Genomic DNA, 52549 nt, shown 5'->3' on the forward strand with positions numbered 1-52549 from the left:
GGTCACACTGGCTTTCTGCTTGGCTCCGCAGAACGGCTGAGGGGATGGTGGAGGGGAAAAGATGGGGGTAGGTGCCTCATGGGGAGAGGGGATGCCCTTTCAAGCCCCTCCCACCAAAGGAGGCTTCCTGTCTGGGCAGAATCCTTGTCCTCATGGCATCACCCTGATTCCCCTCTTTCCCCATTCAGGGGCTGCCCCCAAAGCCCTGCAGAAAGGCTTCGTGTGGCGTGTGCCTTCTTTTTCATGCACAGGTGCACAGAAAGCACTGGCTGGACCAGGAGTTCGGGGCTTTGGCCCCGGCTCTGCCTCCCGATCTCTCTCCTAATCGCAAACCCCCTCCGTCCCCCACCCCCTTTCCCCTCCCCATCTGTTCACACAAGAAGACTGGTATTTCCCCAGCCACCAGCGGAAACGAGCCTGGCACCAGGAGTTAGGAATGCTGTCCCCAGGGCTTCCCACGGTAGCTGTGTGACGCGATGGCCACATGCTCCTCTCTGGACTCAGCTCCCTCAATTTGAAGATGAAATTAATAGTGTACCTGTGTCTTCCCACGTGATCTCAGGAGGCCCCTTCAGACTCGAGGCTCGTGATAGCACCGCTGTCCCTGCTCAGGGCACACGTCAAAGCAGCCACACCCAGGCCCAGGCGGTGGCCAGGGGGTGGCTGGGACATGGCATCCCTGAGACCCCTCCTCCCGAGCACCCTCACAACTGGGCTTGCCCGAGGCTGTCCTCGAAGCCGGGCTTTAATCCTTTGGAGCCGAGTGCAAGGCTGCTGGAAGGCGCCCTGTTTTTGTCCTTCTACTGCAGCTGTAACAAATTACAGCGGATGTAGTAGTTTAAAATGCAACTATGTTGCCTTCGAGTTCTGGAGGTCACAAGGCTGACACCGATGTCACCCGGGCTACAATCTGTGTCAACGGGTCTGTGCTTCTTCTGGAGGCTCTAGAAGAGAAACCGTTTCCTCACCTTTTCCAGCTCCTAGAGGCCACCCACGTTCCATGGCTGTTGGCCTCTTCTTCCGTCAGCCAACCCAGCAGTGGTGGGTGGAATCCTTACATCACACAGCCTTGACTTCCTGAGTCACCTCTCCCTCTATCCCAGACCCTCTCCTCCCTCCCTCCTCCACTTTTGAGGCGCTCTTGTGATTAGACCAGGCCCTCCTGATAACCTGTGATAATGTCCCCATCTCGAGGTCACTAACTTAATCACAAATGTCAAAGTCTCATAGGGTAACGTGTTCACAGGCTCCAGGGATTAGGACGTGGCCATCTTTGGGAGGCATTAGTCTACCTACCAAAGGCCCTTTGGACCATATAGCCTACTGCCCTCATTTTCCAAATGAACAGACCCAACAGAGGAGGGGAGGGACTTGCCTAGCATCACACAGTAGGTTAAGGGCCTTGCCAAATCTACATGCCCAAGCTCCCAGGCTCATAATTCCATCTCTAGACCCAACAAAATGCACAAAGCAAGATGCACTGAAAGTGATCATTTTTTCCAGACTTTCCCAGGGCGCAGAAGTCCCTCTCCTTAAACAAACACACGCATCACTGCATCAGGCTGAAAAATGTCTTTCTAGTGCCCAGACTGTCAGACGCAGAGGAACAGTGAGTGTCCTCAGACCGCTCCCATCGGGGACAGGAACAAATGAAATGTCTATTCAGTGAGTTGGGAATCTATGGGAGGCTTCTGTCTTGTTCCAGTTTAACAGTTTCATAAATGTTTTGAAAATGTATGTCTTAAGATACAATGTGAACTGCTTCATTGCATTTTGGGCTTCCTTTTCAAAAAAAAAAAGAAAGAAAGAGACTTCAGATCAATTTGTGATGGAGCACAGATTATTCTAGAAGGCTGGAATTGCTTCGGGCCTCACATATGTACACGCCCTTTCCGATTTGGAGATTCTGGTTTTGTTCATCTTGGAGCAGGTCTACAGACTTAACCTGTTCAAAGGGGAAAAGATAGGAGATTCAAGAGAGCCAATTAAGAGCCTACTAACCAGTTGTTAGTAATAGCCTACTAACAAGTCGTTAGTGATAGCCTACTAACCAGTTACTAATACTAGCCTACTAACCAGTTGTTAGTAATAGCCTACTAACAAGTCATTAGTAATAGCCTACTAACCACTTATTAGATCCCACTAACAGATTGCTATTAACCAGTTGTTAGCCAAAGACAGAGTTGTATGCCTGAATGCTTGGGAGTGTTGCGGTGTTTTTTCTTCTCATTTCAAACAAGTAGCCATGGGTGTAATCATTTCCTTAGTGAAGACGTGGAGACGTTTGGTAGATAGAAGATACTTGGGGACGTGTCATGTTTTCTAGAGGGACGCCCCCACCAAAGATGTCAGGAAGAACAGGAATGTGGAGCAGTCACAGGCCCAAACCACAGGTCAAATTATCAGTCATCTCAAAGAACCAGCTCAATCGATCAATTGGATAATGGCACATAACCTCAGAAAAAGAATCCGTGGGGCTTGCCGCCGTGAGGGGCAGCAAAAGGAAGAAATATTTCCGTGAGCAGCCACGCCAAGGACGGGGCTGGCTCTTTGCACACTGTTGCTTTGCTGTTTTTGGCGGAGAGAAACCGGAGTGATTTTCTTTTCCTCTTTCCAGCTCAAACTATTTTTGTAAGAGTCTTTATCACAAACACGCTTAGCCAGAAAGGTTCACAGAGGAGCTCTGGAGAGAGGTTCTCGGGGAGCTGGGAAGGAGGAAGTTCAGGGGCAGACACCATCCAGGGGTGTGATCTGGGCGGCTACTGTGTTTGCTCAGGGGACACTCAGCTCAGCCTGCCTGAGCCTAGAGGCCCAAGGAGAAACCTGAGACCTCTTCCTCCACAAACTCGGAGATTTTAATTTGATTCTGCGAATTAACCTCGGAGCAGAGGTGAGGACCTCCAGAAAACACCAGTGAAGGAGCTGTCCGTTATAGCATAGAGGCGGCGGCTCCTGGAGGCCACAGAAGCTACCAGCCCTGATCCACTCACAGCCAGGGCAACCCAGCACTGCCTAACAAGCTTCCCGGCCTCGCAGGGAAGGGGAGACACAGGAAACGCAGGATCACTGTTTATTTCAACTCCCATTGATTGACTGTCCATTATGTGCTGGGCACTTGCCCCCAAGGAGTTTATTATCTGAGCAGGGATGCTGACAAGCAAACAGGTGACTACAAAGACGAACCCAAGCAAGGGAACGAGAGCGCAGCAGAGGCCAGGCCTGTGGGGGTGGGGAGTGCTAGGGAAGGACGCCACCATGTAGGTCTAGGGAACCCGAGCAAAGAAGGGAAAGGAGAAAACGTCCAAAATGACCACTTAAGCACAGGCAGGTGCAAAGGATGAGGAGCGGGTCAAAGCGGAAGCCCTCAGCTCCTTCCCCTGCTCTCCAAGTGTCTGTGCAGATACTTCCCAGCTGAGGGTTGATTGATTGAGCAAATGATTCTCTCCCCATTCATTTGAGACTCCTGGCACATGGAATCATTTTGTGCATGCATTTGAATAATCCGAGGGCTGATAGGTTGGGCACATTTGGGGCCAGAAAGTCCCTGGGGACCAAGAAAACAGGTCAGTGGGAACCAACCCAGCCTGAGGACAGATGGGAGGAGGAGAGACTCTTACTAATGCAATTTAACGTTTGTGGAAATCTGTGCTCACTGACTTTGCAAGAGCGAAGCAACAGTGAAAAAGGCTTTGGACAAAGAGTCAAAGGATTGGCTTTACAATCCATTTCTGCCATAAATGGACCATGTAACACTGGGCAATGTACTTCCCTTCTCTGGGCCTCAGTTTCCCCCTCTTTAGAAGAAGAGGGGGTGGAAAACAAACAGGTAAGCCTTCAGTGGGGGTCAGGCATCCCAGCAAGTATTTAATGATGCTGGGCTTGGGGGGTAATTATGAGGATTAAATGAGCTAGAGTAAATACCTTCTCCCTTTTCTTCTTTTCTTTTTTTTTCCCCATGAAACACTGATTCTTCATCTTGTTTGGATTCAAAATAAGGTGAAAGCTATGAGCTCTCTCCCCGGGGCGTGGGGGGAAGTGCACATGGTCACAGAGATATACGTGCATTTTTGCTTTTTATTTCAGGAGGGTTGTGGACCCCCTGGAGCCCATCTGTGATCCCCCAGGGGTGCCCTGAGGCAAGGCAAAGGCTCCCTGCTCCAGAAAGTGCTAACCTCTCCTCCATAAAAGGGCCACCACGCCACAAAGAGCAACCAACATTTCTTCTCCTAAAATGACATAATGGCTGTCATTTTTCAATTTACAGGAGGGAAAAAAGAAAGCTAGATAGGATTTGATCAATTTCAAGTTTTTCCTCCCATAATTTTTTTTAAACCTTCGGCACCTGCTGCAGCTTGTGTGCTAATGAGCTCCCACAGATGGCAAAATGAATGAGCGAGCAGAAAATGAATATGAACAGAGAACCTTGAGATGTGATTTCATAAAAATCATTTTATGCATGCGATGATTTCTAGGGCCGAGGAGACCTGCATACATAGAAAGCAACGGCGGCATCGCTTGGCAAACCTCCCCGTGGCCTGGTTCTTGAAACGTGGCCGCCGATCCGACTGTGTACATGCAGGAAATGCATGCCCTGTGGTCCCCGGCTGCTGTTGAGCCCCGGACACACACACACACCACTGTTGACATCTCATTTATTTCTGAGCAGGAAGGTAAAGGTGCTTCTTTAAAACACAGAACACCGCCTCCACCACCACCACCAAAACAGCCCTTGAAAATGGATGTGAGTGATGCTTTGGGATGGGGAATTTGGCTGCCTTGTGTCCTTGAAGCTGCTCTCCACGCCATGCCTCTGAAGGAAGTGGTTCTCGTGGCCCACTTCTCACTGTCACAGGTCATTTGTCTTTCGTGGCATTCGGACTTCATGGTTTCCTTTCCAAAGGAATTATAAGAGAGGCCCAAGACAAAGTGAGTGGTGGGCACCAAGGCATACCCAACTGAACCAGCCTTAGAGGGAGGAGGTCAAGGAACAGCTGTAAGGAGATATTCCAGCACCAGGAAGGGTCTTTGCCCAGAATCCCTCACTCCGTGGGCATTTTCTGCGTGCCCACGACGTGCCAGGCACTGAGGAAGGCACAATCTCGGGAGCTCAGAGCCCAGGTGGGCGGAGGTGGGCAACAGTTGTACATGGGAGAACCTGAAGAGCAAGAGAACTACAGTGAAGGTGCACAAGGCACAGGACGCTGGGTCTGTCGGCCAGGCTGAGGCCGGGCAGCTGTTGGCCAAAGCCTTGAGACCAGCTAAGTGTCAGGCTTTGCCTTACAGCAAATACTTGAGCCGAAGTTTGGTGGCAAACTTGGAAGGTCTGGGGAAGGACAGATCCCTCCCTCCACTGTGCCTTCCCACCCCCGCCCCGGGGTCCAGCCAGCTAGAGTCCACAGGCTAGTTCAGCTATGAAGAGTGGGATACGCCGAGGACAGCACAGCCTTTGGAATCTAATGGCTCTGTCGGAATCCCAGCTCCTCCAACTCCAGCACCTTGGGCAAACTCTAGACCTTCTCTGGAACTCAGTTGCCTCCTAAAGATGGGGGCGACCTGCCTCCTTGGGTGCTGTGGGGGCAGTGAGATTAACTATGGAAAGTGCCAGCATGGTGCCTGACACGTGGTAGGCTGGAGATGAGGAAATGCCATGCTGCCTGCCAGCTCCATGGACAGTGGCTACCACCGAAGCATCAGGAGGGATCCCGGGCACTTGGAGGAAGACACTTGTGCTCAGTTGGTGATATTGGCCACAGGCAGGAAGTGGGGGCCATCCGACACCCCGGAGAAGGTGTCCACTAAACGCTGGACCCCATCTGACCAGGCCAACCCCCCACTCCAGAAGCTTCAGGCCAATGCCTGGAGTAGGAAAAAAACAGCCATCTCCAGCTGAAAGGATGAGTCTTACCAGCAGAGCACAGGGACCCACCCAAGGGCATCCCCTGCCTGCCTCACCTGTGCTTACGCGTAGAGAAATGACAGCACCCAGGTAGCTCATTAACTGCTGGAGTTAGTGTGGAGTCCACCCCACTCTGCAACAAAAGATACAGACAAGCCCCTTTCCCACTAGTCTCCTAGAGTCAAACTAGCCAAGAATGAGGTGGCGGCTTGGACTAAAAAGAAGGACAATAATGCATTTCATTCTCCCTGCTTTCTGGAGAAATCTCAGCCACTTTGTCCAAACCAGCCCCCTTCTCCTTCTGCTTCTATTTCCCACTGTCTCCCCTCTCCTTCTCCTCCTCATTCTTGGCAAAATTTTTTGAGGACATGGCGCAGACCTCCCAAGTACACTCCGGTCACCAGGACAGGCAGGACATGTGTCAACCATTCCTCCCCAGGGGGGAACCCCAGAGCACAGGGAAACCAGACAAAGGACCAGTATTTCTTTTCTTTTTTTTTTTTTTTAAGATTATTTATTTATTTACTTGACACAGAGAGAGAGATCACAAGTAGGCAGAGGCAGGCAGAGAGAGGGGTAATCAGGCTCCCTGCTGAGCAGAGAGCCCAATGCAGGCTCGATCCCAGGACCCTGAGACCATGACCTGAACCAAGGGCAGAGGCTTAACCCACTGAGCCATCCAGGTGCCCCAAGGCCAGTATTTCTTAAGCTCTCGCACTGTGCCAGGCCATGTACTCAGTGTCTCACTGCTCTGTGTTTTGTGATCAATGCAATATTGTGAGGTGGTCTTTACCAGCTTCCCTTGTCCCTGAGGACCACTGAGACTCAGAGAGGCAGGGTGACTTTCCCAAGGTCAGGCAGTCAGGATAAGAGGGAAAAAAACAAACAAAACCAAACATTGTGCCAGCTTTTCCCAATTCATGCTGAACTTCTTCTGTAGGCGAGGGCCAAGGGGAAAGGAAGCGGGACTTGGATGAAAAGCAGCCAGGTTTGTCCCCCTGATAGGTAGGGAGCCTCCCCAAGAGGGCTCAGGAGGAGCAATGGGTCTGTCTGGAGGGATGCCTAAAGCCTGACACTTAGCTGGTACTTAATACCGTTGCATGAACCGCTGCTCTATTGAAAGAAGGTATCAGGGCTCATTCATTCACCCATTGTGCAAACATTAGCTGACTGCCCACCATTCCTTCCTTCATGCGTCAGTCATGTACTCAACAGGCTCATTGATTCACTGAGAACCCACTACGTGCCAGCCACTATTCCAAGTGCTGGAAACAGAAGGAACACACCCATTTCCTGCCCTCACGGTGCTTCCCATCTAGTATAAGGAGAAGGAAAATGGGATGTACGTAAATTTACCCATGCATAAAATCATCTCCCAAAGCAACTTATGCTACGGTGGTAAGATCATGACAAGAGGGGAGAGGAGCTTCCTTCAGCTATGGTGGTCAGAGAAGGAAATCTGAGGATGTGAAATTGAGACAAGAGCTGGCTGGAGACAAACAGATAGCTGCTCAAGGATCTAAGGAAGTAGTGTTCCAGGAAGACCCAAGCGCAGGTGTGAAAGCCGCGTTTTGGAAACAAGCGTGTTGATTGGTTGGAATGCGCGCATTGGGAGGCATGGCAGGGGATGGCGACAGGTAGGAAGCAGCCAGGGATAAAATCCACCAGGGGAAAATCTTCTGAACAGTTGAGAAGGTGTCTGAGGAGCCTGGCTTGGGAAACATCTTGTGTACCAAGCCAAGGAACTTGGACTATAACCAAAAGCCACCGTGGTCAGGTTGCAAGGGAATAACGAGGTGGAAAGCTCAAGGAAGGGAGGAGGTGGGATGGCAAGGGACACCCTCACGAGGCTGCTGCCCCAGGAAAGAAGTGACGGGGCTTGAGTTGAAGCAGTGGTATCTGGGATGGACAGGAGGGAGAGTTCCCAGAGATATTAGAGAGGGGAAAGAGACAAGACATAGTGAGCAATGGAATGTGGGGTGAGAGTGTGGCATGGAAGCAAGGAGGCACGAGGAGGTAGCCTGGTTACTCTACTCAGTCTGAGAACATCACTTAGAAACTGAGATTTGCAGGTGGACCTATGGACCATTTAACCCTCACGAACAGGTGAGGGCTCTTCCCTAGCTTCCTCTCTTCCATCTCCACCTGCTCCTGGTCCACCCCCTAGCCCAGCTCTCCAGGATCTCATATCCAGACCTGCCCCTGCCCAGCCCTATTTTGGGGGGCCCTGAGGCCATCATGCCAGTCTCCATGTCCTTTTAACAACTAGTTCTTCGATTCCGAGGACCACCTACTCCTGAATGACCGGGACCCAGTGGAGCAATCAACTGGTTGTAGGCAACACAAACCTAAAATGAGGCTGAAATAGGGTAGGCATCACCTAGAGACAATGGGCCGGGGGTCACGGGCCAAGTGAAGGAGAGCACAGACTACAGGGGACTCTGACTCTCTCCTCCCAGGGAAGCAAAGAACAGCGACCTAAGAGCACATGGAATCATATTGACCTGAGTGCAAATTTATCTCTTCTGAGCCTCCGTCTCCTTACCTGCAGAATGGGGATAACAAGGGCAACTCCATTATATTAACAGTTCCAGGGTCTAGATTCGATGATGCATGGCACACAATAGGCACACATTGTTGCTTTCATATTAAAAAGAGAGCAGTATCTCCCTATGACTTAATGAGAATGGATCCATTTGTCATTGACCCCCTGACACCCAGCTCCCAGCAAGGAGCCGCTCCTTCACCACCGTCCACGTGTATGAGCAGCCCTCGCATTCTGGTGTCACCTCGACGTGGAGACAAGAGCTCCATGGGGAGCCGAAGCAAAAGCCAAAGTGGGACACAAGGCAGGGACAGTCATGCCCTGGCAATGTGAGTGGCCCAACCCCAGACCAGCAGCGGCAGGAAACTGGCCTGCCTTCCAGTTACAGACCCTTAGCCACCCCTCTGCTTTTGCTGAGTGGATTTGGTGGATTTGGAGATGGCTGCTCGGTGGGGAGGGGCGGTCGACATCACAGTCATCTCTCCTCCTGGGGAAGCACCAGCCATGCCTCAATCAGAGAACTGCGAGGTTCTCTGAGCCCTTTCTAGAAGAACCTACCATCTCAACTCAGGGCTCAGCCTCTCAGTCATCCCCTTGGTTGCTTCTCTTGCTACCACATCCACAGGAACCCTGAGACTGCCCACCTTCCTCCTTCACACCCAGTCCCCCCGTCCCAAGGGACCTGAGACACTGAGGGCGAGATTAATGGAAAACAGTGCTGCCTCCTTCTGAGCTCCCCACATATTGAGGAAGGCAGAGAAGTGCAGTGCGCTGCTGCCGCTGCCGGAAGCCATCCCTACTCTCCACCCAATCCTCCAGCCTCCCAGCAATGGTCCGCAGCACCAGGGGTAAAATCCTTATCAAGCTGGGACGGCCACCAGCACTTGAATTTCCTGGCACTAGAGGGCACTGGAGAGCAGGGTAAGAGTCCAGCTGAAGCCCAAGACTGAGTCTCCACTCAAGATGAACCACCCCTTGGGTTCTGCTAGTGTGTTAGCAATCTCCACTGTGGTCACCCTCTGTGACCAGAGCCACAGAAAACAAACGTCCCCAGGACCACCCCCAAACAAGCCTGGGGTACACCACAACAGACCCAGATAAGGTTGCAGGATAAAATATAGGATGCCTTAAAAATGTATATATATATAGGATGCCTAGCTAAATTTGAGTTTCAGGTACACAACACATCATTGTTTTTGTTTTTGTTTTTTGGAGAGAAGGAGAGAGAGAGAATGCACACACAAGTGGTGGCGGCGGGGGGTTTTTTGACCGACGGAAAAGGAGGGAGAGAATCCCATGCAGGCTCCACTCTCAGAGTAGAGCCCAATGCAGGGCTCACTCTCATAACCCTGAACTGAAATCAAGAATCTGACTCTTGGAGCTCCTGGGTGGCTCCGTCAACTGAGCGTCCAACTCTTGATTTCAGCTCAGTTTATGATCTCTGGGTCATGCTAGCCAGCTTCATTCGCTCAGAATATCCCTCCCACATCGCCTGCACTTTTTTCATTCCCGTCTTACACTGCCCCCCAATTCTCCCAACTGGCGATTGAGTTAAGTTGATAAGAATTCTCTTACATTGGTGTCAATTTGCTCAATCCTTCTCCCTCATACCTAGATGAGATCAGTTAGAAGGAGGGGACGGAGAACTTCATTTCGTTTCTGAGAAATAATTTTGCAGCACGAAACTCTTCGTGGATAAGGCAGACCTGGGATAGAGAACTGAACTTGGGGGAGGGGGAGGGCAGGAAGGGGCAGGATATAGAGTGAGCTCAGTTCATTCTCAGGAGGCAGGCTCCGATAGCCAGGGGGATGTCCAAGAAAAACTTTGCTCAATTAAATTTATCTGTGGGGATGCCTGGGTGACTCAGTCAGTTAAGCATCTAACTCTTGATTTCGGGTCAGGTTATAATCGTGGGGTTGTGGGATCAAGCTTCTGGTCAGCACAGAATCTACTTGAGATTCTCTCTCTCCCTCTTCCTCTGTCCCTCCCCACCACCCCAAATAAATAAATAAATCTAAAAGGAAAAAAAAGAGAGACACTTAACCAACTCAGCCACCCATGCTCCCCAAACAACACATCTTTTTTTAATTCAAGTGTGACCCATGCAATATTTGGGACATATGTATAGTAAAATTTATTTGTGGTCTATCCAAATTTCAAATTTAACTCGGGCATTCTGTTTTGGTTATCATTGTTTGCTTTTTGTTTTGCTACATTGGGGAAACCTAGATCCAGGTAAAGGGTCTAAGAAACTCAACCAGGTGTGGACAAGGGAGGCACTGAGACCCCCCACCCCACCCACCACCACCAGGTTTCCAGGAATGGAGGCAAGCCTTCTGTGGTAGGCTTTTTGGAGCCCATCTGGAGCCCAGCCCAGGTGGACTGGCGAAGAAACTGTGACATGCCACCTGGAAACACAGTGACAGCTGAGAGACACACTTATATTAGATTATATTTTATTGATCGGTTTGTCTTCCCAAGCCTGGGTCAGAAAACAAACCACATCTCCCAGCCTGCTGTGCGTGGTCTGGTCCATCCACAGAGGGTCCTACAAGTCACAGCCATCCACCCAGTCGCTGAGATCCTTGCCCTGGCAGTGACGCCTCCAGGCCTCCCTGAGGATGGAGGATGGGGAAGAGGAGAGACCAAATCAGCTGCAGCCTTCAGTCCCTGCTCAGAGAAGAACAGGAAGGAGGCGTGGGCTCTAAACCACAGTAAGGAGAGGGACTAGCAAGGGAAAGAGGGGCTAGTGAGCCCTGTTAACGAGCAAAGAACCCCCTAGAAGAAATAAAAAAGGAAGAGCGTGGCCCTTAAAATGTCATCTATCTAGCCTCCTTATTTTACCAATGGAGAGACAGGGTAATTTGTTCAAGTTCACCCAGAAGTCAGAGGCAAAGGTCCAGAACCCCAGTCCAAAGCTCTTTTCCTTCTGCGGACAGCCACCCTACAAGCCTACAGCCCTTTACAGTCTACATAACTGTCCCATCCATCACTCATCATCACTCGTTTGTCTGCACCTGCTCCACCCTGCGGCAGCCCTGTAGTGTGGATAAGGCAGATAGTGTGTTCCCTATATTCCAAATGAAACACTGAGACTCAGATGCAAAATACCTCACGCAAGATCCACAGCCAGTAAACAATAGAACTGCAGTCACACCACTTCCCCTTGGCCACCAATCCAGGTCTTTCCATTGTCGGTAACTATGGTTTAGAGGCTCTTTCAGGACCATTACCTTTCTCCATCGTCACACGAGCATCTTGAGGAAGATAGGTAAGATCCTGGGGTCCCGGGGCCCCCAGTTCTGGGGGGGTCCAAACTAAGGTGAGTCCATGATGTCAATGTCAAAGAGCCCGGTGACCAAGAGTACCCCTAGAGGACCTCTATAGATCCATCAACGAGGTGTGGTCAGCGGGCTTGTTGGCCTCTCCCGTTAGACCGTAAGAGCCTTAAGGGCAGAGACTCAGATCTCAGGCTCTCTGCAGCCAGTACCCAGCACAGAGCCTGGTGAAGGCAAGCTCCCGCGTGTGCAGGTGGAGGGAATAAACAGTGCCCTTTCTAGTTTCTGGGGCCACTGCCTGTTACTAGCCTCAGCCACCTCACAAGGGTTATACCTGCCACAAATTTTCTCGTAGCGTACAAAAGAGAGCTGTTCTTTGATGGAACCCAACAGGACAATGGTACTACCATCCCGGGGTAGTCCCCTCATGATCTCAAGCCCTTAGAGCCCTGCCAAGCCTGTACTCACCCATCCTGATCTTATAGTTACGCCCTGCTGAGCCTGCCTCACTCCAGACTCAGTTCCTAGGGCATCAGCTCTTCTCGGACCAACACATCTGCAAAGCTGCGGCCACGGTCAAGGCTCATGTCAGACGTTCTCTAGATTCCCAGTTATTTCTGCCTCCTCCTCTCCCTCCCTGCCACATATCACCTGTTCCCATGCCTCCATACAGCCCCTCCTAGCCAACCTCCCTCCTGTCCATCCGTTGAGCCACTGTCCTAGTGCAGACCCCGGATCTCTCACCAGGACTCCTGTAAAGGCTTCCCTACATGCCCCTGCCTTTTGTCTCCCCCCTCCCGCTTCCCTCTGCTCCTGGGCTGATACCCACTGCCTCCCAAATTCCTTTACCTGCCTTCTGACCGTCACATCTGCCTGTAGCTCCAGGAGCCACCCGGAGTATCTCACCCTCCCCACATCCTGCCCCTGCTGCTCTCTCATCGGAAATGTGAGGAAAGGGAGGTTGGAGACTCAGCAGCAAGACCCCCTTCAGAGAAGTCTGCGGGCCATTGCCTCAGAGTGCCGTCTGAGAACCAATGATCTAGTCCAGGACCCTGCGGGATGCTCACCCAACCCCTCGCCTGTGGGTATGGCTGCTCCAAAGCCATCTTGTGGGAAAGAGACAGGAAAAGAGAAGGTTGACACGGTGAGGCTCCAAAGTGCCCCCCCTCAACTCCCACCATGCTTCAAGCCCCGAATCACTTCTTTGATCTGTTGTACATCTTGGGCTTCTCTACCAAAGTTAGTTTCGGTGATGATGCCACCGTTAAACAAACAAGGCTGACCAGATCCAGGCCATGTGGACCTGCAGGCAGGCATCCTAACAGAAGCATAAGTGGCAGAGCCAGGCTTGGCTCCAGGAGCCCCAGGGAATTGCTTACCCTCCCCGACACCCAGTGTGTTGTCTGTAACTGACGTCAGGGACAGCAACCCCTGCGGCTGAAAGTTGGGTGCACATCAGACTGTGAGGCCACGGAATGGTGGCCGGGACAACGTGAGCACTCAGGAAAGAGTTACTGCCTGCTGCTGTCCACAGTCCCAGCCACGTCAGCCGGGGGGTGGGGGGGCTAGCCCCGGTTACCTACCAGCTGGCCAGACCCTGGGGCTGTTGCGTGATCTTCATGGCACAGATAACGGTATTCTTAAGGTTAGGATTCAACAACTCTGGGGTAGGAGGCAAAGACACAAGGTGAAGGAACAGCGGACAGAGCTGGACATCCAAAGTCTGTCTGTCTGTCTGTCTGTCTCTCTCTCTCTCTCTCTCTCTCTCTCACACACACACACACACACAAACACACACACGCGCACGCCCTTCTCCATCCTAAACCCAACCCTGTCTCTTGTTCCCTCCGGAAACCCAGGTCTCACTCTCCCACTCCCCTCCCGCCCTCGGACAGCGCTCCGAACAGTGTCCCATCAGATTCACTGTGGACCCGCCCTCATCCCTTGCCCCGCCCCTCTCTCCTTGGTAGGCCCGGGGTGGGGATTCCCCACTCAGAGACACAGGCGAGGATCACAAACACCAGCAGGAAAGAGACGCAGCCCGGCGCAGAGGCGCGGCTCCCCCCGGCCCTGCGGCTCCCCAACTCGGGCCCAGCCTACCGGAGCAATAGGTCTGGCACAGGTTAGGGACCTCGGGGTCGAGGTTTTTGCACCACTTCCGGCTGTTGATCTGGAAGATGCCGTTGTTGGTGCTCCCGTCAGCTTCGTGGTCCACAGCAGCTGTGTTGAAGCCACTCGTGAAGTAAGCAAGACAGACCCCTGGGTAGGGTGGAGATGCAGGCCCTGGGGTCGGGTGACCGAAGCCAGCGTATACACCGGGACACTCAGGTGTGGGTGCGGGGGCCACACGCGAACTCCCCTGAGCCTCAGCTCCTGCTCCAAGCTGGGCAGGGCGGCTGTCCTCCCGCCTACGTTCCCAGAGCCTCCAGACAGACAGGCTCAGGGGGGCAAGGGACTCGTTTGGGGGTTACCACAGCTACCAAACAGCCAGAGTCACGTCTGTCCCTCGGACCTCCTTCCTTCCTGCCATCTCACCGCTCGGTGCACAGTGGGGCCCAAGACATCTTTGTGGGGTGAACAGACAAGAGCTGGATCTTTAGAGGCAAACCGAGGAAGACCTAGGAGAGTGCTGGCAACCGGGCAGGAACGAGAGAGAAATGAGCCAGATGTGGCTGGACCTCAAGCTACCAGCAGCTTGAAGAGTCTGCTCTTCCTGGTCTGCTCGGTTTAACCTAAACCTGCATGGGAACATCCTATCCTCTTGGCTGCCATTACGATTAGGGAACTAAGCCTTTCTGTTTCTTTGGCTGTTGACTTCAGAGACAGCGGCAGAGGTGGGCGGGAGCAGGCTGATGGGCCTGCCTGTGGCCAATTAGAGATTCAACTTGTGCTAAATGTTGTCCACCTGTCGGGTCCTAGCACTCTGGATGGACAAAGGAGAGCTGAGGCTGAGAAAGCTACTGAGACCACAGCCCAGGAGGGAGAGCAGGAAGGGAGGGAGAGCGGGGAGGGAGAGAGGGTGGGGAGGGAGGGGAGCAGGGAGGGGCAGGCTAGGCTGGGGGGGGGGGGCGGTCCTCACAGTCAGCCAGGGTGGATCCCCGGTAGCCCTCCAGGCCGAACTCCTGGAGCACTTTGGCCAGCTCACAGCGACTGTAGACCTTGGCCTGGCTGGAGGTGAGCAGGCAGCCGAGCAGAGAGGCGAAGGCCAGCAACATGCTCCCCAGCGGGTACTGCTGCTTGCTGGGAGCCCGGCTCCTGGCTTCCATGCGGGTGGCGGAAGCACAGCCCCCGCCACGCTGGCTCACGGCTGGGTTTTGAGAGGGCAGGCAGTTCAACAGCCCTGCTCCAGCACTCACAGAAGGTTACCCTTGGAAGAAGAAGAAAAACGGGCTCTGAGCGTACCTAGGTCAAGGGGAAAAGGTGCCAATACTGCACACCAGCTCCCTTGCAGCCCCGAGGAAGCATCAGCCATGCGCCTGAGATCCAAGATCCCGGAGAGGGTTCCCTGAGGCCAGCTCCCCTCCATCCCACTTTACACTTGCCCCAGAGCTGAGAGAGGAGGAGAGGAAAGAAAACGAGCATATTTGGAGTGCTGTACTACTTGCCAGGCATCGTCTCATCCTGAAGCCCTATGTCGCACAACTAGGAAGGAGCAAAGTGTGGAACAAGACCAACGTTTATGTGACTCCAAACCCCGCGAGGTATGGCCGCGAGCAGATGTTCCAGGAGGGCAAGGGCCTAGCACTGTCATCAGAGTGTAAGTCAGTCCCCACCCCGCCCCTGTTGTCAAGGGAACGATCTTGGGTTTGCCTCTTGCGCTGGCTCTGCGGCCAGCCCCCATATCATGACGGACGTTTGCACCTGGTTATGACCTTCACCTTCACTCGGTCTCAGCCACCCACTCCCGCGGCCTGGCCATCCACGCGTCTTGCTACCGCTGCCCTCTGCCATCTTCCATTCCCGTCTCTCTGGCACACCTTCTCGTGTCTCCCATGACCCTACCCCACCGTACCTGCTGTCTGCCTTCACTGAGTCAAAAAACAGAACAGTCATAAGACCTCATGAATGGCGTCCCTAAAAACACATGGCCTCGAAACCCACTGGACCTTCAAGCCATGGAGGATGACAAGGTGGGTTAAGGGTGTGGCTCTGCAGTGAGCCTTGAGTCTGAAGCCCACTTCCAACCTGCACAACGTCTCTGACTTTGGACACTTCCGGAGCCTCATCGTCTCCAGCTGGCCAAGGAGGAAATGAGTAACCTCTGCCTCAGAAGATTGTTGAAGGAATGAATGAGAGGAGGAGAAAAGCCCAGAGAGAACCTAGCTCTTTGTACTATAAATAGGTTCTTATTATTTCTACGATGAAATTCTCTGGCACCAGCTCAGTGGACACTGAGCGCTTGTCTTGGGCCAGCTCTCTCTCCCCCGTTTCCCTCAAAGAACATTCTAGATGCTCATGACTGCCCTCGGCCCCGTCCCACCCAAGCTGCTAGAAGACCTCACCTCCTGCTTCACGGAGGTGCCAGTAGCCTCATCCCACTTGTCTTCACCCCTCTAGTGTGGGGGTGCGGGACCTCGATGCTAGTCAAGGCCCGTCATGCCTGCGAGCTCCCTGTCCCGCCTCTCAGCCTTCCTCCCCGGGCCATCGCTCCTCTCCCAGCGTCCTCAGCCAGTGTCCTCCGCACCTCTTCCTGCCCCTTCTCCTGATGCATGGACACACACTGGCCTCACCACCATCTATACTGATCAGTCTCTCTCCCTCTTTCCTCATGGAAACTTCTACAGGAAAAATGACTGTTTTCTCATCTCCCAATGAGTGTTCAGCCCAGTGGAATTTAGCTTGACCAACATCACTACACACCTGGCGCTATTCTGCCCTGTCCAGTGGGCCTCCTGTGTCCTTGACCCCCGGGGGAGCTCAGCAGCCTTTCGAACCATTGCCCAATCCACCTGTTGAATCTCTTGCCTCTCTTGACTTCCGTGATGCCCCCTCTTCTGGGTTCCCTGCTTCTTCTTGGGCTATTTCTTCTGATTGCCTACGCCATCTCAAAAGTTGGTATGCTTTCCTGGCATTTCTACCCTGAGCCCTCTTCTCTCTCTCTCTCTCCAGAATACTCTCTGGGTGGCCCCACAGTTAACTGCCACCTGCAGGCTGATGACGTGGGAGCCTGTCTTCCCCAGAGCAGGGACCTCATCTGCAGCTGCCTCCTGGACTTCTCCACTTGGATATCCCACATCATGTCCAAAACAGAACTCATGTTCCCACTAAAATCAGCTGCCTTAAGCCTTTCCTTTCTGGATTTAAAACATTCTTGGTTTTAAGCTCATAACAGGGGTGCCTGGGTGGCTCAGTCAGTTAAGAATCTGCCTTTGACTCAGGTCATGATCCCAGAGTCCTGGCATGAGGCCCCGCAAGGGGCTCTCCACTCAGCACAGAGCTCTGAAGCTCTGTTCTCCCTCTGTGATGTCCCTCACTCTCTCTCAAATAAATAAGTAAAATCTTTAAAAAAAAATAACTCCTAACATTTTTGGTTTAAACACATTTATCTGAGTTAGAAATACGGATGGCCTTCTTCACTCCTTCTGTCTCTACATCCTTCACCCATCCCCAGCTGGTCGGCGCCCAAGTGCTGTGGATTCTGCCCTCCCTCCCAGCGCACCACCTTGCCCTCTGTTCTGACCACTCTCCCAGCACACTGATGGGCTCCTTGCATCCAGTCCTGACCCGCTTTCCAAACTATTCTAGACACATTTACCACCATGAGTTTTTTAAATGAAAAGCCCGACCACCTGCCACCCAGGGGTGGCTCCCTTCATCCTTGCTTCTAGGCGTGTGGACCTGTCCCTCCCTCACGCCGGGAGTTCCAGCACTGCCATATTCGCTCCTGACAATCCGCTGTCTGGAGCCCTAACCTGCTCCCTCCTCTACATGGCGAACTCTTACTCATACTTCATGGGTCACATCACAGGTGAGGCTGCCAGCTCTCCAACATGCCCTGAGCACCCTGTGACTTCTGCCGTCCCCGTCCCACAAGACTTAACATATGGTAGTTGTTCCCACCAGAAGAGGACTTCCAAGGAGCAATGGCTGCCCTGTATAGCTTCATACCCTCAGAACTAAGCCGACTTGAGGGTACGGAGTGGCTGTTCAGTGGTGCTGCTTATCCTAAAGCATCCTAAGGTCCTGACCCCAAGAGCACAAACCTTCTCCATCAAAGTGGGGGACGGGGAGGCAATGGACGGGGGACCTCACTAAGCTCTTCAAACCCAGCAGACACTGTGCTGGGCCTTTGCTGGATGTTTTCTAATTTAATCTCATCTCATCCTCTCAACAACTCAAGGGGCATAGGAGTAATAATAGCCCCCATTTCCACATGAGGAAACCAAGTTCATTTCCCTACAGAGACTGTTTTTTGACGTTTTGTAGCAAAGCGACTTGAAATTAATTTCATCCTGAGCATGTCATGGCAGGTCAAGGGGTGTAAGGAGTGAGGGCTGGTGAATCCGAGGCCAGACACCATCAACAAGATCTCCCCTCTCTCTCTCTCAACGCGGCGCACTCCCAGCCCAGGACTCCCCCTCTCCCATTTCTGACCACCCCCTTTCTTTTTCCATGCCCCTCTCCGACCAGGCCAGCCAGGGCCCTGGCCAACAGCTGCAGGAAGAGGGGAAGGGGGCTCACTGATCAGGTGTCGTCCCCACCAGAGCTGACACGGCAGTGACAGGCGGCGGCAGCAGGGACCCGACACCCTGCTTCAGCTCAAGACACCCCCATGATACTGCTAGGGCCTGAGGCACCCAGCTTTCAGAGAATGATGGGGGAGAGCAGACTCCAGACTGACATAAGGCCTTCTGGAACTCCCCAGTTCTGTGAGCTCATCTTCTAGAACCGTCTTCACACACTGAGCTTTGAGTGGTCTCCTGAGCCCCGCAGTTTTGGGGCTGGGGACCTGTTAGGCTTGTCTAAGCCCTCCTCGGCCACTTCCACGCACACTCACACACACAATACGTTGAAGGTTGGCTCTTCTGCAGGTGGTTGCCCATCGATGATGACGGCAGGGGCCCACGGCCTCCCCAGGCAGCCCACCTCACCATCAAACTCCTCTGACTGGCAAAAAGTCCTTCCTTAGTGCCGAACCACAAAAGGCCCACTTTCTGCACCTGCGTGATGACAGGTCAGTGTGGACAAGCCTGGGACAAAGGTGATGCTGTTGACCCTAAAGCTTGAAGGACAAGGCAGGGACCTGGAAAGACACATGATGCCCATGTCTGTGTCTCCCAGGGGCCCCTGCTTGGAGGTCACATGGATCTGGGAAGGAAGGCAGGCTCTAGTGACTACCAGCTGGGTGACGGAGAAAAAGTGACTTCACCTCTTAGTTTCCTCAGCTCTCACGTGGGAATAACAACACCAGGAGTAGTCAGTGGTTGGTACATGGGGGGTTCAACACATGGGAGCAACGACTGCTAAGAACAGAGGACAGCCGGAAACGTGTGGAGTGGTACCTGCCCACCCTCTCTGCCTGGGCTCCACCCCAAACCCACCAGTTTAGAATCAAGGGTTAGCCCGGATCCAGATCATCTTGGGATTTCTTTCTTTCTTTCTTTCTTTCTTTCTTTCTTTCTTTCTTTCTTTCTTTCTTTCTTTCCTTCTTTCCTTCTTTCCTTCCTTCCTTTCTTCTTTCTTTCTTTCTTTTTTTTAAATTGTGGTGTGGACACTTAATGTGAGATTAACCGTCAAGACGTCTGTAAGTGACCAGCAGAGCCCTATTGACCTATTGTACAGAAGACCTCTAGAGCTTACTCATCTTGCTTAACTGAAAACTTTATGCCTATTGATTAATGACTCCCTGTTTCTCCCTCCCCAGCATCTGGCAGCCACCGTTTCTCTCTGTGTCTACGAACTTGACTACTGTAGTTGCCTCATATGAGAAGAATCATGGCGTCTTAATCTTTCTGTGACCAGTTCATTTCACTCAGCATAATGGCCTCCAGGTTCATCCATGTTGTCGCATATTACAGAATTTCCTTCTTGCTTAAGGCGAATAGTACACCATTGTGGGAATGTACCACACCTGCCATAACCATTCATCTATTCACGAGCAATGCAGGTGGTTCCCACGTCTCAGCTATCGTGAAGAAGGCTGCAGGGAACACGGGAGTGCTTACATCTCGTTGCGATCCTGACTGCAATTATTTCAGATAAATACCCAAAAGTGAGATTTCTAAATTGTGCGGTAGTTTTATTTTTAATGTTTTCCACAGTGACTGCCCCGTTTTGTATTCCCACCGACAGTGCACGAAATTTCCGACGTCTCCAAGTCCTCGCCAACGCTTGGGGTCTTTTGGTTTTTGATAATACCATCTTGACGAGATGAGGTGATAGGTCTTGTGGTTTTGATTTGCATTTCTTTGATGACTAGTGCCATTATGCATTCTTCTTTTCGTATACCTGTTGATAATTTGCATGTCCTCTTTGGAGAAACGTCTCCTCCACATCAGTATTTCTTAAGAGCTCCCCAGATGACTCCCAACGGGCAGCCAGGCTTGAGCCTTCAGGGCCCTGGACTTGAGTTAGATACACCCAAGTTCAACATCTCGCTCTGCCCGTGACCGGCTATTTACCCTGCCCTGCCCACTGGAACCACAGTCCTTAATCTCCCCCGAGCCTCGTTTTGCTCCTCTGTAAAATGGAAATAATCCTCCTTCATTTTCCCAATGCATGAAGACGCCCGCCACTTCATTCAGTACATTTTAGCTCTTGTTTTTATTGTCTGGCCCTGGGTGGTGATTCCGTGTGGTTGAGTTTGGGGGTTTTTACGACATCGGCCTGCTTTTACTATTTTATCGCTTCTTTTTATTGAGTAATCTTTCAGCTTATTTTATTTTATTGTATGTTTTGTTATTTCCCACTTGACTTATACTTTTAAATGGTGAATAAGAAACAGCAGCTCAACAGGAGCAGTTATGAGGGCAAGATAAGGTCCCTTTTGGGGATCGACTGGTCTTTATACCTCTGAGGACCTCTGCATGCGTCTTTTCTGTTTCCCCAAACGCAGCTCTGATTCTTGACCTCATCCTAGCAGAGACGCTCCCCGGCTCCCTGCAGGTTTCAATTCCCCAGCACAGTTTCTCAGTCCCAGTGGCACATTAGAGAAATACTGATGCCCACACACACACCCACCGCCGGCTAATCACATCAAAATCTGGGGATGGGCCCGGGCATCAGTATCTTTTTTTAGTGCTTCCGGATGATCCCAAAATGCTACCTGTGCTAAGAACCACCCACCGTTCTAACCGAACTGTTTATAGATCCCTCGATGTGTGACAATGCTTTGTGCCCCTGTCATATATGCTATGGGCTGCGTTATTCCCTCTGTCAAACACGCCCTTTCTATCCAACTCCCTGGCTGGCTCCTAGCCCTCCTGAGAGCATCACTGAAGCTGGTCTTCCTCCCCCCGGGCCCCCTGGGCTGAGTTCGGAGGCCCCCACATCCTTGCACAGCATCTGAAGCTAATCTGTCGTCTCAGCCTCCCATCCCACGACACCAGTACCTTCTAGGGAGCTGCCTGACGAGTCCCTCTTGTCTCTGTTCCCCTGGCCAAGAACAAGAGTCTTCAAATGTTAGGCAAAGTAATGATGAAATGAATAAAAATGACCCAGTTGATCCAGAAGAACTGTAGCCCAGGGGACTCCATCAAGGAAAGCATTGAAGCTAATCTCAAAGAAGGTACCAGGGACGGCTTGGACCATGGAAAACAAGTCCGCCTCTGGCTGCAGGTAGGAAGAGCCTGGAACCGCTTGAGAGAGAGACCTGCTCACCTGGTCCACGCCAAACTTCCTGCATCGAAAACAAAATTCCCTTCCTCTCGATAAGTTATGTCTCTGTTATTTCCACCATTGATTGCAGCACGGAGCTGTCACTGCAAGACACAGTTATTGGGAGGTCTGAGGCACGTAAAGTCCCTAGCCTACACTAAGTAGTCTCACAGCAGCATATTCTTTTAGTTTGGTGTCTCCTCTATTCTGTCTTCCTTCTTATGATGGTTAATCTTATGTGTCTACTTGACCTGCCACCGGGTGCCCAGATATTTGGTCAAACATTATCTATGTCTCTATGAGGGTGTTTCTGGATGAGATTAATGTGTTTTTTTTTCATTGAAATATCTTAGACATGTAATATATAAATTTAAGGGTAAAATATGTTAATTTTGTACATTTACGTATTGTAATGTGATTGCCATTGTGGCGCTAATTAGCACCTCTACCATGACACGTAATTATTTATTGCTAGTGGTTGGAATAATTGAGTTCTAGTCTCCTAACAAGTTTGAGTATTATAATATTATATTTTGTCTGTATTCACGATCCTGTAAGTTAGATGAGATTAGCATTTAAATCAGATAGACTGGGCACCTGGGTGGCTCAGTTGTTTAAGCCGCTGCCTTTGGCTCAGGTCATGATCTCAGGGTCCTGGGATCGAGTCCCGCATTGGGCTCTCTGCTCGGCAGGGAGCCTGCTTCCCTCTCACTCTCTCTGCCTGCCTCTCTGCCTACTTGTGATCTCTCTCTGTCAAATAAATAAATAAAATCTTTTTAAAAAAAATAAATCAGATAGACTGAGTAAAGTAGATTGTCCTCCTTAATGTGGGTGGGCCTCATCCAATCAGTGAAAGACCTGACTAGAACAAGAGGGCTGATCCTCCCTGAATAAGAGGGAATTCCCCCTGCCTGTGTTCAAGTGCAGACCTCAGCTTTTTTCTGCATGTGGAGTCAAACAGAAACATCAGCTTTTCCTGCCAGCCTTTAGACTGGAACTCCATCACTGCTTCTCTGGGGTCTTCAGCTTACCCACTCACCCCACAGATCTTGGGACTTGCCTGCCTCCATAACTGCATGAGCTTTATCATTAATCTCCCAAGGGGTGTGTGTGTGTGTGTGTGTGTGTGTGTGTGTGTGTGTATGGTGTCACTGTTGCCACCAAACTTTGTTAAAGATGTACAGATACAGACATACTGTTCTGCTCCTACTAGTTCTGCTCTTCTAAAGAGACCTGACTGATCCCTCCTCATGGGAAGTGGCTAGAAACCCACTGAATGGTTGTGAGGTTCCTCAGTCCACGGCATTCCCTCCCTGACCCTGGTGCCACCACTGGCTGACATTCTCGCCACCCCTTCTATGATTTCTAGCTTCTATAGCACAGGGCAGCTGGCTGAGAGCAGCCAGACCTAGGCTAGCATTCTAAGATTACAAAACTTACTAGCTCTGTGACCTTGACAGGTCACCTAGCCTTGTTGCCCCTCAGTACATGCATGCAAAGCATCTCACACAGAACCTGGCACCAAGCAGACACCATAAAAAGGTAGTTCCTAGTTATTATTATGTTGGGAAGAGGAAACCAAGTAACCATTCTTTTGAGAAGTGCACTTGAATTTTAAAAAACAGCTCTGCGTGAAAAGGGCTGAAGGATATTACAAAGTAAAAGCTCGATCTTGTTTTAACGGGTCAGAGGATTTTTCCTCATCCAAGTTTGTGCTATGTTGGCCCCTCACTGAAGTCACAAGATCTCTGGATGAGCAAGGAATTATTCTACTAGCATTCATCTTCTTGGACTTATATCCCAGGGATTTGCTCCCAGGGAAACCAAGATAGCCCAAAGGAAAAGGGAAAACATTCGTCTTCAAGAAAGTGTCTGTTCATTCCTGTCACAATCTCCCTGCCCATCCTGCTGTGCTTCAAGAGGTCAAAAATGGGTCTCTATCTCTGTGCCCCGCCCCTCGGCCTATCCGACCTGGGACTGCAGGGATTTCCTAACTGGGCCCTCTCCATGTGTAAACCTCATGGGACTCAGAGAAGCAACCAGATGGTCCTCGACCACCTGACCTCTCCCCCACGTCTGCAGCCACAGCTCCCTGCACACGCCCCCTGGAAACACCACCTGGGGGCTTCCACAGTCCCAAACCACCAACTCTTCCCCAAATTTCTCTACCCCAGATCTCTCCCCATCAAGCACCAGAGAGCTCCATTTCATCCTTCAAAATCAGCCCAACATTGCAACCTTTGCAGGGAGCATTAATACGACACACACTGCCTCCTGACCCCTCCGATCCGCTTTCTTGTCCCAGCACCTTTTCCCTCTATCATAGAACTACCGCCATACACTATAATTTACAGTGTACATGACTGGAGCCCCGTCTGCAAGCTCTTCCTGAACAAGGAGTGGGTTATATTTATCTCTGTATTTCCTTAACTCTTAATGGGTGAGGCACACAGAAGGCATGAGGGAGTACATTTGAAAACACACTGGTTGGGGAGGAAGAAAGATGAATCTCACTATAAAGACTACATAAGGGGGATTCTGTGATGGGACCAGTTCTCTCTCTCTCTAGACTGCAGTGGTGGGTACACAAATTTACACATTGTAAAGCAACAGAGGACCATGCAGGCACATTGTAGCAAGGCTGATGTTCTGATTTTAATAGTACACTATAGTTATATAAGATGTAACCATCGGGGGAAAGGGAATAATGGGTACAAGGGATCTCTCTCTACTCGTTTTGCAACTTTCAGTGAGTCTGTAATTATTTTTTTTTAGATTTTATTTATTTATTTGTCAGAGAGAGACAGAGAGTGAAAGATCACAAGTAGGCAGAGAGGTAGGCAGAGGCAGAGGGAGAAGCAGGCTCCCTGCCGAGCAAGGAGCCCCATATGGGACTCGATCCCAGGATGCTGGGATCATGACCTGAGCCGAAGGCAGCTGCTCAACCCACTGAGCCACCCAGGTGTCCCAAGTCTGTAATTATTTGATAATAAAAAGATTTTTTAAAGATTTTATTTATTTGAGAGAGAGAGCGTGAAAGAGAGCATGAGAGGGAAGAAGGTCAGAGGAAGAAGCGGACTCCCCATGGAGCTGGGAGCCCAATGCAGGACTCGATCCCAGGACTCCAGGATCATGACCTGAGCCAAAGGCAGACACTTAACTAATTGAGCCACCCAGGAGCCCTAAAAAGATTTTTAAAAAGGCAAAATGCACAGGCTAGTTTTGCTGTTCTGACTAATCTAATAAAATAATGGGGAATAAGGGACAGTCAACTCTGGAATTTTTCACAAAGTCTAATTTAAGATTATTTAAAAGCGACTAGCTAGAGGGTGAACGTTAGAACATAAACATAACCCAACTGGGCTTCAACATCTGGTTTACTTGCTCAAAAAGCCTTTCAACTGGTGTCTAAGTGGTTAGAACCCTGAGCTGAATGAGTCAGATCCGTGCGGCTGTGGGGGCTGAAGGAGGTCACGCAGGATGAAACCCCTTGGGAAAACATAAAGCTTCAGTTACACTCTCTGACCAGCCTGAAAGGTGCTGAACGGGAGGAAGACACCCGTATGCCTGGCCCATGACTTTGGGAAGCCGTGGGACCTAAAAATCTGGGTGCCTATTCTTAGCAACATGGGACCCTTCACAAGCTGGAAATGTTGAAAAGCGAGGCTTCCAGTAAGCTGACATCTTCAAAAGCTTAAAGCCTCTTCAACCCAAGGCCTCTCAAAACCCGAGATTCCTAGCGACAGGGTGGGCTGACAACCTGATGGCTTCAAGAGCCTAGAGCCCTAGGAGCCTGGGGCCCCGAACAACGGATGACTCTAATAACTTGGGGCCTTTGAGAACCATGAAGCCTTTCATAAACTGCAAAACTGAATAACCTGGGGCTTCTAACAACCCAAGACCTATAATAAACTGAGACTCTTAGCAACCCAGGTCTCCTAGCAACCTGGGGACTCTAATTATCAGAGACTCCTAGCAACCAGGGAGATTGTGCCACCTGGGGGCCTGCACACATCTAACCTTGGACCAGGACTGCCTCCCATTCTGCAGGCACCACACGCGGAATCTTGAGAAGCAGCGTCACCTATGAGATAGAGACAGACTTGGGAACCGATGGCCTGTGTTCTGATTTTGCCACTCAGGAACCATATAGCCTTTGGCTTAACCTCCCTACTAGTTTCCCCTACAGAGAAGATGAGAATGATTATAGTACCTTGCTCATGAAACGATTGTGAGAATCAGGTAAGAAGGCTGTGGGAAAGCATCTCAACCGCTATATGTATGCGCGTTGCCATTTCTGACAGCACCCTCCCTTCTCCCGTCCTGATACCCTCCCTAGTCCACTGGATCTGCTTCCAAGCATCTCTCCCATCTACTCCAGCTCCGTCATCACTATCAAAGTCAGTCTTCATTGCCAAAAGCTATCTTTCCAACACACGAGTGCTATCATGACATTTCGGCCCATAGGCTTCCCTGGCTCCCTTGCTCCTGGAGTCGAGTTCAAACTCTTGGCCATGGTACCTAAACTCCTCATGATCAGCCACTATCTTCCCAGCTTCATCGTCGATCACTCCTCCAACCCCTACTTCCCTTATTCATTCCTAAAACAACCCTGAGAGGTGGTTTAGAATCATCATCTCAGTTTCACAGATTCAGAAAATGGGACAGACAGAAGTCACCTAAGGGCATACAGCCTTGACAAGTCTGACTCCAAAACCCAAGTTCTCTGATTGCAAAGCCATCACCGCCTCCTGAAAGCTTCCAGAAATGAGAGTGTCTGGTTAGCCTCCTAATAAACCAACTTTGGTCTTGCCCCAAAGCCCCCTCCACCCTTTTCTGCAGGGGCAACGGGACAGCTTTCAGCTTTGGTGGAGCGCAAGGATTGACGCCAGGGGGCACTATCCCTGCACACAAAAACAGTAAATGAAGGCCGAGACCTTAGAGACCACGCCCAGTAATGCTTAACCTGTGACCTCTCTCGTTGGGCCACATGGCTCACGTGTAATTCTAAGATAAATGGTTAGAAACCTGCCTCCATGTGCTGCTCTTCAAAAAGACACGGTTATTAATATTTCAGGAGCTTAAAAGTCATTTTCATTAACATTATTCCTGTCAATGAAATAGGTTAACCTGAGTTTTAAGAATATACATATTCTTCCATGGAACAATAAAGCTACTCTCATTTTTTTTAGATATTTATTTATTTATTTGAGAGAGAAAGAGCATGAGCAGCGGGTAGAAGGAGAGGGAGAAACAGGCTCCCTGCCGAGCAGGGAGCCCAATGCGGGACTTGATCCCAGGACCCTGAGTTGAAGGCAGACGCGTAGCTAACTGAGCCTCCCAGCCACCTCTACTGTCATTTTCAGTTAAAATTAATTCAACCTATAAACTCCTTTATTGCCTTGTTCGAGTCTCAAGACTGGGGACATGAGGAGGTGGATGGGGACAGCAAGGAGACTGCTCCTCGCTGGTGCAGTCTGACATCCTCATTTTATCAATTTGAGGACAGCAATTCCCAAAGGGAAAGCCAATTGTTCCAGAGCCCACAGCAAGAGGCAGGACAGAGACCAGATCTAACTTTCCAGAACATAACTTCCCAGTAATACACTCTGATTGTAATTGATGAGGAATACACAAGAGGAGCCCCTGACATTATCGCTCATGGCCCCAGACCACAAACCTAGGGACAGTTAGCCTGAGCGTGATGTGGGGCTCCTTACCATGCGTGGAAGGGAAGCCGTGTTTGCTTCTATGGGTGGTTCACCTACGTCTTCATCTGGGAGATGGGGATCATTATATGTACCTCTCAGAAGATCTGGTTTTCATGCTGTGCTCCCCCTGCACCCACCCTGCACCCCCCTGAGAGCTGGTCTCCCTGGGCTAGGATCAGAGATCCAGCAGAGTTCTCCCAAGGCACTGAGAGGTTGGGTTGGGAGGAAAGATTTTGTCCCCTTACCATCCAAAACAACTTCTCTCCCCAACTGCAAGGGAAGAGCTGAGCTCCAGGTTCTTGATATTCGGTGGCTGGCCCTCAACTGGCGATGGATCTGTCCACCAGGAGACACATAGTAACGACTGAAGACATTTTTGATGACCACAGCTGGGGAGAGGAATGTTACTGGCATTTAGAGGGTAGAAGTCAGGGATGCTGAGAAACATCTTACCATGCACAAGGCAGCCCCCTCAGACAAAGAATTATTCAGCCCAAAATATCAATAGTGCTGAGGTCAGAATGCCCTTATATTCAGCATAGAGCAGTCTCTCTCTGGTTCCCCCTGTGTTCCTGTCTTCTGTGTGATGCCAGACGAGCCATTTCATCCCTAGGCTGATACTTTGGTTTGGTTTGATGACCCACAGGGCCCCTCCTAACATGGTCACCCTCCAGCTCTGCTTCCTAATCACCTACCTGGTGACTGGGCTTCCGGGGTTTTGAGTCTCCATAAGCAGAAAGAACAGCATGTCATCCCCATTCCTTCAACTGTTATATGGGAATAATTATTCCTACTTCACCAATTCCTACATTGGGAGAATAACTTTACACAGAGTTGGTACCTAATAAACATTTGTTTTTAAGAAAATAAACATCATAATGCATTGGCAGGGGGAAAGTTCAAGGGAACTGGGATTTCCTAAACAGGAGCTCATTCAGCAGCCTCCAGTCCAGAGGGACTTTTGAGACAAGAAAATCATATTTCTTGAAACTTTCCAGGAGGCAGCTATGGATCTTGGACTTTGTAGGCAGTCTCGGGAGATGGAAAGACCTTGGGCTTTGGAGATACAGAGCCCTGAATTCGGGCCTCTGACCCATCTTAACAGAAACATTTCTGCCAGAAAGAAAAATGTCCAATGGAAGAATCATTTCAACTTCTCAGTCGATGTGGAGTAGAGGATACAGAGCTTTGATGTCAAACCTGACCTGAATCCCAGCCCCTTCTGCCAATCCCGACTGAGTGACCTAATCATCAGGAAGGATGATAATAAGGCAAATCAATTTAGGAGGCCTGTGAATTTCATATGAGGGAAAGCATCAAGTAAGTGCCTAATAAATGTTACTTCTTGTTATTACAGAGGTAAGCAGTCATGGGTCTCAGTCAATGGATTCCCTTCCTGGACTCACATTTTCATTTAAGATTTTAACGAGAAATCACAAATATTGTCAAATCTTCTATGGTTCTCAGAGAAAGATGTTTGGTGGCCACGGTTATGCTCCCACCTACACACACACACTCACATCCATTTACATATGGAAAAGCTAACATTGCACATTTAATCAGGGTAAGGATCTAAAGGATGGAGCAGATCCCCTTGTGTTTTTTAAACCCTGGTGTCTTCTCCCTCCCTCCACCGCATGCCCAAGAACCTGCAAGTCAGAAAGGTTAAGATGACTGCTCTTGACCATTTAAAGTGGGGTAAGCAGGGTCCACTGGGTGGCTCAGTCAGTTAAGCATCTGCCTTTGGGTCAGAGAATGATCCCAGGGTCCTGGGACAGAGTCAGGGTCCTGGGAGTAAGCCCCTGAGCAGGGAGCCTGCTTCTCCCTCTCCCTCTGCCAAATCTTAAAAAAAAAAATCTTTTTTTAAAAGATTTTATTTATTTATTTGACAGAGAGATAGAAAGCAGAAGTAGGCAGAGCGGTAGGCAGAGGAAGAGGGAGAAGCAGGCTCTCTGCAGAGTAGAGAGCCCGATGCGGAACTCGATCCCAGAGCCCTGGGATCATGACCTGAGCCGAAGGCAGCCACTTAACCGACTGAGCCACCAGGGCTCCCCATAAATAAAATCTCTTTTTTATAATAAATAAATAAATAAGGCGGGAAAGGCATGGATGAGCACTGAGTAATATACAGAGTTGTTGAATCATTGTACTGTACATTTGAAACTAATTATACTTGAATAAAAGAGGGGAGGCATTGTCCTACCCCTGAGCCTCAGTAAAGAAAGCAATCCTGTAAAACAGACTCTGTCCCACGGTCCTGTCAAGACCATCTTTTACTGATTCCAGCTTCAACAAGGACGTAGATTAGTTAAGCTGCAGAGACCTAACATTGTGAAACGCCAGGTCCCGAGTTAACCATCAGAAACCAAATACCCAAAATGCAGGGAGACACCACCCCAAGCTTGATCAGAACCTATGCCCCTGTGCTGGATCTAAAACCCAGATCACCAGCGTCTCGGGAGGGCTCCCACGTGGAGGGCCCCGGCTGCGCTCAGACCCCACACTGCTTACAACAGAGCCCTGCGAACAAGCGCAGAGTCCATGGGGCTGAAGAGCACGTCTGTGGACCCCCCAGGGAGGTATTTCTGTTGCTGGGAGTGTGGAGAGAGTCAGGTTTGGCAGAAGAGACAAACAGACAGGAAGACAGGAAGACAGAGGAGATAGACAGAAGGGGACAGTGGGCACCCCGAGAAGGAGACACAAGCATCAACTATCCTGTTCTGGTTCCTTAGATATTCTTTTTTTTTTTTTTTTTTTTTTAAGTAATCTCTACACCCAACACAGGGCTTGAACCCACAACCCTTAGATCAAGTCCCGTGCTCCACTGACTGCACTAACCAGGCATCCCTGACTCCTTAAACATTCTAAATAAGTGGAAGCTTGCTTCTCCTCTCTGGGTCAATCCTTTATCCAGAAAACGTTGCTTTAGTTATCCCTCAGTTTCCTGATCAAAGGAAGTTCATTTATCCAGCGGTAATTCCAGAGTTGTTCCAGAAGCTTTTATCTAATTATATTATCAGAAGAATTCAACACCTGGCTTTAAAACACTCCTTTCCTTCTAGTCTAGGGCAAGAGGTTGAGGACAAGCCAGGCCAGGGCTGGATAGGGGGAGAACTTCAGCTCCAGGACTGGCCTCTGAGGAAAGCAGCCTTAAAGGTTCATGGCACCAGGTTCAAACAAGGAAGCAAGCTCAAGGGTGAGAGTAGCAGTGGTCAGGAGAGCTGGTCTGGCCGGGATGAGGGCACGGCAGCAGCGGGTTGAAGCAGCCAGCCGAAGCGAGGTGTACATCATGGAAAATCTATCCATTTGCTCCAGACCTCACCAGCAAGCAGGCTGGGAAGACAACGGGTACCTGGCCCTATTTTCTTGTTTCTCACTATCTTCTCACTGCCTCCCCAAGTTGCTGGTCCATAGCAGAAGCTGGAGAAACACATGCAGAATGAGTGAGTGTAGGACAAAGCCCCTGTAGATGCCAGGTCTGCTCACCCTCTTCTTGCCTCCACCTGCTTGTAGGAATAAAAGTGCCACTGCCCTTCTAGTGACTTCCCAGGTAGTTAATCACTAAGTATAATTAGGGACCAAGAGCAAAAAGACAGACACTGCCATGTTGTAAAGGACAGGAACACTGTAGGAGAAATCTGATGGGAAATGTCCAACATGGAGATGAATCAGGTGGTTGAGCTCTGGGGCCAGTCCCTGAGAAAGGTCAAGGTGGCTGCTTCCAGAACAAGTAGACTTGGACAACATGTGCCCTCGGGGTTTGTCCTCACTGCTACATGGCTGGACATGGCTTCCTGGTTTGGCCAGATGCAAGGAGCTGATACCCACAGAGACCGATCCTGCCTGTCTGTAAAGGGTGTGGTCTCACCTATCACCTGAGCAGCTGGACTCTCCTGCATGGGCTTCTCCTGCAACCAGTGAAGGAGCAAAGACATGCAGAGGCCACATGGGAAGGATTTGGCTTGGGGCTCCATTCTAGAAACAGCAACCAGGCTGCTTGACCAAATAGCACTGCTGAAAATGTGAGAAGGAATCCTAAGCAGGCTCCACACCCTGTGCAGAGCCTGAAGCGGGGCTTGATCTCACGACCCTGAGACCATGACCTGAGCTGAAAACAAGAGCTGGACGCTTAACTGACAGCGGTGCAGGTGCCCCTTGGCTGTGCTCCTCCTTAAACATGGCTTCAGATCCCTGGCTCCTGTAGGACGTGCTCCATGAAATCTCCTAGGAGAGGAGGGGCTGCCAAATGAGAGTCCATGAGGCATGCGCACTCTGCAGACATGTCCTAGCAGGTCCTGCAGGGGACAAGGGGGCAGAGTTCTGCCCATCTCTGCTTCTATCAGAAGAACTTCCCTCCTGTCTATATTGCATATTAAAGTTCTGCATTAGGATTTCTTTGAAGAGAAGTTTTGAAGCTAAAAAAGGTTGATGCCTGTGGGAGATTAGCCTGTGGGGGTATGGCGCATCCACACCCTTACCGTGGTCTCACAGTGGACAGAGTACAGATCCCCAGCCCTTGACTCTGGGTTTACCCCTGCTTGGACACATGGGATACTAGCATGACATAAGCAAAGACTTGAAATGTGCTTGGGTCATGGGACCTACTCTCTAGAACTCCTTCCTTTATCCATGAGAAAATTTTGCCCCAGTGAGCTGCATGCCCAAGGAGGCACGTGGAGTAGACATGGACCCAGTCCACAGCTTGGAGCCAGACTGAGCTGAGCCCACTATAGAGCAGCCAAATCCTAGCCAACAGGCAGGCTTGTAAGCCCAGAATAGATACTTCCCATAAGCCATTGACATTTCAAAGTTGTTTGTTAGACAGCAAATAACGAACCACACAATGTTTTTTAAGAGTCCTTCCAGGACTTTCATTTAAAGAAAGAGTCTGGTTACTTAAACAGGAAAAGGGAGGAGAAGTAAAAGGGGGAGAAAGGGGAAAAAAAAAACAGTTGACAGAAATCTGCTTGTTCTACCACTTTGAAGAGCAATTTCACAACATCCAGTAAAACTGAAGGGACAAAGACATACCAACCATTCACCATTCCATCTCTAGGTGATTACATACCATAGAACAAGGGTCAGACATTTTTCCAGTAAAGGGCCAGACAGTAAATATTTTCGGCTTTTCAGACTGTGCAGTATCTGTCCCAACTACTCCACTCTGCCATTTTAGAATGAAAGCAGCCCTGGACAATATTTGAATGAATGCCTATGGCTGTGTTCCAAAAAAATTATGAACTCTGAAATGTGAATTTCATATAATTTTCATGTGTCACAAAATACACTTTTTTTTAGCCATTAAAAATGTAAAAACCGGGGCACCTGGGTGGCTCAGCCGGTTAAGCCTCTGCCTTTGGCTCAGGTCATGATCTCAGGATCCTGGGATCGAGCCCCACATGGGGCTCTCTGCTCTGCGGGGAGCCTGCTTCCCCCTCTCTCTCTGCCTGCCTCTCTGCCTACTTGTGGTCTCTCTCTTTCTGTCAAATAAATAAATAAAATATTAAAAATGTAGAAACTGGGGCACCTGGGTGGCTCAGTGGTGTAAAGCCTCTGCCTTCAGCTCAGGTCATGATCCCAGGGTCCTGGGATCGAGCCCCGAATCGGGGGTGTCAGCTCAGCAGGGAGCCTGCTTCCCTTCCTCTCTCTCTCTGCCTACTTGTGATAACTGTCTGTCAAATAAATAAATAAAATCTTTAAAATAAATAAATAAAATAATTTTTTAAAAAATGTAAAAACCATCTATCCACTGTTGAAGGAATAGACAGACTGTGGTGTATACATGCCACGGAAAATTACTTAGCCCTAAAAGGAAGCACATTCTGACACCTGCTACAACATGAATGAACGTTGAAAACATTACACTAAATAAAATAAGCCAAACACAAAGGGACAAATACTGTATGATTCCACTCAGATGAGGTGCTCAGAGTAGCTGAATTCACAAAGTAAATTGGTGGCACGGGGAGTAGGGAATTATTGTGGAATGGGCACAGCTTCAGTCTGGGAAGATGAAAAAGTTCTAGAATTGGATCGTGGTGATTGTTACACAACAACATGAATGCACCCAAAGTCACTAAATGATAAGCTTGAAAATGGTTAAAATGGCAAATTTCATGCGACGTATATCATACTACAATTTTTTAAATTAAAATTAAAAATAAGGAAAATTTAAAAACCATCCTTACTTCACAGCCCCCTACAAAAACAAGTGGGAGCCAGATTTTACCTATGTGGCATAGCTGTCCTAGAGAACTTGCCCTAAAGAAACTCTCACATGTCCCAGGCAATAAGGACAGAAGTACTGTCTGGGTTAGGAAAAAGAAATAAAGGAAATGTCCTGAGTATTTATCAACAGGAAAATGGAGAAATACATTATGGCATAATTATTCAATGGAGAAGCCAATGATAAGTAGAGTACGCTACAATTTATATATAAAATGTAAGACCCTACTGAATAATGCTATATTGTATTAATGGATGCATAAATATGTGGTAACAGTGTGAAGGCATACATGGGAATGATAAACAGTGAATTCATGGTAATAGTTACCTCTGAGGAAGGGGGAGAAGACTGGAAAGGAGGGTGGGATATATAGCGAGCTTCAATTAGATCAGCAATGTTTCACTTCTTTAAATGAGATCTGATACAAATATGACATAATGTTAAGATTTGATAAAGCTTAATGGTGGGTAAATAGGTATTCATTATGCTCCTTTCTATTCTTGTCTAATCTTTGAAATATTTCATGATGAAAAAATTAATTCAGGAAAAGTAAAGGGAGAAACAAATTAAAAGGGGGGAAAAAAAGGAAACCATCAATTTCAAAGCAAGCCAGTAACAGCAACAAGCATAGCAGAAGCAGTAATCAGTCTACCCCCCTGATCCTTCCAGGCTTTCTCAGGCTTCCTTGGCTCGCCAGCTTAGAGCTCCCCAGGGTAAACTTGATGCAGGTGCCCATGTTCAGAACATAAGGCAGGCTCTGCCCCTTCTAGTTGGTCACCCCATGGCTGGGGAAGAAAGGCTGACAGAGCCCAGACCCCCCCAACACCTCAGAACAATGTCCCAGGCACAATCCATTTTTTGGAGGCAAGCCTGTCCCTACCCATAAGGCATGAGAAGTCATTTCAGGGTTTCAGGACGTTTTCTTGAGAAAACCCAAGGTTCTCTCGCCTAATACCTGCAGAGATGGAGAAGGATGAGCCAGGCTTCTTGGGGGGACTCACCTGTCAATTCAACGAACATTTATTGACCTTAGTTCTTACCCATATTTAATGCTGTCAGTTAGGATTAGGTTGGACTGAAAGTAAAAGGAAACCCAACTAACAGTGGCTTAAAAAAGACAGAAGTTTATTTCTGTCTCATGTGAAATAAATCTAGAGGTAGATAACTCAGGATAGAATGCAGGCTCTCTCATTCCGAGGATGTGATTTCTCTTATTGCCAGATGACAGCTTGAGCTCCAGCTACCAGATCTTCCATCCAAGCAGCAAGATGGAAGAAAGGGAAAAGGACCAGATTCTTCCCTTTTAAAGGAGTCTCCCAGAAAGCATCCCATGATTTTTTCAATGCCATCTCATTAGTCAGAAGATAGTCAAGTAACCACATTTACTCTAAGGAAAGCCAGGAAATGTAGCCTTTTTCTGAGAAGCCATGAACCCAGCTAAAACCCAGGACCCAGTGTGCTCTCCGCTGGGACAGACTCGTCCTCTGGCTGAGCAATCACTGAGCTTAAGGGTGGGAATCAGAGAAGAAACAGCCAACCTGTTTCTTGATCCTGAGCCACTATAGTCCTGCCCATCAGTAAAAAATGACCTAGTCAGTCGAGATGCTCGTCCTCCTGTGCAGGGAAAAGACTGTTATGGAGTGAGATACCGCCCATCCTCTAATATGCCTCCAGCATGGACAAAGCAAGTTTGGGTGACATTTCTAAAGAAAGGAGAGGAAAGATGTCTCCTGCCCAGCAACACAGGCTGAGCTTTGAGTTTGAGCTTGGGTGGTAACAAAGCCCCACCCTCAAACAGGCACACATTTGCACACATGTACCCACCACCTGATCTGGAACGATGGAGTCTGGCCTCATAGGTGGACTGCTCATCCAAAGAGAACACAGACACTTAACTAAATGTGCATCCGAACCGGAAACCCAGTGGAAAGGTATTGCATGCTTTGTATCTAACATATAAGGGAAAGTGTCGCTGAATCTTGCTTCCAGAGTCGTTGTGGCTGACGCCCAAAAAATAAACAGAAAGTTGGTGATTCATCTGCCATTCTGAAACATTAACCCAATGGACCGGTAAGACAGGGTCCTAGGCTCACACCGAGAGGGATTTTATCATAACTTCCTGAGAGCAGGGTCCAGCACTCACCCTTGCACCACTGGCTGCCTGCCTGGTTATCACGTCCAGGGTGGAGCACTGGAGCAAGGCATAGTCTGGGAATTCCCTGGCATGCCTTCTCTTCCCAGTTCTTGCCTCTCCAGCTACCATGAGCTCAAGGAGTCAGATCCCTTTTAGTGTCCTCCTGGCTAGGTCTCATCTTCCTAATTTCAAAACAGGAATAGTAGTTGCTACCCACATGGAGCTCCCAGTATGCTCTAAGGAGCCTATGGACTCCAGCGGGGTGGGTATGCGACATGGTCCCTGGGAAGAGGGCATGAGAGATACACAGAGTCCCATCAGGTTAGGAGGGAATTACTGGTCCAACAACAGTAACCAAGGGAGTCTGGTTCACTTTTCACAAGCCAGGTGGGGCTGGGTCACCTGGAAAGACAATACAAAAGAGTCTCACACAGAAAATAAGGGCAAAGTTGTAAGGAGCCAAATAGGAGATCCCATTTGCAGAAGTAAAAGCAGCTGTCCCTGGAATAATGTGGGGCTTTGGGGCTCAGAGCCCCCACACAGTTGTAAATCCACATGTGACTTTCCACATCTCAAACAGTTAACTACAAATAGCCTACTGTTGACCAGAAGCCTTTCTGATAACATGAACAGCCTACTCACATGCAGATGTAGTCTCTACTGTATTCTTACAGTGAAATAACCTCAAGAGAAGAAAATGTTGTTAAGAAAATCGGGAGCATCAGGAGCAGGACCTCAGCGGTGAGGACAGCAGCAGTGATGTTGGTTGTCAAGCAAGATGGCGGGGAAGTATGAGACCTAAGTTTCATCTGGTGTCAGGAATTCAGCTAGATAGTCTTCAAGCCATTCTGAACACCTACAAACTCAACAGGAGATCAAAGAGAAGAAGAGCAGCAATTCTAGGAGCAGAGAATTGACCACTTTCTGGAAGGTAGGATGTGCAGGGAAGGGAATCTGAGGGGATATATAGACCATGGCAGCAGGGTGGGGGGTGTGGCTCCTGGCAAGCGGTAGAGCAGCAGATCACAAAATCGAAACATTTAGAAGTCTGCTCCACTGAGGGATGTCACTTGAGAGGCTAAGTGGGAGTGGAACACTCCCGAGGACAGTGTGGTCTCAGGACTCACATGGACACAAAAAGACCAGGGTTGTCTGAGTGTGGCAGAGCTCCCTGGTGTTGGAACGGGGAAGCCAGTTCCAAAGATGGAACTGACAAGTCGATTCTCAGCTCGGGCTTATCTTAAACTGTGACCCAAGGCACAGTCAGACCACTGCTCTTCGCGCAGGGACCCCACAAGTGGCAGATCCGAGGAGAATCCCTCCTTCCACTTCCAGGAGGAGTGACACAGAGCGGGTGGCAGGAATGTGCTGGGTTTGGAGACTCCAAAGAGGGCCATGCACCTGGATAAAATGCTTGGTCACAGGCCGTGTGAGCAGAGATCAGTGGGGACCAGGGAGACAAGAGTGATTGAGTGCTTTTCTCCGAGGGCGCACTGAGGCGTGGGGTCCCAAGCTCTTGGCTCCTCCAGCCAGAGACTGGGAGGCTGCCATTTTCATTCCCGGCCTCCAAAGCTATACGGAAAGTGATCAGGGAACAAAAGCTCCAGAGAGCGAGCCTGAGCAGATTACTTAGCCTGGACCCTGGCAAGGGCGGCACAATTGCACCTTGGGCAAAGACATTTGAGAATCACTACAACTGGCCCCTCCCCCAGAAGAACAGCAAGAACATCGAGCCAAGACCAAGTTCAGGGATCAATGAGAACCATAGAACACCAGAGATAGGGAAAAGCAACACATAAAATTCATGGCTCTTTTCCCATTATTCTTTAGTCTTTCAAAGTTGAATTCTTTTAATGTTATTTTTTTCTTATTCTATTTTTTTTAAAAATTTTCCTTTCTTATTTTAACCTTTTTAAACTATTTTATCTTATCAATACCTTTTTAAAAATCTTTAAATTTTCAAAAAAAAATCTTTTTAAATTTTCATTGTTATAGTCATTTTCTATCCCTTAATTATATTTAACCTTATTTTTTCTATACATATAGATTTTTCTTTCTTTAAAATTTTGGGATACAGTTTCTTCTTAGAGATCAAAATATACCCTAAATCTAGTGAATGGCTTTGTTCTAGTCTCCAACCTGATCACATTCTTTCCCCCCTTTTTTTTCTCTTTTTCAACCAACTTCTTATCAATTCCTTTTTTTAGAATCTTCTTTAATCTTCATCTTTACAGTCATATTCCATCTCTTCACCGTGTTTACCCTTATTTTTGTATATATGTAAGTTTTTCTTTCTTTAAAATTTTGGGAGGCAGTTTCTTCTGACAGTTTCTTCTTTTTTTATCTTTTAAGATTTTTTATTTATTTATATGACAGAGAGAGATCACAAGTAGTCAGAGAGGCAGGCAGAGGGGGAGGGGGAAGCAGGCTTCCTGCTGAGCAGAGAGCCCGGTGAGGGGCTCGATCCCAGGACCCTGGAATCATGCATGACCTGAGTTGAAGGCAGAGGCTTAACCCACTGAGCCACCCAGGTGCCCCCCTAACACTCTCTTCTAACAGACCAAAATACACTCAAAAATCAAGCATGTGTCTCTGTTTTATTCAGCAGTCTAATATATATATATATATATATGTGTATTGTATATATATTGTATATATATAGTATATTGTATACATAATTGTATATTGTATACATACTTGTATATTGTATACATACTTGTATATTGTATACATAATATATTGTATACATGATATATATAGTATATTGTATATTATATACATAATATAATATATATAATATATATTGTATATATATTCTGTTCTATTCACCAGTTTAATATATATACGTATAGAACAGAATATATATATATATATATACACACACACACACATATATATATTTGCCCCCCACCTTTCTTCTCCCCCCAGTTTCAGTCTCTTCCAATTTGATTAGTGTATATTTTTCTGGAGTTGCTGCTACCCTTTAATATTTTGTTCTCTCATTCATCTGTTCTTATCTGGATAAAATGACAAGGTGGAAAAACTCATCTCAAAAAAAAGAACAAGAGGCAGTACCAATGGCTAGGGACCTAACCAATACAGACATTAGTAAGCTGTCACAAGTAGAGTTCAGAATGACAATTATCAAGGTGCTCGAAAAAAGCATGGAAGATACTAGAGAATCTCTTTCTGGGGAAATAAAATCCCTTTCTGGAGAAATAAAAGAACTAAAATTTAACCAAGTTGAAATCAAAAAAGCTATTAATGAGGTGCAATCACAAATGGAGGCTCTTACCACTAGGATAATGAGGCAGAAGGGAGAATTAGCGATATGGATGGATAGACCAAATGATGGAGAGTAAAAAAGCTGAGAAAAGGACAGATAAACAACTACTGGACCATGAGGGGAGAATTCAAGAGATAAGTGATACCATAAGATGAAACAATATTAGAATAATTGGGATCCCAGAAGAAGAAGAAAGAGAGAAGGGGGAAGAAAGTATATTGGAGCAAATTATAGCAGATAATTTCCTTAGTTTGGTGAAGGGAACAAGTATCAAAATCCAGGAAGCGCAGAAAACCCCCCTCAAAATCAATAAAAATAGGTCAATACCCCATCATCTAATAGTAAAACTTACAAGTCTCAGTGACAAAGAGAAAATCCTGAAAGTAGCCCAGGACAAGAGGTCTGTAGCATACAATGGTAGAAATAAATTGGCAGCAAACCTATCCCCAGAGACCTGGCAGGCCAGAAAGGACTGGCTTGATATATTCAGAGCACTAAATGAGGAAAATATGCAGCCAACAATATTATATCCAGCTAGGTTGTCATTGAAAATAGAAGGAGAGATAAAAAGCTTTCAGGACAAACAAAAACTAAAAGAATTTGCAAACACCAAACCAGCCCTACAGGAAATATTGAAAGGGGTCCTCTAAGCAAAGAGAGAGCCTAAAAGTAACAGACCAGAAAGGAACAGAGACAATATACAGTAACAGTCACCTTATAGGCAATACAATGGCACTAAATTAATATCTTTCAATAGTTACCCTGAACGTAAATGGGCTAAATGCCCCAATCAGAAAACACAGGGTATCAGAATGGATAAAAAAACAAGACCCACCAATATGCTATCTGCAAGAAACTCATTTTAGACCCAAAGATATCTCCAGATTTAAAATGAGAGGGTAGAAAACCATTTACCATGCCAATGGACATCAAAAGAAAGCTGAGGTAGCAATCCTTTTATCAGATAAATTAGATTTTTAAGCCAAGACTATAATAAGAGATGAGGAAGGACACTATATCATACTTAAAGGGTCTGTCCAACAAGAAGATCTAACAATTTTAAGTATCTACCCCTAACATGGGAGCAGCCAATTACATAATGCATATAAACTACCAAAACTGAACCAGGAAGAAATAGAAAACATGAACAGACTCAAACCAGTAAGGAGATTGAAGCACTCATCAAAACTCTCCCAACAAACAAGAGCCCAGGGCCAGACGATTCCCCAGGGGGAATTCTACAAAACATTTAAAGAAGAATTAATATCTATTCTCCTAAAACTGTCCCAAAAAATAGAAATGGAAAGAAAACTTCCAAACTCATTTTATGAGGCCAGCATTACCTTGATCCCAAAACCAAAGACCCCATCAAAAAGAATTAGAGACCAATATCTTTGATGAACATGGATGTAAAAATTCTCACCAAAATACTAACCAATAAGATCCAACAATACATTAAAAAGATTATTCACCACGACCAAGTGGGATTTATTCCTTTGCTGCAAGGTTGGTTCAACATCCACAAATCAAACAATGTGATACAATACATTAATAAAAGAAAGAGCAAGAACCATATGATACTCTTAATAGATGCTGAAAAAGCATTTGACAAAGCACAGCATCTTTTCTTAATCAAAACTCTTCACAGTGTAGGGATAGAGGGTACATACCTCAATATCATAAAAGTCATCTATGAAAAACCCACCGAGAATATCATTCTCAATGGGAAAAAACTGAGAGCTTTCCCCCTAAGGTCAGGAACACAGCAGGGCTGTCCACTATCACCACTGCTATTCAACATAGTACTAGAAGTCCTAGCCTCAGCAATCTGACAACAAAAAGAAATAAAATGCATCTGAATCGACAAAGAAGAAGTCAAACTCTCACTTTTTGCAGATGATATGATACTTTATGTGGAAAACCCAAAAGACTCCACTCCAAAACTTCTAGAACTCATACAGGAATTCAGTAAAGTTTCAGGATAGAAAATCAATGCACAGAAATCAGTTGCATTTCTCTACACCAACAGCAAGACAGAAGAAAGAGAAATTAGGGAGTCGATCCCATTTACAATTGCACCCAAAACCATAAGATACCTAGAAATAAACTTAACAAAAGAGGAAAGAATCTCTACTCAGAAAACTATAAAGTATTCATAAAAGGTATAGAGGAAAACACAAAGAAATGGAAAAATGTTCCATGCTCTGGATTGGAAGAACAAATATTGTGAAAATGTCTATTTTCAATTTTTTCAAAGAAATGGAACAAATAATCCTAAAATTTATATGGAGCCAGAAAAGACCCCAAATAGCAGGAGGAATGTTGAAAAAGAAAGCCAAAGTTGGTGACATCACAATTCCGGACTTCAAGCTGTATTACAAAGCTGTCATCATCAAGACAATATGGTACTGGCATAAAAACAGACACATAGATAAATGGAACAGAATAGAGAGACCAGAAATGGACCCTCAACTACTCTATGGTCAACAATTTTCGACAAGATGTGAAAGAATGTCCAATTGAAAAAGATAGTCTCTTCAACAAATGGTGTTGGGAAAACTGGACAGCCACATGCAGAAGAATGAAACTGGACCATTTCCTTACACCACACACAAAAATAGACTCAAAATGGATGAAAGACTGCAATGTGAGACAGGAATCCATCCAAATCCTTGAGGAGAACACAGGCAGCAACCTCTTTGACCTCAGCTGCAGCAACTTCTTCCTAAAAACATCGCCAAAGGCAAGGGAAGCAAGGACAAAAATGAACTATTGGGACTTCATCAAGATCAAAAGCTTTTGCACAGCAAAAGAAACAGTCAACAAAACCAAAAGACAACAGACTGAATGGGAAAAGATATTTACAAACGACATATCAGATAAAGGGCTAGTATCCAAAATCTGTAAAGAACTTATCAAACTCAACACACAAAGAATAAATACTCCAATCAAGAAATGGGCAGAAGACATGAATAGACATTTCTGCAAAGAAGACATCCAAATGGACAATAGACACATGAAAAACTGCTCAACATCACTCATCATCAGGGAAACACAAACCAAAACCACAATGAGCTACCACTTCACACCAGTCAGAATGGCTAAAATTAACAAGCCAGGGAATGACAGATGTTGGCAAGGATGTGGAGAAAGGGGAACCCTCCTACACTGTTGGTGGGATTGCAAGTTTGTGCAGTCACTCTGGAAAACAATATGGAGTAATTCCTCAAAAACTTGAAAATAGGGACACCCGGATGGCTCAGCCAGCTAAGCCACTGTCTTCAGCTCAGGTCATGATCCTACGGTCCTGGGATTGAGTCTCATATCGGGCTTCTTGTTTGGCGGGGAGACTGCTTCTCTCTCTGCCTCTGCCTGCCACTCTGCCTGCTTGTGCGCTTGCGCGCTCTCTCGCTCTCTCTCTCTCTCTCTCTTTCTCTCTCTGACAAATAAATAAATGAATAAAATCTTTTAAAAAGAAGTTGAAAATAGAGCTACTCTATAATCCAACAATCACACTACTGGGTATTTACCCTAAAGATATGAATGTAGTGATCCAAAGGGGCACCTGAACCTGAATGTTCATAGCAGCAAAGTCCACAATAGCCAAACTATGGAAACAACCTAGATGTCCATCAACAGATGAATGGATAAAGAAGATGTGGTATATATACACAATGGAATACTATGCAGCCATCAAAAGAAATGAAATCTTGCCATTTGCAATGACGTGGCTGGAACTAGAAGGTATTATGCTAAGCGAAATAAGCCAATCTGAGAAAGACAATTATCATATGATTCTCTGATATGAGGAATTTGAGAGGCAGGGTGGGAGGGGAGTCGTGGGTGGAAGGGAGGGGGAAAAATGAAATGGAATGGGACCAGGGAAGGAGACAGACTATAAGAGACTCTTAATCTCAGGGGCCCCCGGCTGGCTCAGTGCGTTAAAGCCTCTGCCTTTGGCTCAGGTCATGATCCCAGGGTCCTGGGATCGAGCCCCACATCGGGCTCTTTGCTCAGCAGGGAGCCTGCCACCCCCCCCCACACACACACACCTACTTGTGATCTCTGTCTGTCAAATAAATAAATAAAATCTTTTTAAAAAAGAGAGAGAGATTCTTAATCTCAGAAAACAAACTAAGGGTTGTTGGTGGGGGTGATAGGGTGGCTGGGGGATGGACATTGGGGAGGGTATGTGCTATAGTGAGTGTTGTGAATTGTATAAGCCTGATGATTCACAGACCTGTACCCCTGAAGCAAATAATACATTATATGTTAATAAAATAAAAATTTAAAAAAAAGAAAATCATAAGGAAGAGAGGTACTGTACTGCAAAATATCCACACATGGGGGACCTGCACAGTTCAAACTGTGTTGTTCAAAGGTCAAACGTAATGAAAAGCGGCGAGAGAAATGGTAAAGGTGATGGAATGAAACAGGAATCACTAAAAAAAAGAAAAAAAATCAAAGCAGCAAAGTGAAAAGTCTATGTTAACAGAATCCTGGTAATTAGGAGAGAAAGAGTAGCAGGTTGGGGGGCGGGGGTGCGGGTAGGACCACATACAGACATTCTGCAGAAACACGAGATCAGAGAGCTGTGGCAGAGCTGAATGAGACGAGCCAGGTACAGGGGGTGCCCAGTGCGGAAGTGTGAACACCGGAGCAGCGTGTTTAGTACCCTGTTTCAGGAGCAAGGCAAGCCTCAGAGAGAGTGGGGGGCAGGCTGTGGGGGAAGAATATGGTTTCCCAGGTGGCACCTTAATTCTAGATCTGGCTGAACTATAAAACCAAGACAAAGACATGCCCCTGCCCCGCCCCCCCAGGGATGTAGGGTCTTGCTGTCAAGTTCTCGAAACTGCCTCAAGACAGGGCAAACCTCAGATGGCCGGCCCAGGAAAGAGAGAGAGCCAGCCAGGGAAACAGCAGCACGTTTATAAAGGACGGTGGGCAGCTGTGGCCAGCAGGAGTCCACAGCTGTGGCTAACTCCCACCCTAACTAGGAGCACAGCCTCAGTGCTGAGGCTGGTGGGGGGGCATGGGGGGCACCAGCAGATCTCTGGCGATGGCAGCAAACGATGAGGCCACCACAAAAGAAATCAAAGCAGGGACAAAGAGGGCACTGTGGGGGAGCCATCATGTTGAGGTCCACAATAAGCTTTAGACCACACAATGGCCAGAGGAAATATCCGTGGGAGCTATCGAGGCAAAGAGAATGCAAAACAAGCAGGGAAGTGAAAAGAAAGAACCTGGGGAGGAGAGTGCCCATGGGCGCCGAGGGTCAGGCACCAGTCTTTAGAAACTGCAAGAAGATGGACCCAACGTGCTCCCCCTTAGGACAGGGATGGACCAGCAGAGCAAACAGGTCAGTTAAGTACTTGCTGCCGAAGAAGGAACATTGAGCATCTTCAGGATGTGGATGGCATTTCAGAGTGTACATAGCGACAGTTTGTGGAGCACCTGCTGGGTGTAAGGCTGTGGGCTCAGCCCATTACATACATCTGCTCCCTTAATTTCCTCTTTCTTTCCCCCTGCCTTTCTCTCTCGACGAGAGCACTAAGATTTAAGAACGGTTAAGCAACATGCCTAAGACCACACAGCCAGTATGTTGCAGAGCTGAGATTTGGATCCTGTTCGGCTTGACTCCAAAGCTCATGCTCATAATCGCTTTTCTTTCTATCCCTTAAGAAGAGAGAAGATGATACTACTTTACGAGAGACTTTCATTTCTCCTATCCTACTGGAAACCTGGGAGGGAGGGCTCTGTGAACCCTTCTCTGGAAGGGGACGGGGCCCTGAGTCATGTGCTCGGGGTAAGCATCCCTGCGTTCTCACTTCCCAGGCTGAGTGGGGGCTTCTTTCCCTTTCTCCTCCAGCCCCTGTGTTTACTTCTGCCTGCACGTTGTATTGAAATCATTCAGTTATACATCCGTCTTACCCATTAGGCCAGTGAGTGGTTCTCATCCTTGACTGCACACTAGACTCTCCTTTAAAATAGAACAATGTCTGGGTCCCACTCAAGACCAATTAAATCAGGATCTCCTGGGCTGAGGCTTTTGCATCCACAGTAAAAACAAAACAAAAACAAAAACAAAAAACAACAACAACCAAAAACAAAAAAACAAACAAACCAAAAAATGCCTCATAGGATGATTCAAATGTGCCTTAAAACAAAAACAAAAAAAACAAACAAACCAAAAAATGCCTCATAGGATGATTCAAATGTGCCTTCGGGCTTGACTGTGAGCACGTCAAGGTCAAGGACCAGGTAGGTCATGTGTGTCTGAACCCCCAGAACCCAGCAGAGTCTGGTTCACAGTAGGTGCTTCACATGTTTAATAAGAGGATGAACACGGATAGCAGAAGATGAAGATCAAGAATCCAGAAAGGAAAATCGGGGAAGTATTATGTGTTAGGAGAGAAAAGGAACAAGGCGAGACTGAGAAGTGGCACCAAATCTTTAAGACGCCAAGGGCAAAGGAAGAATCTGGATCAGGCTGCATGACCATGCAGTTGTCTTGCATGACAAGTCACTCGCTCCTTAAAGGTAATAGGAAACTTCAATGCAGAATAAACAGCACCTGCTTCAGAGAGAAATGAGGTGAAGAGGAGTTAAAACGTGAGTTTCTGCAGGAACCACAACCATGGACTCTGGGAACCAGAGCCCTCGCTCTCTGTGAGCCAAGCGGGGGCAAGTGCCCAAAAGGAAGAGAAAGAACACAATTGTGATTTTGGGAATCCCTGAAACATGTGGAAAATTACAACAAGGAAGCTAAAACTCACGACTTAAAAATAAAACAGGAACACAAGAGAAAGCGAGCTTGAGAAAGAGAGTGGAGTCAATCTGTAAATCATCCATATGCATGTTTGCTCGAAACGCTATTGTTTTAGCAGGGGGAAAGAATTAGAAGTAAATAAAATATGCAAATGCATTTCATAATGAAAAATCCTGTGATGAACAGCGGAGATAATCATTATGAAGGCTCCCTGAGAAAATACGTGTTCTAGAAATGCGAGGCGGCACGATTCCCATCCTAAGGTAGACGTGGCTGTGTGTGCTAAGTAAGGTGGCTGTCCCAGTGTTAGTCATAGGTCCCCAGGTCCCCTAGTCCAATTTCAGAGAGCACTTGAGATGTAGGCTTTTCAGGCTTGGGTCTTGGAGGAGGGCTCACTTGGTGTATACACTAGGTCCCTTGGGGCCATCTCAAGTTGGAAGAAAGTGTAAGTCTCTGGCTAACATCCAGAGAGCCGGAAGACAGAAAAGTATAAAATAAAGGGAGCAGAGGAGTTAGAAGGAGAGAAGGGAGATGTGTATCTAGCATCTACTGATGCCTCTGTGTGCCAGGCACTGGGCTTATGGCATTTCACTGAACCATCAGAATAACTCTGTGAAAGCCTTAGACTGACCCAAGATCCTATAAGATGTTAGAGTTCTTCATGGCCCTCTTCTATTTTCACCCCATACTCTTTCCCTTGCATCATATCCAGAATTATAACCTGAACCAATGAAAAAAATCTCCAGTCTTCTCTGAGATTCAATCATTTTACCTAATGCCACTCAGAAATCTCACACGTTTCTTGAACTCTTCCAAGCGCAAAGCAGATGGCTTCAGCGTGCCCCCCCCCCCACCCTGCCAACCTCTTCCTCAGACTTGATCCTCTTCTGATATTTCCTGTACCCATGTCCCCTAGCCCCATGGAAGTGTGCAGACTTGAAACCCAGAAATCTTCTGTTACCATACCCCTATTACCCATACTCCTGTTCCATACCCCAAATCCTAGTTACTCTATTTCCTAAAGATCTCTCCAATGGGTTCACTCCCCTAATCTGGTCTAGACCAAACGGCCATCTTCTCTTGCTTGGTGTGATGCAATCTCCTTGCTACTCTGGCTCCCTCCAGCCAGCTTTGCACATAGAAGCCAAAAGGACTTTTTCAAAGTACAAATCGAATTTCTCCACCCCCACCCTACTCCAACCTCACCAGCTTTCAATAAACCATCTGAATGAACTCACACTGCTCTTCACATAAAGACCAAGGTCCTTTGCACGGCCTACAAGGCTCTGTCATGATTGACCTCCTCCTTCATTGTCACCTTTGTCTTCCTCCCTGTGTACTCCCCAGTCCCACTGGCCTTGTCTCACCTCTTGCCCTTCTGCTAAAGGACCTTGTGTCTCCACTCCTCCATGTCTGAACTCCTGCTTATCCTTCAGAGAGCAGCAGATCCCTGGAAGCTTTCCTTGACATCTCAATAGATCAATATCCCCAATAATCTTTCATAAGATTCTATTTCTCTTCTTAAAATACTTTTAAAACTTCTAATTTGACATGTATTTAAGCAATCATTTTTTGATATCTGTCTTCCTTCAGTGGACTCTAATTCCATTAGGGCAGCAGTCATGTGGTTGGTCTGTTTTGTGTTCCCAGCACTTCGACAATGCCTAGACATAACAGGTGTCCGATGGAATTTGCAGAAGGAACGGAGGCAGGCAGATGGGAAATGGGGAGGGTTAAGGAGTGGCAGAGTCAGGATCCACACCAGCGTCTGACTCCCTCCAGATCCCAGGATCTTTCCTGGCAACAAGGAAGAGAGGAAAAGTGAAGGATGAGAGATGGTAGTGTCTTTTGCCATTGGTCTTCTGGTGATCACTTATCTTCTTCTGTCAGTCTCTTCCTACTTAAATGAAACTCTGTGCTGTGACTGGCTCCAGGAGGCACCAAGAATCGTTTGGGTTATACCTGCAATGGCTCTCCGTTGTTCTCAGAATGAAGTCCTCATGTCTTAGCAAGATTTGAGGGTCCTTCTTGACTTTTTATGATTCTCTTTCCAATCCCCTCTCCCATCACTGCTTTCTTCTCATCTTAGATTCTCACCAAGCGTACCACAGTCCTTCTTCCTATCCTGCTTGGCACATGTAGCTTACTTTCTCTGCTATCCCCACCCACCTGTCTACCTGACCACATCCTGCTAGTGCTTCAAGACTCTGCCCGCCTTCCTCTTCTCCGTCTCTTTGATCCCTAACTATTCCCACCTTTAACCTTGGGCTGGGCTTGTGGTGGATAAAGGCAGGTTTGGTTTCTTCCACTCCGTTTTTTTTTTTTTTTGTTTGCTTGTTTTTTGCCTTTTTGATTTTGGTTTTTTACCGCTACATCTAACCTGTGAATATTATTATTAATCACCTACCCATGGCATTCTGCTGCTTCAAACATTTCAATGATATTTATTTGATCTCCGGATGAGAGGATTTTCTAAGTATAAAAGCGATGGAAGAAATCATTAAGGGAAAGAAAATCAATCCATTTGACTACACCAAATTTAAAACTTCTGGACGTCAGAAGCCATTCCAAACAAAACTAAAAGGCAAATGACAAGGCTGGGGAAAATATATGCAATAAATATGACAAAGGGTTGTTATCCTCAACATATAAAGAACTCATATAAGTCGATAAAAAATATTAAAATCCCAGGAGAAAAGTGGGCAAACAACATAAGTAAATAGCTAATAAACACATGAAAAATGTTTAACTTCACCAGTAGTCAGGGAAATGCAAATTAACACAACGCGGAGCCATTGTTCGCCTATCAAATCAGGACAACGTTAAAGGCTGGGGAAGGCTCAGAGATCACTTGGTAGTTTTCCAAGAAAAAATAAGAGCTGTTTCAACTTTCAATAAATCCCAAAAATTTCCCAGAGGAAACATCCGGGGTCTAGTCTTCTCCTGGCTCTCCCGGCTTATCTCCCGTCCCCCACCTACCATTTCACACCAGCAGCAGTGATCTCCTGAGGACAGCAAGGAAATCCTGCTGCACACTGCCCTTCTGAGGTCCCCTGTCGCTCTCCACCTCCACCTTCTCCCACCCACCCAACCTTCTCCCCGCTAACACCTACTTCTTTTTGTTTTTAAATATTTTTTTAAAAGACTTTATTTTTTTATTGGACAGAGATCACAAGTAGGCAGAGAGGCAGGCAGAGAGAGAGGGGGAAGCAGCCTCCCCGCCAAGCAGAGATCCTGATGCGGTACTCGATCACAGGACCCTGAGATCATGACCCGAGCCAAAGGCAGAGACTCAACCCACTGAGCCATCCAGGCACCCCAGCTGCTAATGCCTACTTCTTGACAGTTCTGAGACGTCTCCACCATTGCGGAAACTCTCTTGAGCCAGGCTGGCTGCCCCTGTGCTGTGCTCTCATTACACACATTCCTTACTTAGCACTTACGACATTGTATCAAAAATGTTTCCACCTTGGACTATATGTGCCTCAGGAGAGGAATTCTATTTTTATTCACCGCTGTATCACTGAGATGTTCAACAGATGACTCTTGAACTAATCAATCATGTAATAAATTAATTATACCACTTTGCCCCATAAAATTTTGCCACTGCTCTGGTAAATGCACGCTTTACTTAAAACGGATCAAATGAAGTCGTGTTGGATGGAGAGAGCCCCTCACCCGTGCCCCAGCCCTCATTTTAGTGCCCATGTACTACCATCCTGTGGCTTGTAACTGATTAGTGAGCCATGAAATTAATTTATGGGTCACAACTATCATTTTTCTCTAAGTGAAAAATATTAAAGCTAGAAGAAAATGGGACACTGGTATCTGCTACTTCCCCTCGCGGATTCCCCACCGGCCGGCCCCAGGCAGGCAGAACACAAGGCGGGGAGTGGAGTAGAACTTCCTGCTCTGTTTCTTCCAGACTCCAGGAAAGTACTGATCTCCCTAGGCTACGGTTTCCTTATCTGTAAGACAGGAATGATGAAAACACTGATGGGATAAAACAGCAAGGACCCAGTTATGCCACGAATTCTTACAACTCTGCTCATCAGCTTTTCTGACAGAGATATCATCAATATCCACCAGAAGCCTCCCCAGCTCGAACCCTCCAGCACTTTCTGTTCTGATGCCTACCGCCTCCCCCTCCTTCCTAACTGGCTGTCCATCCTGCTTCTTACCACGATTGAGTCATGAGCCCCTCCGACTCAGAGTCAGAGTGATAGCAGACAAATTTCTGGGTCCTGGAGCCTAACATCATAGGGCACAAAGTAAATGACTCTTTCGAAATTGCAAATCTGACCCAGTCACTCCCCCGCTTACAGCCTTTCTATGGTCATGGTTGTGCTCAAAGGTCTGCTCCTCAATATATCTATAGGGTCCTCCATGGTCTGACCCCCTGTCCATCCTACATCCCAGCCTCTGCATTTCTCAAGTCAGCCATGCTCCCCTGGCCCTTTTCTGTGTTGTCCAGTCTGCTCAGAACACCTCTCGGTCCCTTGACGGTCTCAACAGGGGCAACTGTTCCTCCCTGGTCTCTTCCCTATCTGACTCCCCTCTCCCCTGCTCTGCACCCCCCATCAGCACACTGCCACAGCTGAGGTTCAGTCCATGGCTTATTGGTCCCTCTTGCTTCCTAAAGGCAGGGCTGGTGCCTTCTGTTCACAGCGCCAGCATCTAGCACATTTGCCCCCAGAGTGAGCAAACAGGACATTTGGGGGAGGGAGGAGTGACAGGGAAGGGATGAGATGGGAGGTGAAGGAGGATAGAGGGACGAAAGGAAGAGAGAGATGGAAAGGCTTCATTTGACACCTTCCAGAGTTGTCCCAGGTCATAAAGCAATGCAGGGGCTTGGAGCAGTAAGTCATTTTTGGTTTGTTTATTTGTCAGAGAGAAAGAGAGAGAGAGAGCACAAGCAGGGGGGAGTGGCAGGCAGAGGGAGAACGAGGCTCCCTGCTGAGCAAGGAGCCCGATGTGGGGCTCAATCCCAGGACCCTGGGATCCTGATCTGAGTTGAAAGTAAACGCTTAATAGATTGAGCCACGCAGGTTTCCCTGGAAGTCCTTTTCTAAAGATCAGGCTCAGGTGGGCACAGAGAGCAGTCTCTGGAGAGAAGGAACTCTGGCATGAGGCAGGTCAGGGTGAGATGGATGCCAGAAACAAGTGCTCTGCCTGGAAGATTCCACAAGCTGGAGGAGGCTCCCTGGGCCAGGCTCCGGAGGAATGTGAGCTTGAGCAATCAACCCTGGGAACACTGATAAGAGGCCGGGAGTTCTGACTACCTTCAAGTAAACGTACTCGGGGTAGGGCAGGGACAGGGCTGGGCCACTCTCCCAACGGCAGTGATTCCAGAACTTTGGCCACTCAGTTCCAGAGTTTAGGTACAGAGACCCCTGCTTGGACGGAGCCATGGTTAACTGAGGTGTTACCTCTGGGTCACCTGCCTCAGGGCAAGGCAGGGGGGCTTCGAGGAGAAATGCATTAATATTGGCTAATGAGTACCAGGTGCACAACTGGGCATTTCACATTGCTTGACATACCAACCCAGTGAGGTAGGAAGCAGCCTTGATTTTATAGATAAGAAAGCTAAGGACCAGAGAAGTTAAATAACCTGTCCAAGCTTACGCAGTAGATGACAGCGTTCAAATTTGAACCTAATTGTTTGATTTCAAAGATCTTATTCTTTTCACACCCAATTTCTGTCCCTGAGTAATTCCATCTTCATTCCGAATTTGAATCAGGGCGGGAGGGGCTACATGTCAGAGAGGATCTGCCACTCTAAACAAAGACCCTGGGGACCTGGGATGTGTCCCTCCTCTGGCTGGATCCCCCATGCTCACCAACCAGACTCTCTTGAGGAGGAAGCTAACTTCGGCCAACTCCCAAAGGAGCCAAGAGGAGTAGGGTTGCCTCCCCCTCCAGATGGTGCTTCTACGTCAACTAACACCTACCTTGTCCAAAGTCGACTTATTTGTCCAGCACTGGAGACAAAAGGAAAACTACACAGCAGCGGAATCAGAGATCCTACAGTCTAGCAGGCACTCCCAGGTGTCTAGCAACCTCTCCCTGCAGTAACCCAGGGCTTAGGGAAGGTGCTGGGACTGGCCTGGGCTCCTAGAAGAGAGGTGAGACCAGGTGTGGTTCTGGGGATGGTAGAAGCTTCATCCCCACCTGCCAGGCCTGGTGGAGGGTGTTTAAGATGCTAAGCTGCAGCCGCGGCTCTGGCTTAGGGCTCGGCCCCAGGTTAAAAGGCAGGGGCACTTACAATGGTGGCAACCATCACAACCTTAACAGAAAGTTGTTTCTAATCTGGTGAGGAATGCCAGTTTTGAAATAAAAGGGGAAAAAAATAAAAATAGGAGGACTGTGGATGTCTCTTTGTGGAGACCACAAATGGAAAAGTCCAAGTGGCTTTGTGGACATGGTCCATTCCCAGCCTACCAACAGGACAAGAAAGTTAGTGACACTTAGCATGTGGTCAGAGCTGATGGGAACGGACAATCCGATAAGGCGCCCCATAGTCAGGAATCCATCCATCAGTCCAACGCGAGCCAACTCCAGCTGTCTGCTCCTGACTCCATTTCCCTGCTGGGAATGGCATACAACGTGATGGTCAGAAGCATCCTGCTTTCCAGGAAAGAACGGACTGTGCCCAATGGCACATTTCAGTGACAAACAAGGCCCCCATCTTGGACTTGGGAGTATGGGTTCCTGCGTCTCTAGAATCAGACTGACACATCGGCTGACAATGGGACCGGAACATGCTAAACAGCACGGCGTGTGAACCAAGGCAGCCCCCTAGTCAGGGTCCACTTCTGAGAGCAAGGGTGGCTCTGAGATCCTGGTAGAGAGCAATGTACATCAGTCTCTCCGATATGCTCACGACA

General features: G+C 48.0%; 1 protein-coding gene across 4 annotated transcripts; it reads right to left on the reverse strand.

Moving 5' to 3' along the window:
- Positions 1 to 10918: 10918 nt before the first annotated feature.
- On the reverse strand, positions 10919 to 35403 carry SPACA3 (sperm acrosome associated 3). 4 transcript variants are annotated; one of them, XM_045985887.1, is made up of 6 exons: positions 35298 to 35374; positions 21540 to 21640; positions 14800 to 15087; positions 13821 to 13979; positions 13304 to 13382; positions 10919 to 11057 (listed from the first exon to the last, which is right to left on the reverse strand). In XM_045985887.1, exons 3-6 carry the CDS (start codon positions 14984 to 14986, stop codon positions 10991 to 10993), a joined length of 492 nt encoding a protein of 163 aa, XP_045841843.1. In that variant the 5' UTR covers positions 14987 to 15087; positions 21540 to 21640; positions 35298 to 35374; the 3' UTR covers positions 10919 to 10990. The 4 variants fall into 4 exon arrangements, with proteins under 4 accessions (XP_045841843.1, XP_045841842.1, XP_045841844.1 ...); XM_045985886.1 differs by lacking the exon at positions 21540 to 21640 and adding an exon at positions 27493 to 27636 and having other exon boundaries at positions 35298 to 35369; XM_045985888.1 differs by lacking the exon at positions 21540 to 21640 and having other exon boundaries at positions 13821 to 13940; positions 35298 to 35403.
- Between the last annotated feature and the right edge of the window lie 17146 nt (positions 35404 to 52549).

The sequence above is a fragment of the Meles meles genome, chromosome 18 (genome assembly GCF_922984935.1).
Source record: "Meles meles chromosome 18, mMelMel3.1 paternal haplotype, whole genome shotgun sequence".
NCBI classification, from domain to species: Eukaryota; Metazoa; Chordata; class Mammalia; order Carnivora; family Mustelidae; genus Meles; species Meles meles.

Coding starts and splice junctions, on each gene's coding strand:
- SPACA3 (XM_045985885.1), bottom strand. CDS start 14,986: ATGGAAGCCAGGAGCCGGGCTCCCAGCAAGCAGCAGTACCCGCTGGGG. Junction 13,383..13,820: donor GTGCCAGACCTATTGCTCCG/GTAGGCTGGGCC, acceptor CTCCTACCCCAG/AGTTGTTGAATCCTAACCTT. Junction 11,058..13,303: donor CCCCAGGGTCTGGCCAGCTG/GTAGGTAACCGG, acceptor CTCCATCCTCAG/GGAGGCCTGGAGGCGTCACT.